Raw genomic sequence first — 72,089 nt, forward strand, 5'->3', positions numbered from 1 at the left:
TCCCGCTACCTCTCACATGCTAAGCGAGCGCTCTACCACTTGAGCTAATTCCCCTCTTATTGGTGTGCTGAGAATGCAGTTTTCTCGTAACCCTAATTTCCCCTTGCACTTTTCCTCAGGTCATTTGCATTGATCTATGCGTTTTTTAAGGCAATAGACTATTATTCCATTTAGGTGGACGCAGGTCAACTCCAGTCCCCGTGGGCACTTATATGTTTAGGAGCCATATCAGTCCTTTCTTAGTCCTTCCAAATTAACGACCATTTCGACCATTTCTGACCAAGCTAATTCCCCTTTAATTGGTGTGCTGAGAATGCAGTTTTCTCGTAACCCTAATTTCCCCTTGCACTTGTCCTCAGGTCATTTGCATTGATCTATGCGTTTTTTAAGGCAATAGACTATTATTCCATTTAGGTGAACGCAGGTGAACTCCAGTCCCCATGGGCACTTATTGTCAAATCAGATGATGTGTTGAGGAGCCGTATCAGTCCTTTCTTTGTCCTTCCAAATTAACGACCATTTCGACCATTTCTGACCAAGCTAATTCCCCTCTTATTGGTGTGCTGAGAATGCAGTTTTCTCGTAACCCTAATTTCCCCTTGCACTTGTCCTCAGGTAATTTGCATTGATCTATGTGTTTTTTAAGGCAATAGACTATTATTCCATTTAGATGAACGTAGGTCAACTCCAGTCCCCGTGGGAACTTATTTGCAAATCAGATGATGTGTTGAGGAGCCGTATCAGTCCTTTCTTTGTCCTTCCAAATTAACGACCATTTCTGACCAAACGATCCATTCCTTGATAGATCAAAAGGAATAGATGTCACAGTTGTAGCTTGCTGATTTTGCTCAGTGTGTTTTTCAGACTAGCTGAATGTATCAAGAGGAGCCTTGCGTCCGATCAGTGAGACACGGGAATTCCGTAGTGTTTCATGGTTTTGCAGATTCTTTTTTTCTTCAGTTTTTAAACAAATTTGTACATGCACATGAGTTGGTCAGCCTTTATAAGACGACCGTTAAGTCCTCTAACCAGAAGAGCACCTAAAAGATTTCTGAGGAATGTAGACATTAATCCCACCAGTTTTCACAGAAAGCAAGCCCTTTCTAATTTGTCCTAATTTGCCTTCCATATCTTGGTAAATACTGAATAGATTGTAAAAGCCCAACCCTAAATTTGACGTATCCAAAGTGCAGTTTAATTTTTTTCACCCTTTTTTGCAAATCAGAGAACCTCAAACATCCCTACAGTGAGATAATAATTACTCCACTTCTGTGAAAGGAGGAGCAGTTCATATCCTCTTCCTGAAAGGTCATTGCATATTATGAAGCTCAAATGTGAGATGCAAAGTATAGAACAACAATACATCAAGTGACAATGGTAGTCTTCACAGATTAAGTTACATCTTCCTGGAGAATGCGGGCATTGATCCCGCTACCTCTCACATGCTAAGCGAGCGCTCTACCACTTGAGCTAATTCCCCTCTTATTGGTGTGCTGAGAATGCAGTTTTCTCGTAACCCTAATTTCCCCTTGCACTTTTCCTCAGGTCATTTGCATTGATCTATGCGTTTTTTAAGGCAATAGACTATTATTCCATTTAGGTGGACGCAGGTCAACTCCAGTCCCCGTGGGCACTTATTTGTTTAGGAGCCATATCAGTCCTTTCTTAGTCCTTCCAAATTAACGACCATTTCGACCATTTCTGACCAAGCTAATTCCCCTTTAATTGGTGTGCTGAGAATGCAGTTTTCTCGTAACCCTAATTTCCCCTTGCACTTGTCCTCAGGTCATTTGCATTGATCTATGCGTTTTTTAAGGCAATAGACTATTATTCCATTTAGGTGAACGCAGGTGAACTCCAGTCCCCATGGGCACTTATTGTCAAATCAGATGATGTGTTGAGGAGCCGTATCAGTCCTTTCTTTGTCCTTCCAAATTAACGACCATTTCGACCATTTCTGACCAAGCTAATTCCCCTCTTATTGGTGTGCTGAGAATGCAGTTTTCTCGTAACCCTAATTTCCCCTTGCACTTGTCCTCAGGTAATTTGCATTGATCTATGTGTTTTTTAAGGCAATAGACTATTATTCCATTTAGATGAACGTAGGTCAACTCCAGTCCCCGTGGGAACTTATTTGCAAATCAGATGATGTGTTGAGGAGCCGTATCAGTCCTTTCTTTGTCCTTCCAAATTAACGACCATTTCTGACCAAACGATCCATTCCTTGATAGATCAAAAGGAATAGATGTCACAGTTGTAGCTTGCTGATTTTGCTCAGTGTGTTTTTCAGACTAGCTGAATGTATCAAGAGGAGCCTTGCGTCCGATCAGTGAGACACGGGAATTCCGTAGTGTTTCATGGTTTTGCAGATTCTTTTTTTCTTCAGTTTTTAAACAAATTTGTACATGCACATGAGTTGGTCAGCCTTTATAAGACGACCGTTAAGTCCTCTAACCAGAAGAGCACCTAAAAGATTTCTGAGGAATGTAGACATTAATCCCACCAGTTTTCACAGAAAGCAAGCCCTTTCTAATTTGTCCTAATTTGCCTTCCATATCTTGGTAAATACTGAATAGATTGTAAAAGCCCAACCCTAAATTTGACGTATCCAAAGTGCAGTTTAATTTTTTTCACCCTTTTTTGCAAATCAGAGAACCTCAAACATCCCTACAGTGAGATAATAATAACTCCACTTCTGTGAAAGGAGGAGCAGTTCATATCCTCTTCCTGAAAGGTCATTGCATATTATGAAGCTCAAATGTGAGATGCAAAGTATAGAACAACAATACATCAAGTGACAATGGTAGTCTTCACAGATTAAGTTACATCTTCCTGGAGAATGCGGGCATTGATCCCGCTACCTCTCACATGCTAAGCGAGCGCTCTACCACTTGAGCTAATTCCCCTCTTATTGGTGTGCTGAGAATGCAGTTTTCTCGTAACCCTAATTTCCCCTTGCACTTTTCCTCAGGTCATTTGCATTGATCTATGCGTTTTTTAAGGCAATAGACTATTATTCCATTTAGGTGGACGCAGGTCAACTTCAGTCCCCGTGGGCACTTATTTGTTTAGGAGCCATATCAGTCCTTTCTTAGTCCTTCCAAATTAACGACCATTTCGACCATTTCTGACCAAGCTAATTCCCCTTTAATTGGTGTGCTGAGAATGCAGTTTTCTCGTAACCCTAATTTCCCCTTGCACTTGTCCTCAGGTCATTTGCATTGATCTATGCGTTTTTTAAGGCAATAGACTATTATTCCATTTAGGTGAACGCAGGTGAACTCCAGTCCCCATGGGCACTTATTGTCAAATCAGATGATGTGTTGAGGAGCCGTATCAGTCCTTTCTTTGTCCTTCCAAATTAACGACCATTTCGACCATTTCTGACCAAGCTAATTCCCCTTTAATTGGTGTGCTGAGAATGCAGTTTTCTCGTAACCCTAATTTCCCCTTGCACTTGTCCTCAGGTCATTTGCATTGATCTATGCGTTTTTTAAGGCAATAGACTATTATTCCATTTAGGTGAACGCAGGTGAACTCCAGTCCCCATGGGCACTTATTGTCAAATCAGATGATGTGTTGAGGAGCCGTATCAGTCCTTTCTTTGTCCTTCCAAATTAACGACCATTTCGACCATTTCTGACCAAGCTAATTCCCCTTTAATTGGTGTGCTGAGAATGCAGTTTTCTCGTAACCCTAATTTCCCCTTGCACTTGTCCTCAGGTCATTTGCATTGATCTATGCGTTTTTTAAGGCAATAGACTATTATTCCATTTAGGTGAACGCAGGTGAACTCCAGTCCCCATGGGCACTTATTGTCAAATCAGATGATGTGTTGAGGAGCCGTATCAGTCCTTTCTTTGTCCTTCCAAATTAACGACCATTTCTGACCAAACGATCCATTCCTTGATACATCAAAAGGAATAGATGTCACAGTTGTAGCTTGCTGATTTTGCTCAGTGTGTTTTTTAGACTAGCTGAATGTATCAAGAGGAGCCTTGCGTCCGATCAGTGAGACACGGGAATTCCGTAGTGTTTCATGGTTTTGCAGATTCTTTTGTTCTTCAGCTTTTAAACAAATTTGTAAATGCACATGCGTTGGTCAGCCTTTATAAGACGACGGTTAAGTCCTCTAACCAGAAGAGCACCTAAAAGATTTCTGAGGAATGTAGACATTAATCCCACCAGTTTCCACAGAAAGCAAGCCCTTTCTAATTTGTCCTAATTTGCCTTCCATATCTTGGTATATACTGAATAGATTGTAAAAGCCCAACCCTAAACTTGACGTATCCAAAGTGCAGTTTAATTTTTTTCACCCTTTTTTTTTTGCAAATCACAGAACCTCAAACATCGCTACAGTGAGATAATAATTACTCCACTTCTGTGAAAGGAGGAATAATTCATATCCTCTACCTGAAGGGTCATTGCATATTATGAAGCTCAAACGTGAGATGAAAAGTACATAACAATAATACACCAAGTGACAATGGTAGTCTTCACAGATTAAGTTACATCTTCCTGGAGAATGCGCGCATTGATCCCGCTACCTCTCACATGCGATGCAAGCGCTCTACCACTTCAGTTAATTCCCCTTCAATTGCTGTGCTGAGAATGCAGTTTTCTCGTAACCCTAATTTCCCCTTGCACTTGTCCTCAGGTCATTTGCATTGATCTATGTGTTTTTTAAGGCAATAGACTATTATTCCATTTAGATGAACGTAGGTCAACTCCAGTCCCCGTGGGAACTTATTTGCAAATCAGATGATGTGTTGAGGAGCCGTATCAGTCCTTTCTTTGTCCTTCCAAATTAACGACCATTTCTGACCAAACGATCCATTCCTTGATAGATCAAAAGGAATAGATGTCACAGTTGTAGCTTGCTGATTTTGCTCAGTGTGTTTTTCAGACTAGCTGAATGTATCAAGAGGAGCCTTGCGTCCGATCAGTGAGACACGGGAATTCCGTAGTGTTTCATGGTTTTGCAGATTCTTTTTTTCTTCAGTTTTTAAACAAATTTGTACATGCACATGAGTTGGTCAGCCTTTATAAGACGACCGTTAAGTCCTCTAACCAGAAGAGCACCTAAAAGATTTCTGAGGAATGTAGACATTAATCCCACCAGTTTTCACAGAAAGCAAGCCCTTTCTAATTTGTCCTAATTTGCCTTCCATATCTTGGTAAATACTGAATAGATTGTAAAAGCCCAACCCTAAATTTGACGTATCCAAAGTGCAGTTTAATTTTTTTCACCCTTTTTTGCAAATCAGAGAACCTCAAACATCCCTACAGTGAGATAATAATTACTCCACTTCTGTGAAAGGAGGAGCAGTTCATATCCTCTTCCTGAAAGGTCATTGCATATTATGAAGCTCAAATGTGAGATGCAAAGTATAGAACAACAATACATCAAGTGACAATGGTAGTCTTCACAGATTAAGTTACATCTTCCTGGAGAATGCGGGCATTGATCCCGCTACCTCTCACATGCTAAGCGAGCGCTCTACCACTTCAGTTAATTCCCCTTCAATTGCTGTGCTGAGAATGCAGTTTTCTCGTAACCCTAATTTCCCCTTGCACTTGTCCTCAGGTAATTTGCATTGATCTATGTGTTTTTTAAGGCAATAGACTATTATTCCATTTAGATGAACGTAGGTCAACTCCAGTCCCCGTGGGAACTTATTTGCAAATCAGATGATGTGTTGAGGAGCCGTATCAGTCCTTTCTTTGTCCTTCCAAATTAACGACCATTTCTGACCAAACGATCCATTCCTTGATAGATCAAAAGGAATAGATGTCACAGTTGTAGCTTGCTGATTTTGCTCAGTGTGTTTTTCAGACTAGCTGAATGTATCAAGAGGAGCCTTGTGTCCGATCAGTGAGACACGGGAATTCCGTAGTGTTTCATGGTTTTGCAGATTCTTTTTTTCTTCAGTTTTTAAACAAATTTGTACATGCACATGAGTTGGTCAGCCTTTATAAGACGACCGTTAAGTCCTCTAACCAGAAGAGCACCTAAAAGATTTCTGAGGAATGTAGACATTAATCCCACCAGTTTTCACAGAAAGCAAGCCCTTTCTAATTTGTCCTAATTTGCCTTCCATATCTTGGTAAATACTGAATAGATTGTAAAAGCCCAACCCTAAATTTGACGTATCCAAAGTGCAGTTTAATTTTTTTCACCCTTTTTTGCAAATCAGAGAACCTCAAACATCCCTACAGTGAGATAATAATTACTCCACTTCTGTGAAAGGAGGAGCAGTTCATATCCTCTTCCTGAAAGGTCATTGCATATTATGAAGCTCAAATGTGAGATGCAAAGTATAGAACAACAATACATCAAGTGACAATGGTAGTCTTCACAGATTAAGTTACATCTTCCTGGAGAATGCGGGCATTGATCCCGCTACCTCTCACATGCTAAGCGAGCGCTCTACCACTTCAGTTAATTCCCCTTCAATTGCTGTGCTGAGAATGCAGTTTTCTCGTAACCCTAATTTCCCCTTGCACTTGTCCTCAGGTAATTTGCATTGATCTATGTGTTTTTTAAGGCAATAGACTATTATTCCATTTAGATGAACGTAGGTCAACTCCAGTCCCCGTGGGAACTTATTTGCAAATCAGATGATGTGTTGAGGAGCCGTATCAGTCCTTTCTTTGTCCTTCCAAATTAACGACCATTTCTGACCAAACGATCCATTCCTTGATAGATCAAAAGGAATAGATGTCACAGTTGTAGCTTGCTGATTTTGCTCAGTGTGTTTTTCAGACTAGCTGAATGTATCAAGAGGAGCCTTGTGTCCGATCAGTGAGACACGGGAATTCCGTAGTGTTTCATGGTTTTGCAGATTCTTTTTTTCTTCAGTTTTTAAACAAATTTGTACATGCACATGAGTTGGTCAGCCTTTATAAGACGACCGTTAAGTCCTCTAACCAGAAGAGCACCTAAAAGATTTCTGAGGAATGTAGACATTAATCCCACCAGTTTTCACAGAAAGCAAGCCCTTTCTAATTTGTCCTAATTTGCCTTCCATATCTTGGTAAATACTGAATAGATTGTAAAAGCCCAACCCTAAATTTGACGTATCCAAAGTGCAGTTTAATTTTTTTCACCCTTTTTTGCAAATCAGAGAACCTCAAACATCCCTACAGTGAGATAATAATTACTCCACTTCTGTGAAAGGAGGAGCAGTTCATATCCTCTTCCTGAAAGGTCATTGCATATTATGAAGCTCAAATGTGAGATGCAAAGTATAGAACAACAATACATCAAGTGACAATGGTAGTCTTCACAGATTAAGTTACATCTTCCTGGAGAATGCGGGCATTGATCCCGCTACCTCTCACATGCTAAGCGAGCGCTCTACCACTTGAGCTAATTCCCCTCTTATTGGTGTGCTGAGAATGCAGTTTTCTCGTAACCCTAATTTCCCCTTGCACTTTTCCTCAGGTCATTTGCATTGATCTATGCGTTTTTTAAGGCAATAGACTATTATTCCATTTAGGTGGACGCAGGTCAACTCCAGTCCCCGTGGGCACTTATTTGTTTAGGAGCCATATCAGTCCTTTCTTAGTCCTTCCAAATTAACGACCATTTCGACCATTTCTGACCAAGCTAATTCCCCTTTAATTGGTGTGCTGAGAATGCAGTTTTCTCGTAACCCTAATTTCCCCTTGCACTTGTCCTCAGGTCATTTGCATTGATCTATGCGTTTTTTAAGGCAATAGACTATTATTCCATTTAGGTGAACGCAGGTGAACTCCAGTCCCCATGGGCACTTATTGTCAAATCAGATGATGTGTTGAGGAGCCGTATCAGTCCTTTCTTTGTCCTTCCAAATTAACGACCATTTCGACCATTTCTGACCAAGCTAATTCCCCTCTTATTGGTGTGCTGAGAATGCAGTTTTCTCGTAACCCTAATTTCCCCTTGCACTTGTCCTCAGGTAATTTGCATTGATCTATGTGTTTTTTAAGGCAATAGACTATTATTCCATTTAGATGAACGTAGGTCAACTCCAGTCCCCGTGGGAACTTATTTGCAAATCAGATGATGTGTTGAGGAGCCGTATCAGTCCTTTCTTTGTCCTTCCAAATTAACGACCATTTCTGACCAAACGATCCATTCCTTGATAGATCAAAAGGAATAGATGTCACAGTTGTAGCTTGCTGATTTTGCTCAGTGTGTTTTTCAGACTAGCTGAATGTATCAAGAGGAGCCTTGCGTCCGATCAGTGAGACACGGGAATTCCGTAGTGTTTCATGGTTTTGCAGATTCTTTTTTTCTTCAGTTTTTAAACAAATTTGTACATGCACATGAGTTGGTCAGCCTTTATAAGACGACCGTTAAGTCCTCTAACCAGAAGAGCACCTAAAAGATTTCTGAGGAATGTAGACATTAATCCCACCAGTTTTCACAGAAAGCAAGCCCTTTCTAATTTGTCCTAATTTGCCTTCCATATCTTGGTAAATACTGAATAGATTGTAAAAGCCCAACCCTACATTTGACGTATCCAAAGTGCAGTTTAATTTTTTTCACCCTTTTTTGCAAATCAGAGAACCTCAAACATCCCTACAGTGAGATAATAATTACTCCACTTCTGTGAAAGGAGGAGCAGTTCATATCCTCTTCCTGAAAGGTCATTGCATATTATGAAGCTCAAATGTGAGATGCAAAGTATAGAACAACAATACATCAAGTGACAATGGTAGTCTTCACAGATTAAGTTACATCTTCCTGGAGAATGCGGGCATTGATCCCGCTACCTCTCACATGCTAAGCGAGCGCTCTACCACTTGAGCTAATTCCCCTCTTATTGGTGTGCTGAGAATGCAGTTTTCTCGTAACCCTAATTTCCCCTTGCACTTTTCCTCAGGTCATTTGCATTGATCTATGCGTTTTTTAAGGCAATAGACTATTATTCCATTTAGGTGGACGCAGGTCAACTCCAGTCCCCGTGGGCACTTATTTGTTTAGGAGCCATATCAGTCCTTTCTTAGTCCTTCCAAATTAACGACCATTTCGACCATTTCTGACCAAGCTAATTCCCCTTTAATTGGTGTGCTGAGAATGCAGTTTTCTCGTAACCCTAATTTCCCCTTGCACTTGTCCTCAGGTCATTTGCATTGATCTATGCGTTTTTTAAGGCAATAGACTATTATTCCATTTAGGTGAACGCAGGTGAACTCCAGTCCCCATGGGCACTTATTGTCAAATCAGATGATGTGTTGAGGAGCCGTATCAGTCCTTTCTTTGTCCTTCCAAATTAACGACCATTTCGACCATTTCTGACCAAGCTAATTCCCCTCTTATTGGTGTGCTGAGAATGCAGTTTTCTCGTAACCCTAATTTCCCCTTGCACTTGTCCTCAGGTAATTTGCATTGATCTATGTGTTTTTTAAGGCAATAGACTATTATTCCATTTAGATGAACGTAGGTCAACTCCAGTCCCCGTGGGAACTTATTTGCAAATCAGATGATGTGTTGAGGAGCCGTATCAGTCCTTTCTTTGTCCTTCCAAATTAACGACCATTTCTGACCAAACGATCCATTCCTTGATAGATCAAAAGGAATAGATGTCACAGTTGTAGCTTGCTGATTTTGCTCAGTGTGTTTTTTAGACTAGCTGAATGTATCAAGAGGAGCCTTGCGTCCGATCAGTGAGACACGGGAATTCCGTAGTGTTTCATGGTTTTGCAGATTCTTTTGTTCTTCAGCTTTTAAACAAATTTGTAAATGCACATGCGTTGGTCAGCCTTTATAAGACGACGGTTAAGTCCTCTAACCAGAAGAGCACCTAAAAGATTTCTGAGGAATGTAGACATTAATCCCACCAGTTTCCACAGAAAGCAAGCCCTTTCTAATTTGTCCTAATTTGCCTTCCATATCTTGGTATATACTGAATAGATTGTAAAAGCCCAACCCTAAACTTGACGTATCCAAAGTGCAGTTTAATTTTTTTCACCCTTTTTTTTTTGCAAATCACAGAACCTCAAACATCGCTACAGTGAGATAATAATTACTCCACTTCTGTGAAAGGAGGAATAATTCATATCCTCTACCTGAAGGGTCATTGCATATTATGAAGCTCAAACGTGAGATGAAAAGTACATAACAATAATACACCAAGTGACAATGGTAGTCTTCACAGATTAAGTTACATCTTCCTGGAGAATGCGCGCATTGATCCCGCTACCTCTCACATGCGATGCAAGCGCTCTACCACTTCAGTTAATTCCCCTTCAATTGCTGTGCTGAGAATGCAGTTTTCTCGTAACCCTAATTTCCCCTTGCACTTGTCCTCAGGTCATTTGCATTGATCTATGTGTTTTTTAAGGCAATAGACTATTATTCCATTTAGATGAACGTAGGTCAACTCCAGTCCCCGTGGGAACTTATTTGCAAATCAGATGATGTGTTGAGGAGCCGTATCAGTCCTTTCTTTGTCCTTCCAAATTAACGACCATTTCTGACCAAACGATCCATTCCTTGATAGATCAAAAGGAATAGATGTCACAGTTGTAGCTTGCTGATTTTGCTCAGTGTGTTTTTCAGACTAGCTGAATGTATCAAGAGGAGCCTTGCGTCCGATCAGTGAGACACGGGAATTCCGTAGTGTTTCATGGTTTTGCAGATTCTTTTTTTCTTCAGTTTTTAAACAAATTTGTACATGCACATGAGTTGGTCAGCCTTTATAAGACGACCGTTAAGTCCTCTAACCAGAAGAGCACCTAAAAGATTTCTGAGGAATGTAGACATTAATCCCACCAGTTTTCACAGAAAGCAAGCCCTTTCTAATTTGTCCTAATTTGCCTTCCATATCTTGGTAAATACTGAATAGATTGTAAAAGCCCAACCCTAAATTTGACGTATCCAAAGTGCAGTTTAATTTTTTTCACCCTTTTTTGCAAATCAGAGAACCTCAAACATCCCTACAGTGAGATAATAATAACTCCACTTCTGTGAAAGGAGGAGCAGTTCATATCCTCTTCCTGAAAGGTCATTGCATATTATGAAGCTCAAATGTGAGATGCAAAGTATAGAACAACAATACATCAAGTGACAATGGTAGTCTTCACAGATTAAGTTACATCTTCCTGGAGAATGCGGGCATTGATCCCGCTACCTCTCACATGCTAAGCGAGCGCTCTACCACTTGAGCTAATTCCCCTCTTATTGGTGTGCTGAGAATGCAGTTTTCTCGTAACCCTAATTTCCCCTTGCACTTTTCCTCAGGTCATTTGCATTGATCTATGCGTTTTTTAAGGCAATAGACTATTATTCCATTTAGGTGGACGCAGGTCAACTTCAGTCCCCGTGGGCACTTATTTGTTTAGGAGCCATATCAGTCCTTTCTTAGTCCTTCCAAATTAACGACCATTTCGACCATTTCTGACCAAGCTAATTCCCCTTTAATTGGTGTGCTGAGAATGCAGTTTTCTCGTAACCCTAATTTCCCCTTGCACTTGTCCTCAGGTCATTTGCATTGATCTATGCGTTTTTTAAGGCAATAGACTATTATTCCATTTAGGTGAACGCAGGTGAACTCCAGTCCCCATGGGCACTTATTGTCAAATCAGATGATGTGTTGAGGAGCCGTATCAGTCCTTTCTTTGTCCTTCCAAATTAACGACCATTTCGACCATTTCTGACCAAGCTAATTCCCCTTTAATTGGTGTGCTGAGAATGCAGTTTTCTCGTAACCCTAATTTCCCCTTGCACTTGTCCTCAGGTCATTTGCATTGATCTATGCGTTTTTTAAGGCAATAGACTATTATTCCATTTAGGTGAACGCAGGTGAACTCCAGTCCCCATGGGCACTTATTGTCAAATCAGATGATGTGTTGAGGAGCCGTATCAGTCCTTTCTTTGTCCTTCCAAATTAACGACCATTTCGACCATTTCTGATCAAGCTAATTCCCCTTTAATTGGTGTGCTGAGAATGCAGTTTTCTCGTAACCCTAATTTCCCCTTGCACTTGTCCTCAGGTCATTTGCATTGATCTATGCGTTTTTTAAGGCAATAGACTATTATTCCATTTAGGTGAACGCAGGTGAACTCCAGTCCCCATGGGCACTTATTGTCAAATCAGATGATGTGTTGAGGAGCCGTATCAGTCCTTTCTTTGTCCTTCCAAATTAACGACCATTTCTGACCAAACGATCCATTCCTTGATACATCAAAAGGAATAGATGTCACAGTTGTAGCTTGCTGATTTTGCTCAGTGTGTTTTTTAGACTAGCTGAATGTATCAAGAGGAGCCTTGCGTCCGATCAGTGAGACACGGGAATTCCGTAGTGTTTCATGGTTTTGCAGATTCTTTTGTTCTTCAGCTTTTAAACAAATTTGTAAATGCACATGCGTTGGTCAGCCTTTATAAGACGACGGTTAAGTCCTCTAACCAGAAGAGCACCTAAAAGATTTCTGAGGAATGTAGACATTAATCCCACCAGTTTCCACAGAAAGCAAGCCCTTTCTAATTTGTCCTAATTTGCCTTCCATATCTTGGTATATACTGAATAGATTGTAAAAGCCCAACCCTAAACTTGACGTATCCAAAGTGCAGTTTAATTTTTTTCACCCTTTTTTTTTTGCAAATCACAGAACCTCAAACATCGCTACAGTGAGATAATAATTACTCCACTTCTGTGAAAGGAGGAATAATTCATATCCTCTACCTGAAGGGTCATTGCATATTATGAAGCTCAAACGTGAGATGAAAAGTACATAACAATAATACACCAAGTGACAATGGTAGTCTTCACAGATTAAGTTACATCTTCCTGGAGAATGCGCGCATTGATCCCGCTACCTCTCACATGCGATGCAAGCGCTCTACCACTTCAGTTAATTCCCCTTCAATTGCTGTGCTGAGAATGCAGTTTTCTCGTAACCCTAATTTCCCCTTGCACTTGTCCTCAGGTCATTTGCATTGATCTATGTGTTTTTTAAGGCAATAGACTATTATTCCATTTAGATGAACGTAGGTCAACTCCAGTCCCCGTGGGAACTTATTTGCAAATCAGATGATGTGTTGAGGAGCCGTATCAGTCCTTTCTTTGTCCTTCCAAATTAACGACCATTTCTGACCAAACGATCCATTCCTTGATAGATCAAAAGGAATAGATGTCACAGTTGTAGCTTGCTGATTTTGCTCAGTGTGTTTTTCAGACTAGCTGAATGTATCAAGAGGAGCCTTGCGTCCGATCAGTGAGACACGGGAATTCCGTAGTGTTTCATGGTTTTGCAGATTCTTTTTTTCTTCAGTTTTTAAACAAATTTGTACATGCACATGAGTTGGTCAGCCTTTATAAGACGACCGTTAAGTCCTCTAACCAGAAGAGCACCTAAAAGATTTCTGAGGAATGTAGACATTAATCCCACCAGTTTTCACAGAAAGCAAGCCCTTTCTAATTTGTCCTAATTTGCCTTCCATATCTTGGTAAATACTGAATAGATTGTAAAAGCCCAACCCTAAATTTGACGTATCCAAAGTGCAGTTTAATTTTTTTCACCCTTTTTTGCAAATCAGAGAACCTCAAACATCCCTACAGTGAGATAATAATTACTCCACTTCTGTGAAAGGAGGAGCAGTTCATATCCTCTTCCTGAAAGGTCATTGCATATTATGAAGCTCAAATGTGAGATGCAAAGTATAGAACAACAATACATCAAGTGACAATGGTAGTCTTCACAGATTAAGTTACATCTTCCTGGAGAATGCGGGCATTGATCCCGCTACCTCTCACATGCTAAGCGAGCGCTCTACCACTTCAGTTAATTCCCCTTCAATTGCTGTGCTGAGAATGCAGTTTTCTCGTAACCCTAATTTCCCCTTGCACTTGTCCTCAGGTAATTTGCATTGATCTATGTGTTTTTTAAGGCAATAGACTATTATTCCATTTAGATGAACGTAGGTCAACTCCAGTCCCCGTGGGAACTTATTTGCAAATCAGATGATGTGTTGAGGAGCCGTATCAGTCCTTTCTTTGTCCTTCCAAATTAACGACCATTTCTGACCAAACGATCCATTCCTTGATAGATCAAAAGGAATAGATGTCACAGTTGTAGCTTGCTGATTTTGCTCAGTGTGTTTTTTAGACTAGCTGAATGTATCAAGAGGAGCCTTGCGTCCGATCAGTGAGACACGGGAATTCCGTAGTGTTTCATGGTTTTGCAGATTCTTTTTTTCTTCAGCTTTTAAACAAATTTGTAAATGCACATGCGTTGGTCAGCCTTTATAAGACGACGGTTAAGTCCTCTAACCAGAAGAGCACCTAAAAGATTTCTGAGGAATGTAGACATTAATCCCACCAGTTTCCACAGAAAGCAAGCCCTTTCTAATTTGTCCTAATTTGCCTTCCATATCTTGGTAAATACTGAATAGATTGTAAAAGCCCAACCCTAAATTTGACGTATGCAAAGTGCAGTTTAATTTTTTTCACCCTTTTTTGCAAATCAGAGAACCTCAAACATCCCTACAGTGAGATAATAATTACTCCACTTCTGTGAAAGGAGGAGCAGTTCATATCCTCTTCCTGAAAGGTCATTGCATATTATGAAGCTCAAATGTGAGATGCAAAGTATAGAACAACAATACATCAAGTGACAATGGTAGTCTTCACAGTTTAAGTTAAATTTTCCTGGAGAATGCGGGCATTGATCCCGCTACCTCTCACTTGCGCTTGCTGAGTTCCGTCAATTTCGCCAAAGTAAGCCCAAAGTAAGCCCAAAGTAAGCCCACATTAGCCAATCACGTCTCCCTGTGGCTTACTTTTGACCAATCACGTCTCCTCCTGTGGGCTTACTTTGGGCTTACATTTGACCAATCACGGTTCTTCCCTCTGCTGGCTTACTTTTGACCAATCAGCGTTCCTCCCTCTCCTCCGTCATATTTTGAAGCATTGCGGTCAGGCAGTTCTCGTCTCTCCATCTATCGCTAAGGTAAGTCGTCCTGTTTCATTCCGTTATCGAATGTAAACTTGTATGCTTTTCTACCGTAAATAAATAGCAAAGGGTGTTGCTAAACTTAGCATAAAATGAAAAATATAAAAAGTTAAAAGTATGCGATGATTATGTGTGAATTATGAGCGAAGCGCTGTTTTATGAAAGCCGAAAAAACGGATGAATGAATGAATGAATGGATGGATTGATGGATGGATGGGTAGTTGGATAGTTGGATAGATGGATAGATGGAGTAGTGCCAGGAGAGATGTCCAAATATTGACAGTTGTGTTTAGAAAAATTTAGCTAGTTACAGGTAACATGTGGCTAGGAGTAAAACGTTGCTGTCATGCTACCATATGACACGAATAAGTGCCGGTTACAGTTACAGAGTACAGTTAATAAATGTCACAGCAATTATCTTAGGCCTTAATGATGTTATGCTGCGTGCCTTAAAGCCCATATGGACAGATATACTGTATGTACTGAAAGTTAGCCTAATGGCATTTTCCATGGTCCTGTGGGGAGGTTGCGTGATGTTAATGTGGCGTTAATCCACGGATCTGATTCGCTGATTTTACTTCTGATTGAAAGAAAGATAAATAACCACCAGGTCCTCAGGCTAAGTGTGGAAAAGAAGCTCTGGCTGCACCCCCTGCTGTTTTTCACACCTCTGTGTTACAGCAGGTGCGAGGGTTTTGGGTGGGGGCGTGGCATGGATGGGAAGAAAAACACTTTTCCTCAGCTCTGTCACTGTGCCTCTTGCAAGTACCCATGGGATGTAACAGCCTCTGTTACAGTTTAATTTACACACTTTTCCTTATTTTCATTCACAGAATGTATGCATATCCAGTTTTTCGCCGCCAGTCAGCCAGTTCAACCAGACTTCTCATGGCGCCGTCGGAGGAGGCAAAGAGGTTTGGCAGTGTCAGGCCTGTAAGGGCGAAACCCAAAGAGGAGGTGCTGGCAGAGGCCAGGACTTTTGTCACTGGCCATGGTGGAGACCAAACTGATGACTTTTTAGTACTGGCTCACTGCCAGCTTCAGTTTGGTATGTACCAAGGCCAGAGATTTAGATGGCTCCTGGAGCACAATCTTAGCTATGCACTATATTTAGTGGATAGTATCTCGAAAGAAAGAGCACAGGAAAACCCGCTAGCACAAAATAAACAGCTTTTCCTGCAGTACACTTCCCAAATCAGAGAGATGACAGAGGAACTGGAGAAGTTTAGGAAGAAGCAGGACATGCAGGCTAAAGCACAGGAAACTGGAGACCCGGGCTTTTTGATGGTGGAGTTTGGAGAATTTAAGGGCCGCTCCATGAAGGAGGTTTATGAGGACCACAGCAAGGAGGCCCAGGCCCTCATTAATTACCTGGTCAGAGCAGATGCCCGGCCCAACACCAACATGGCCTTGTTCAAGGCATATGTCTTGAAGAGACGGACATCTGCCTCCACTTCCTCTGCACCTCCATCTGCAGCCTCCACTTCCTCTGCACCTCCATCTGCAGCCTCCACTTCCTCTGCACCAGGACTCCAAACTGGTCCATGGAAAACTGCCACTGTGAAAGCGCTGTTGGCGCGGGGCAAACATTTGTCTCCCTCACAGCTGGCAAAAAAGCTGACATCACCAGTTAAACCCTGTGAGTAGGAGTTTGAACTTTGAATTTCCCCGACAGCAGTTCTACATGTGTGGCTTTACCATTTTACTTGACTACACAGACTTGTCCATTTTTTTCAGCTCCAGCACCACAGTGTCCCTTACCACCACCTTCCAAACCCCCGACCAAACAGCTTTTCTCTGCTGGTAAGTGCGCAGCATCTTGTGAACATTTGTCTCTGTGTGTTGTTAACAGTAGGCCTGATAGTTTTAATATTTGTTCATCAGGCACTTCTGAGGATGATGATGAGGAGCTGGTATCTGCTGCAGCGCAATGTGAAGCACAGCTAAATACAGGTGTGGCATATGACACAAATATTGTGTGAATGTTTAGTGACAACACTAAAAAGCATTATTTTGTGGAAAATTTCTACGTTTTAAATATATTTTTCTTCACAATACAGAAATATATCACATCAACCGGGATGCATTCTTTGAGTGCACTTCTTCCAAACCTTAAGGATGTACAAAGGTGTCTGTGTATTGTTATTTTGCTTATCCCTGCTCACTTCAACTTAACTCTGCACATCCGTGTGCTCTAAAACAATCACCTGAATTTTTCACAGTTACACCGCATGCTCCTCCCATTCACGCTTTAGCTCCCTCTAACTCCCTCTGCCTCCCTCTCCCTCTGAGCCCACAGGACGGTGAACATTCGTTGTTCTAACGATTAGAATAGTAGTCATTACAGTGTCTGTGTGCATGTTTCATATCTGTGGGCATCATTAATTCGACTGAATTAATTTTGCATAATTTTCCTTACTCTATTTCATTTAATTGTAACTTTTTAACATCATTTCATTTAAAATTCAGCTGTATTTACTTCATATTTCTTGCATCTAAAAGTTCCACTGGCTTTTTTGCATTTTAACACCATTTTTTTCAGTTTCTTTCTGTAGTATTTCTGCACGGCGCCTGTTTGTTAGCTGCATTTATGGCATCTTAATATGAAACGCAACAGTCAACCTAATATTGTTTTGCTGCCTGTTTGCCTCACTTCTCCTTCATTAGCTCTTGCAGCCACTGTGCACCTTGAGGCCTGTGCCGATCCTCCACCAGCAGCGATACCAGGTCTTGTCATTCATCAGCCACCAGCTGAGCTCCCAAGTCACTGGAAGGGTCAGCTTCCATCTTTCCAGCAGGAGTGGATTCGGCGCACGTTATTCAAGGCCAACCCACGAACCGGCAAGCCAGAGCTAGTGACCCCGCTGAAGCTTTGGTGGCATCCTCCTCAGGCCCCTCTCATACACACCCAGCCTCCCGCCTCACCTGACCAGTTCTTCTGTCGGCCAGTCTTCTTATGGATGCCCCAGAAGATGTGGCTGTTTCCTCTCGTCTGTGTCCGTCCAGCCTGTGGCAAGCACAGACTAACAGCAGCAGGGCTGTACCAAACAGTGCGCAAGGTTTTGGACATTGATGGGTGGTATGATCTTGCCACTGAGTATCTGGAGTGCAAACGCTGCTCTAAAAAGTATCCCGCTTGGTCTGAGGACATCTTAGGCCAGCTGGATATGGGCCACCGCAGCCAATTTCCAGCTTTGCTTACATACAGGTAATTCATAATGAATGTCAACCATTATGAGGTGCTTACATTTGTGTTGTTCTTTAGTCATTACACTCTTTATTTTCCTTAGATACTCATGTGACATCCGGGTGCTGAGGATGATGAGGGAGAGGACAATGGGCAACAGTGTGACTCAACTGTACAGAAAACTGCAGGAACAACACAGCGAAGCGTGGATGCAGCGTGTCCTGCAGTACCTGACAGCTTGTGAACCATTCACAAGGTCCTCTGTTGTGCACCACCCTGCATTCACTGAGCCTCCCCTCTTACCAGCCCTTCCCAAGCCCAAGTGGCTGTTGGCTGTGTATGCCAGGGATGTTCTTGGGCGACTGCATGAGGTGAAGGCCAAAATAACCAGCATCTTTGGCTCTGTCCTCAAGATGGACTCCACAAAAAAGGTATCACAGCCCTGTTTATATGCAGAATTTTGAGTGTATACATAATGAATACTGATTTTAACTTTTTTTTTTTTCTAATCTTTTCTAATTTTATCTTTTCTGAATAGGTTACCAAGAAACTTGCTGGTGCTGCTGCAGGTACAGCTGCCTGGTGCACTAATGTGGGCAACGAGCACGGTCAAGTTCTTGTCTCGGTCATGACAGCCGGTGAGGGACAGGCACTTGACGCGATGGCAGCTGGCCTAATGAAGCGGTACAGGGCGGCAGGAGAGGAGCCACCAAAAATAATGTACGTGGACAGAGACTGCTGCAGTCAGCATGGCCTTTGTCGGGTGAAGGCCATGTTTGCAGAGTGGGATGAGCTTCAGGTGCGCCTTGATATCTGGCATTTCATGCGGCGGTTTGCTGCAGGCGTCACAACTGAGGCTCACCTCCTCTACAGCATTTTCATGGCACGCCTGTCCACGTGCATTTTCGAGTGGGATCCGGAAGATGTTGCTGCTCTTCGCCGTGCCAAGGAGAGTGAGCTGGCAGCGAAGAGGATTGGCCACATCTCGGAGGAGACGCTGACCACTCGCATTACCCGGAGGGAGTTGGCGCTGCACTGCAGGAGGAGGACCAGAGGGGTAGAGGAGACCACCAGACTGATTGGGTCACTGATCAGTCTGTTTGACAGTACAAGCGGGAAGGACACTCTGGGTGTTCCTCTGCTGGACCACGAACGGATCCAGCAGATATGGCAGGAGCAGAGGAAACACGTCGGCTGTATCCAAGACCCAGAGGACTTCCCGCTTTACATAAAGACGGGCACCCTGAAGAAAGGCGGTGTGGAGCTGTGCTGCTACAGGTGTGCCCGTGCGCCAGCAAAAAGACCCAAAAAAATAAAGAATAAAGAAATATCATTGACATTATTCCCTACAGCTATATTCAGGCGATATCTCTGAGCATTATGGAACATTGTTAGTTGTATGTTAATTGAGTCACCTGGCGTGAGGTAGATGCGAACCGGAGATCTGCCGGACAGAGCTATGACGCTCCCCAGCGATCAGCGATCAGAAATCCGATTGCGATTTCTGATCATTGTATTAATTAATACTTATTCTGTGTGTATTACTAAGAATATGGCTTTAGCTTTAGGATTCTATGCCCCCAATGACAAGTAATTCTTATCTGTTTATTGTTATTATAATAATAATAGCCATAATAATAATAATAAGACTGATGCCATAACAGTGTCACGTTATTGTATTTATTCATACTTATTATTTTGTGTTTATTATGAAGAAGATTGCTGACTTTAAGATCACATGCCCCTCATTGGCTTGTAATGTTTATTTCTGTTTCTGTGTAATGATAATAACAATAAAGTGTGTCTTCAAAGGCTGTGGGACAATATGGAGCTTTTTTGATGATGTCTTAAATGTTGGTACAATCAGATTTAATGTATATGGACATATAAGTAAAATAAACAAATATTTAAGAATCAAGAGTCTTTATTGTCTGTATATGAGGCAATGACATTTTAATAAAACACTGAAGTGAAACTACAGAAAAGTAAAAAAAACTGTACACTAAGTAAAAAAAATAAATAAGTAAAAGCATAAAAACTATATACATTCTATACATGGATATACAATATTTACAAGCAAAACAGTTGTAATTTATTTTGCTGGTGGTCTTTTCTCTTTTAACCACTCTTCAAGTGTTTTTTCATTCGAGGCACGCGAGCAGAATGTTTCATTCCCGTGACGGCTGTGCCCGAACTCCTTTGTTTTCGGGTGGCCACACTGGCTACAGGTGTTGTAGCCGACTCCTCTGACATATTTCCTTTTTTGGACTCCACTCTCCTCCTCAAGAGCCCGCCGGCGCCTGTTCCTCTCTGTGTACCGGGACACAGGAGCAGCAGGGGACTGAATTAGTGGAGCTGGGCCCGCACTAGAAGTTGAGGCACCAGACGCTGTCAGTACCAGTGACACAGTATTGACTGGATTAATGATGAAAGTGCCAAACTGTGGTGACATGGGCTGCGCAGGGTCTGGTGCCTTGGGGGAGGGTAAAATAGGGTGTGCCCTGGTGGCAGCAGCGGGCCGTCGGCCTGGCCGCAGAACAGGAGCCTGTCCTTCCAGATTTGGAGGGAGGACAAACTCATGTCTTGGGCCAGATGTGGAGGGAAGGAGCCCCAGCTTCTCCTTTGGTGGTGGAAGCTGGTCGGGTGCCAGAGGAATCGGGTTGGTTGGAGCCATTCCCTGAGAAAGGACACTCTTCTCCTGGCTCTTCTGTCGCCGTTGAAACCTGAGAGAAGACCATTTTTTGTTAGATATGTATTCATTAGAGAACTATTCAGTCAATTTGAGGTGAATAATGTGCCTGACCTACCACTGAATGAGTGTCCTCTGATTTAGCTCAAAGAGCTGGATCATCGTCTCAGCCAGGACCCCAGGACTGCTAAGCACCAAGTCCCGGATGTGGTGGTAGTCGCTCAGGATCTTGGACCATCTGGGGGTGGAAACTCCAGCCTTCTTGGTGGTAGTCTTGTGCAAAGTGCACAGCCTTATGCACATTGCCTCCACCAAGCGGCTGGTGCTGGGCCACTGTGCTGGCCCCCCAGGATGTCCTATCAAGCAGCGCTTCACACTCTCCACACCCGGCGTGACTCCAGACCGCTTAGGAGCCTTAAAACGACCACTTGTCAGTCGCGGCTGATGACGAGGCTGGTAGTTGACCCGCTCTTTGTCGCCTTCAGGGAGAGCTGTCCACAGCTGGATGACCTGGGTCACCTGCAGCTCAGTGAGGTAAGAGGCCTCACGGAGACCCACCAGATAAGCAGCGAGATCCTGGACCTTGTCCCACCCAGCGAGCCCATCTGGTCCGATGACCACTCCCTAATAAATAAACCGATTAATAGTAATATATCTGAAATAAAATGTAATTGGATTTAAATAGCCCTTAATGTGTCTTACCTGAGCCTCGTTGGACGGATTGCCTTCACTCTTCAGAGCAGCCTGAGAAGTGTCAGGAAGCTCTGAAGGGGCGGCGGCAGGATGTTGTCCTCCATCACGTGACGTGGACGGCAGATTAGCAGGTGATGCAGGGGCCTGGGGTGGAGAGGCCTGAGGACTCGTCATCAACGATGAGGGCCTGTTCACCAGATCACGACAGGGGTCATCCTCATGGAGCACAGGAACTGTGATGTCGTTCAAGGTCTCCTCTTCAAACCCCTCATCCTGTACATCCTCATCATTGACTTCCTGCACCAGCCTGTCCTCCTCCTCTGGGTTCTGGAGCACAGGAGTCAGTGTATTGCCGGTCTGGCTGTACAGATACTCCATTCCCAGCAATTCACCTACAAAAACAAAACAGAAAAAAGAAAGTAATTCATATTTAATCTAATCTACTATCTATCTAATAATTTTGTCCTCATCTCGGCTGACATCTCCTGGACAGACAACATCACAGCGGTCATCATGAAGGCTCAGCAGCAGCTACACTTTCCCTTCCCACTGCATCAAGATACCTTGTGCACCTTCACATTCACTGATTAAGGAGTTGCTTTTAATCTCATTGTACATATATATTGAGATAGTCTATTCTATTCTAATACATTAAAGGTTTAACTGATTAATAAATAGTGACATTAAATATCAAATTAATCATGGTGTTCTTTTTCATGTTGAAAGGGGCACAATGTCTTGCCTGTGTATGCTCCAGGCGTGCGGTAGCGCTCATCCCAGCGTCTCTGCAGCACCCTTTGGCTGAGCTGGTCCACTGCCTCTCTCAGAGCACTGCCATAGGAGCGGAAAGCAGGCGCTCCTTTCATGGCGTCCTCCATCCGGTCATCATTCCAGCGCATCAGCCCTTCCAGAAGATACGCTTGGAAATGCGCATCACTGGCACTGGTTCCTGAAGGGTAAATGCACAGAGAAGCATTTGTCACATTAGATATTCAGAACATATGACATGCATATGCTATGAAGTATCTGTAATGTGTAATAGAATTACAACCAGATAATGAGAAAAAAATAAAAATAGGTAGTAACCCGTATGTATGCAATACCTGGAATGAATCTGTTTAAGTGGAGGTGGAAGGACTCCAGGGAGGTAGAGCCACGGGCACACCTGTAGCAGCACAGCTCCACACCGCCTTTCTTCAGGGTGCCCGTCTTTATGTAAAGCGGGAAGTCCTCTGGGTCTTGGATACAGCCGACGTGTTTCCTCTGCTCCTGCCATATCTGCTGGATCCGTTCGTGGTCCAGCAGAGGAACACCCAGAGTGTCCTTCCCGCTTGTACTGTCAAACAGACTGATCAGTGACCCAATCAGTCTGGTGGTCTCCTCTACCCCTCTGGTCCTCCTCCTGCAGTGCAGCGCCAACTCCCTCCGGGTAATGCGAGTGGTCAGCGTCTCCTCCGAGATGTGGCCAATCCTCTTCGCTGCCAGCTCACTCTCCTTGGCACGGCGAAGAGCAGCAACATCTTCCGGATCCCACTCGAAAATGCACGTGGACAGGCGTGCCATGAAAATGCTGTAGAGGAGGTGAGCCTCAGTTGTGACGCCTGCAGCAAACCGCCGCATGAAATGCCAGATATCAAGGCGCACCTGAAGCTCATCCCACTCTGCAAACATGGCCTTCACCCGACAAAGGCCATGCTGACTGCAGCAGTCTCTGTCCACGTACATTATTTTTGGTGGCTCCTCTCCTGCCGCCCTGTACCGCTTCATTAGGCCAGCTGCCATCGCGTCAAGTGCCTGTCCCTCACCGGCTGTCATGACCGAGACAAGAACTTGACCGTGCTCGTTGCCCACATTAGTGCACCAGGCAGCTGTACCTGCAGCAGCACCAGCAAGTTTCTTGGTAACCTATTCAGAAAAGATAAAATTAGAAAAGATTAGAAAAAAAAAGTTAAAATCAGTATTCATTATGTATTCAATCAGTACTCAAAATTCTGCATATAAACAGGGCTGTGATACCTTTTTTGTGGAGTCCATCTTGAGGACAGAGCCAAAGACACTTGTTATTTTGGCCTTCACCTCATGCAGTCGCCCAAGAACATCTCTGGCATACACAGCCAACAGCCACTTGGGCTTGGGAAGGGCTGGTAAGAGGGGAGGCTCAACGAATGCAGGGGTGTGCACAACAGAGGACCTTGTGAATGGTTCACAAGCTGTCAGGTACTGCAGGACACGCTGCATCCACGCTTCGTTGTGTTGTTCCTGCAGTTTTCTGTACAGTTGAGTCACACTGTTGCCCATTGTCCTCTCCCTCATCATCCTCAGCACCCGGATGTCACATGAGTATCTAAGGAAAATAAAGAGTGTAATGACTAAAGAACAACACAAATGTAAGCACCTCATAATGGTTGACATTCATTATGAATTACCTGTATGTAAGCAAAGCTGGAAATTGGCTGCGGTGGCCCATATCCAGCTGGCCTAAGATGTCCTCAGACCAAGCGGGATACTTTTTAGAGCAGCGTTTGCACTCCAGATACTCAGTGGCAAGATCATACCACCCATCAATGTCCAAAACCTTGCGCACTGTTTGGTACAGCCCTGCTGCTGTTAGTCTGTGCTTGCCACAGGCTGGACGGACACAGACGAGAGGAAACAGCCACATCTTCTGGGGCATCCATAAGAAGACTGGCCGACGGAAGAACTGGTCAGGTGAGGCGGGAGGCTGGGTGTGTATGAGAGGGGCCTGAGGAGGATGCCACCAAAGCTTCAGCGGGGTCACTAGCTCTGGCTTGCCGGTTCGTGGGTTGGCCTTGAATAACGTGCGCCGAATCCACTCCTGCTGGAAAGATGGAAGCTGACCCTTCCAGTGACTTGGGAGCTCAGCTGGTGGCTGATGAATGACAAGACCTGGTATCGCTGCTGGTGGAGGATCGGCACAGGCCTCAAGGTGCACAGTGGCTGCAAGAGCTAATGAAGGAGAAGTGAGGCAAACAGGCAGCAAAACAATATTAGGTTGACTGTTGCGTTTCATATTAAGATGCCATAAATGCAGCTCACAAACAGGCGTAGTGCAGAAATACTACAGAAAGAAACTGAAAAAAATGGTGTTAAAATGCAAAAAAGCCAGTAGAACTTTTAGATGCAAGAAATATGAAGTAAATACAGCTGAATTTTAAATGAAATGATGTTAAAAAGTTACAATTAAATGAAATAGAGTAAGGAAAATTATGCAAAATGAATTCAGTCGAATTAATGATGCCCACAGATATGAAACATGCACACAGACACTGTAATGACTACTATTCTAATCGTTAGAACAACGAATGTTCACCGTCCTGTGGGCTCAGAGGGAGAGGGAGACAGAGGGAGTTAGAGGGAGCTAAAGCGTGAATGGGAGGAGCATGCGGTGTAACTGTGAAAAATTCAGGTGATTGTTTTAGAGCACACGGATGTGCAGAGTTAAGTTGAAGTGAGCAGGGATAAGCAAAATAACAATACACAGACACCTTTGTACATCCTTAAGGTTTGGAAGAAGTGCACTCAAAGAATGCATCCCGGTTGATGTGATATATTTCTGTATTGTGAAGAAAAATATATTTAAAACGTAGAAATTTTCCACAAAATAATGCTTTTTAGTGTTGTCACTAAACATTCACACAATATTTGTGTCATATGCCACACCTGTATTTAGCTGTGCTTCACATTGCGCTGCAGCCGATACCAGCTCCTCATCATCATCCTCAGAAGTGCCTGATGAACAAATATTAAAACTATCAGGCCTACTGTTAACAACACACAGAGACAAATGTTCACAAGATGCTGCGCACTTACCAGCAGAGAAAAGCTGTTTGGTTGGGGGTTTGGAAGGTGGTGGTAAGGGACACTGTGGTGCTGGAGCTGAAAAAAATGGACAAGTCTGTGTAGTCAAGTAAAATGGTAAAGCCACACATGTAGAACTGCTGTCGGGGAAATTCAAAGTTCAAACTCCTACTCACAGGGTTTAACTGGTGATGTCAGCTTTTTTGCCAGCTGTGAGGGAGACAAATGTTTGCCCCGCGCCAACAGCGCTTTCACAGTGGCAGTTTTCCATGGACCAGTTTGGAGTCCTGGTGCAGAGGAAGTGGAGGCTGCAGATGGAGGTGCAGAGGAAGTGGAGGCTGCAGATGGAGGTGCAGAGGAAGTGGAGGCTGCAGATGGAGGTGCAGAGGAAGTGGAGGCTGCAGGTGCAGAGGAAGTGGAGGCAGATGTCCGTCTCTTCAAGACATATGCCTTGAACAAGGCCATGTTGGTGTTGGGCCGGGCATCTGCTCTGACCAGGTAATTAATGAGGGCCTGGGCCTCCTTGCTGTGGTCCTCATAAACCTCCTTCATGGAGCGGCCCTTAAATTCTCCAAACTCCACCATCAAAAAGCCCGGGTCTCCAGTTTCCTGTGCTTTAGCCTGCATGTCCTGCTTCTTCCTAAACTTCTCCAGTTCCTCTGTCATCTCTCTGATTTGGGAAGTGTACTGCAGGAAAAGCTGTTTATTTTGTGCTAGCGGGTTTTCCTGTGCTCTTTCTTTCGAGATACTATCCACTAAATATAGTGCATAGCTAAGATTGTGCTCCAGGAGCCATCTAAATCTCTGGCCTTGGTACATACCAAACTGAAGCTGGCAGTGAGCCAGTACTAAAAAGTCATCAGTTTGGTCTCCACCATGGCCAGTGACAAAAGTCCTGGCCTCTGCCAGCACCTCCTCTTTGGGTTTCGCCCTTACAGGCCTGACACTGACAAACCTCTTTGCCTCCTCCGACGGCGCCATGAGAAGTCTGGTTGAACTGACTGACTGGCGGCGAAAAACTGGATATGCATACATTCTGTGAATGAAAATAAGGAAAAGTGTGTAAATTAAACTGTAACAGAGGCTGTTACATCCCATGGGTACTTGCAAGAGGCACAGTGACAGAGCTGAGGGAAAGTGTTTTTCTTCCCATCCATGCCACGCCCCCACCCAACACCCTCGCACCTGCTGTAACACAGAGGTGTGAAAAACATTAAGGGGTGCAGCCAGAGCTTCTTTTCCACACTTAGGCTGAGGACCTGGTGGTTATTTATCTTTCTTTCAATCAGAAGTAAAATCAGCGAATCAGATCCGTGGATTAACGCCACATTAACATCACGCAACCCCCCCACAGGACCATGGAAAATGCCATTAGGCTAACTTTCAGTACATACAATATATCTGTCCATATGGGCTTTAAGGCACGCAGCATAACATCATTAAGGCCTAAGATAATTGCTGTGACATTTATTAACTGTACTCTGTAACTGTAACCGGCACTTATTCGTGTCATATGGTAGCATGACAGCAACGTTTTACTCCTACCCACATGTTACCTGTAACTAGCTACATTTTTCTAAACACAACTGTCAATATTTGGACATCTCTCCTGGCACTACTCCATCTATCCATCTATCCAACTACCCATCCATCCATCAATCCATCCATTCATTCATTCATTCATCCGTTTTTTCGGCTTTCATAAAACAGCGCTTCGCTCATAATTCACACATAATCATCGCATACTTTTAACTTTTTATATTTTGCATTTTATGCTAAGTTTAGCAACACCCTTTGCTATTTATTAACGGTAGAAAAGCATACAAGTTTACAGTCGATAACGGAATGAAACAGGACGACTTACCTTAGCGATAGATGGAGAGACGAGAACTGCCTGACCGCAATGCTTCAAAATATGACGGAGGAGAGGGAGGAACGCTGATTGGTCAAAAGTAAGCCAGCAGAGGGAAGAACCGTGATTGGTCAAATGTAAGCCCAAAGTAAGCCCACAGGAGGAGACGTGATTGGTCAAAAGTAAGCCACAGGGAGACGTGATTGGCTAATGTGGGCTTACTTTGGGCTTACTTTGGCGAAATTGACGGAACTCAGCAAGCGCAAGTGAGAGGTAGCGGGATCAATGCCCGCATTCTCCAGGAAGATTTAACTTAAACTGTGAAGACTACCATTGTCACTTGATGTATTGTTGTTCTATACTTTGCATCTCACATTTGAGCTTCATAATATGCAATGACCTTTCAGGAAGAGGATATGAACTGCTCCTCCTTTCACAGAAGTGGAGTAATTATTATCTCACTGTAGGGATGTTTGAGGTTCTCTGATTTGCAAAAAAGGGTGAAAAAAATTAAACTGCACTTTGGATACGTCAAATTTAGGGTTGGGCTTTTACAATCTATTCAGTATTTACCAAGATATGGAAGGCAAATTAGGACAAATTAGAAAGGGCTTGCTTTCTGTGAAAACTGGTGGGATTAATGTCTACATTCCTCAGAAATCTTTTAGGTACTCTTCTGGTTAGAGGACTTAACGGTCATCTTATAAAGGCTGACCAACGCATGTGCATTTACAAATTTGTTTAAAAACTGAAGAAAAAAAGAATCTGCAAAACCATGAAACACTACGGAATTCCCGTGTCTCACTGATCGGACGCAAGGCTCCTCTTGATACATTCAGCTAGTCTAAAAAACACACTGAGCAAAATCAGCAAGCTACAACTGTGACATCTATTCCTTTTGATCTATCAAGGAATGGATCGTTTGGTCAGAAATGGTCGTTAATTTGGAAGGACAAAGAAAGGACTGATACGGCTCCTCAACACATCATCTGATTTGCAAATAAATGCCTACGGGGACTGGAGTTGACCTGCGTTCACCTAAATGGAATAATAGTCTATTGCCTTAAAAAACGCATAGATCTATGCAAATGACGTGAGGACAAGTGCAAGGGGAAATTAGGGTTACGAGAAAACTGCATTCTCAGCACACCAATTAAAGGGGAATTAGCTTGGTGAGAAATGGTCGTTAATTCGGAAGGACTAAGAAAGGACTGATATGGCTCCTCAACACATCATCTGATTTGCAAATAAGTGCCCACGGGGACTGGAGTTGACCTGCGTTCACCTAAATGGAATAATAGTCTATTGCCTTAAATAGAGCATAGATCTATGCAAATGACCTGAGGACAAGTGCAAGGGGAAATTAGGGTTACAAGAAAACTGCATTCTCAGCACACCAATTAAAGGGGAATTGGCTTGGTCAGAAATGGTCGAAATGGTCGTTAATTTGGAAGGACTAAGAAAGGACTGATATGGCTCCTAAACAAATAAGTGCCCACGGGGACTGGAGTTGACCTGCGTCCACCTAAATGGAATAATAGTCTATTGCCTTAAAAAACGCATAGATCAATGCAAATGACCTGAGGAAAAGTGCAAGGGGAAATTAGGGTTACGAGAAAACTGCATTCTCAGCACAGCAATTGAAGGGGAATTAACTGACGTGGTAGAGCGCTTGCATCGCATGTGAGAGGTAGCAGGATCAATGCCCGCATTCTCCAGGAAGATGTAACTTGAACTGTGAAGACTACCATTGTCACTTGATGTATTGTTGTTCTATACTTTGCATCTCACATTTGAGCTTCATAATATGCAATGACCTTTCAGGAAGAGGATATGAACTGCTCCTCCTTTCACAGAAGTGGAGTAATTATTATCTCACTGTAGGGATGTTTGAGGTTCTCTGATTTGCAAAAAAGGGTGAAAAAAATTAAACTGCACTTTGCATACGTCAAATTTAGGGTTGGGCTTTTACAATCTATTCAGTATTTACCAAGATATGGAAGGCAAATTAGGATAAATTAGAAAGGGCTTGCTTTCTGTGGAAACTGGTGGGATTAATGTCTACATTCCTCAGAAATCTTTTAGGTGCTCCTCTGGTTAGAGGACTTAACAATCGTCTTATAAAGGCTGACCAACTCATGTGCATGTACAAATTTGTTTAAAAACTGAAGAAAAAAAGAATCTGCAAAACCATGAAACACTACGGAATTCCCATGTCTCACTGATCGGACGCAAGGCTCCTCTTGATGCATTCAGCTAGTCTGAAAAACACACTGAGCAAAATCAGCAAGCTGCAACTGTGACATCTATTCCTTTTGATCTATCAAGGAATGGATCGTTTGGTCAGAAATGGTCGTTAATTTGGAAGGACAAAGAAAGGACTGATACGGCTCCTAAACACATCATCTGATTTGACAATAAGTGCCCATGGGGACTGGAGTTGACCTACGTTCACCTAAATGGAATAATAGTCTATTGCCTTAAAAAACGCATAGATCAATGCAAATGACCTGAGGACAAGTGCAAGGGGAAATTAGGGTTACGAGAAAGCTGCATTCTCAGCACACCAATTAAAGGGAAATTAGCTTGGTCAGAAATGGTCGAAATGGTCGTTAATTTGGAAGGACTAAGAAAGAACTGATATGGCTCCTAAACAAATAAGTGCCCACGGGGACTGGAGTTGACCTGCATCCACCTAAATGGAATAATAGTCTATTGCCTTAAAAAACGCATAGATCAATGCAAATGACCTGAGGACAAGTGCAAGGGGAAATTAGGGTTACGAGAAATCTGCATTCTCAGCACACCAATTAAAGGGGAATTAGCTTGGTCAGAAATGGTCGAAATTGTCGTTAATTTGGAAGGACAAAGAAAGGACTGATACGGCTCCTCAACACATCATCTGATTTGACAATAAGTGCCCATGGGGACTGGAGTTCACCTGCGTTCACCTAAATGGAATAATAGTCTATTGCCTTAAAAAACGCATAGATCTATGCAAATGACCTGAGGACAAGTGCAAGGGGAAATTAGGGTTACGAGAAAGCTGCATTCTCAGCACACCAATTAAAGGGAAATTAGCTTGGTCAGAAATGGTCGAAATGGTCGTTAATTTGGAAGGACTAAGAAAGAACTGATATGGCTCCTAAACAAATAAGTGCCCACGGGGACTGGAGTTGACCTGCATCCACCTAAATGGAATAATAGTCTATTGCCTTAAAAAACGCATAGATCAATGCAAATGACCTGAGGACAAGTGCAAGGGGAAATTAGGGTTACGAGAAATCTGCATTCTCAGCACACCAATTAAAGGGGAATTAGCTTGGTCAGAAATGGTCGAAATGGTCGTTAATTTGGAAGGACAAAGAAAGGACTGATACGGCTCCTCAACACATCATCTGATTTGACAATAAGTGCCCATGGGGACTGGAGTTCACCTGCGTTCACCTAAATGGAATAATAGTCTATTGCCTTAAAAAACGCATAGATCTATGCAAATGACCTGAGGACAAGTGCAAGGGGAAATTAGGGTTACGAGAAAACTGCATTCTCAGCACACCAATTAAAGGGGAATTAGCTTGGTCAGAAATGGTCGAAATGGTCGTTAATTTGGAAGGACTAAGAAAGGACTGATATGGCTCCTAAACAAATAAGTGCCCACGGGGACTGGAGTTGACCTGCGTCCACCTAAATGGAATAATAGTCTATTGCCTTAAAAAACGCATAGATCAATGCAAATGACCTGAGGAAAAGTGCAAGGGGAAATTAGGGTTACGAGAAAACTGCATTCTCAGCACACCAATAAGAGGGGAGTTAGCTCAAGTGGTAGAGCGCTCGCTGCGCATAGGCAGGGAGCCGATCTTTCCGCTCGTCTCGCCAGCAAAAAGACCCAAAAAAATAAAGAATAAAGAAATATCATTGACATTATTCCCTACAGCTATATTCAGGCGATATCTCTGAGCATTATGGAACATTGTTAGTTGTATGTTAATTGAGTCACCTGGCGTGAGGTAGATGCGAACCGGAGATCTGCCGGACAGAGCTATGACGCTTCCCAGCGATCAGAAATCCGATTGCGATTTCTGATCATTGTATTAATTAATACTTATTCTGTGTGAATTACTAAGAACATGGCTTTAGCTTTAGGATTCTATGCCCCCAATGACAAGTAATTCTTATCTTTTTATTGTTATTATAATAATAATAGCCATAATAATAATAAGACTGATGCCATAACAGTGTGACGTTATTGTATTTATTCATACTTATTATTTTGTGTTTATTATGAAGAACATTGCTGACTTTAAGATCACATGCCCCTCATTGGCTTGTAATGTTTATTTCTGTTTCTGTGTAATGATAATAACAATAAAGTGTGTCTTCAAAGGCTGTGGGACAATATGGAGCTTTTTTGATGATGTCTTAAATGTTGGTACAATCAGATTTAATGTATATGGACATATAAGTAAAATAAACAAATATTTAAGAATCAAGAGTCTTTATTGTCTGTATATGAGGCAATGACATTTTAATAAAACACTGAAGTGAAACTACAGAAAAGTAAAAAACTGTACACTAAGTAAAAAAAATAAATAAGTAAAAGCATAAAAACTATATACATTCTATACATGGATATACAATATTTACAAGCAAAACAGTTGTAATTTATTTTGCTGGTGGTCTTTTCTCTTTTAACCACTCTTCGTGTTTTTCCGTTCGAGGCACGCGAGCAGAATGGAAGAAGTTCCAGGTTAATGCCATAGAATTTTGTTTACGATTTCTTGGACATGCCCCGGAAAGGTCCCCAAATTCTTAAGTTCCACGAAAAAAGCACTGCATCGGTAATCGGAACAAGATGCCTTTACTCTGATGGAAGAAGAAACATTACAAGGACGGTGTGTTGACGATGTGTTGATGGAAGTCAGCCGTGTCCCCTCAAGTATTTGACTGTTTTCTGTTCACAATTTCACAAAAGTATGAAAGACTTCAACGTTTGGACACGACAATTTTTTTTCCAACTTATTATATCTGAAAAGTGGAGTTCGAAAGACAGTCATGAGCACACCTACATAGCAGAGGATGGTTTCGGTCCATCGACCTCTGGGTTATGGGCCCAGCACGCTTCCACTATGCCACTCTGCTACACACCCCAGATGGGACTCGAACCCACAATCCCTGGCTTAGGAGGCCAGTGCCTTACCCTGGGTCTTTTTTGGCTGTAGAGCAATCGTTAATATGCAAAATGACACTGCACTAGTTATGTTTTGGACATTGTTTGCTTTATCATTTGCATCGGTACAAGATGCCTTTACTCTGATGGAAGAGGAAACATTACAAGGTAGATGTGTTGATGGAAGTCAGCCGTGTCCCCTCAAGTACTTGACTGTTTTCTGTTTGAATGTGGAAGCCCTTTCCCACCATACTACAATACAGAAATTTGACCTCTTTGATCTGCAAACTAATACTTATGTGATAACCACCATGGAAAAAATCACCACAAAAGACTCCGGTTAATGCCATAGAATTTTTTTTACGATTTCTTGGACATGCCCCGGAAAGGTCCCCAAATTCTTAAGTTCCACGAAAAAAGCACTGCATCGGTAATCGGAACAAGATGCCTTTTCTCTGATGGAAGAAGAAACATTACAAGGACGGTGTGTTGCTGGAAGTCAGCCGTGTCCCCTCAAGTACTTGACTGTTTTCTGTTCACAATTTCACAAAAGTATAAAAGACTTCAACGGTTGGACACGACAATTTTTTTTCCAACTTATTATATCTGAAAAGTGGAGTTCGAAAGACAGTCATCAGCACACCTAAATAGTTTGAATTGAGAGTATGCATTAAGGCTTTGAGAGTTGGTGAAGTGAAAATTTTGAACATGCTGTGAATGTTACATTATCTTTTTAAATGTTCTTTAATGAGTGAGATTGAGTTTGTTTTGAAAAGTCATACATAGCAGAGGATGGTTTCGGTCCATCGACCTCTGGGTTATGGGCCGAGCACGCTTCCGCTGCGCCACTCTGCTACACACCCCACATGGGACTCCAACCCACAATCCCTGGCTTAGGGGGCCAGTGCCGTACCCTGGCTCTTTTTTGGCTGTAGAGCAGTCGTTAATATGCAAAATGACACTGCACTAGTTATGTTTTGGACATTGTTTGATTTATCATTTGCATCGGTACAAGATGCCTTTACTCTGATGGAAGAGGAAACATTACAAGGTAGATGTGTTGATGGAAGTCAGCCGTGTCCCCTCAAATACTTGACTGTTTTCTGTTTGAATGTGAAAGCCCTTTCCCACCATACTACAATACAGAAATTTGACCTCTTTGATCTGCAAACTAATACTTATGTGATAACCACCATGGAAAAAATCACCACAAAAGACTCCGGTTAATGCCATAGAATTTTTTTACGATTTCTTGGACATGCCCCGGAAAGGTCCCCAAATTCTTAAGTTCCACGAAAAAAGCACTGCATCGGTAATCGGAACAAGATGCCTTTTCTCTGATGGAAGAAGAAACATTACAAGGACGGTGTGTTGACGATGTGTTGATGGAAGTCAGCCGTGTCCCCTCAAATACTTGACTGTTTTCTGTTTGAATGTGGAAGTCCTTTCCCACCATACTACAATACAGAAATTTGACCTCTTTGATCTGCAAACTAATACTTATGTGATAACCAGCACGGAAAAAATCACCACAAAAGACTCCGGTTAATGCCATAGAATTTATTTTACGATTTCTTGGACATGCCCCGGACAGGTCGCCAAATTCTTAAGTTCCACGAAAAAGCACAGGGGAATATTGACGACATTTTTTTTTCCAACTTATTATATCTGAAAAGTGGACTTCGAAAGACAGTCATGAGCACACCTAAATAGTTTGAATTGAGAGTATGCAGAAAGGCTTTAAGAATTTGTGAAGTGAGTATTTTGAACACGCTGTGAATGTTACATTATCTTCTCAAATGTTCCTTAATGAGTGAGATTGAGTTTGTTTTGAAATGTCATACATAGCAGAGGATGGTTTCGATCCATCGACCTCTTGGTTATGGGCCCAGCACGCTTCCGCTGCGCCACTCTGCTACACACCCCAGATGGGACTCGAACCCACAATCCCTGGCTTAGGAGGCCAGTGCCGTACCCTGGGTCTTTTTTGGCTGTAGAGCAGTCGTTAATATGCAAAATGACACTGCACTAGTTATGTTTTGGACATTGTTTGCTTTATCATTTGCATCGGTACAAGATGCCTTTACTCTGATGGAAGAGGAAACATTACAAGGTAGATGTGTTGATGGAAGTCAGCCGTGTCCCCTCAAATACTTGACTGTTTTCTGTTTGAATGTGAAAGCCCTTTCCCACCATACTACAATACAGAAATTTGACCTCTTTGATCTGCAAACTAATACTTATGTGATAACCACCATGGAAAAAATCACCACAAAAGACTCCGGTTAATGCCATAGAATTTTTTTTACGATTTCTTGGACATGCCCCGGAAAGGTCCCCAAATTCTTAAGTTCCACGAAAAAAGCACTGCATCGGTAATCGGAACAAGATGCCTTTTCTCTGATGGAAGAAGAAACATTACAAGGACGGTGTGTTGACGATGTGTTGATGGAAGTCAGCCGTGTCCCCTCAAATACTTGACTGTTTTCTGTTTGAATGTGGAAGTCCTTTCCCACCATACTACAATACAGAAATTTGACCTCTTTGATCTGCAAACTAATACTTATGTGATAACCAGCACGGAAAAAATCACCACAAAAGACTCCGGTTAATGCCATAGAATTTATTTTACGATTTCTTGGACATGCCCCGGACAGGTCGCCAAATTCTTAAGTTCCACGAAAAAACACAGGGGAATATTGACGACATTTTTTTTTCCAACTTATTATATCTGAAAAGTGGACTTCGAAAGACAGTCATGAGCACACCTAAATAGTTTGAATTGAGAGTATGCAGAAAGGCTTTAAGAATTTGTGAAGTGAGGATTTTGAACACGCTGTGAATGTTACATTATTTTCTCAAATGTTCCTTAATGAGTGAGATTGAGTTTGTTTTGAAATGTCATACATAGCAGAGGATGGTTTCGATCCATCGACCTCTTGGTTATGGGCCCAGCACGCTTCCGCTGCGCCACTCTGCTACACACCCCAGATGGGACTCCAACCCACAATCCCTGGCTTAGGAGGCCAGTGCCGTACCCTGGGTCTTTTTTGGCTGTAGAGCAGTCGTTAATATGCAAAATGACACTGCACTAGTTATGTTTTGGACATTGTTTGCTTTATCATTTGCATCGGTACAAGATGCCTTTACTCTGATGGAAGAGGAAACATTACAAGGTAGATGTGTTGATGGAAGTCAGCCGTGTCCCCTCAAATACTTGACTGTTTTCTGTTTGAATGTGAAAGCCCTTTCCCACCATACTACAATACAGAAATTTGACCTCTTTGATCTGCAAACTAATACTTATGTGATAACCACCATGGAAAAAATCACCACAAAAGACTCCGGTTAATGCCATAGAATTTTTTTTACGATTTCTTGGACATGCCCCGGAAAGGTCCCCAAATTCTTAAGTTCCACGAAAAAAGCACTGCATCGGTAATCGGAACAAGATGCCTTTTCTCTGATGGAAGAAGAAACATTACAAGGACGGTGTGTTGACGATGTGTTGATGGAAGTCAGCCGTGTCCCCTCAAATACTTGACTGTTTTCTGTTTGAATGTGGAAGTCCTTTCCCACCATACTACAATACAGAAATTTGACCTCTTTGATCTGCAAACTAATACTTATGTGATAACCAGCACGGAAAAAATCACCACAAAAGTCTCCGGTTAATGCCATAGAATTTATTTTACGATTTCTTGGACATGCCCCGGACAGGTCGCCAAATTCTTAAGTTCCACGAAAAAGCACAGGGGAATATTGACGACATTTTTTTTTCCAACTTATTATATCTGAAAAGTGGACTTCGAAAGACAGTCATGAGCACACCTAAATAGTTTGAATTGAGAGTATGCAGAAAGGCTTTAAGAATTTGTGAAGTGAGTATTTTGAACACGCTGTGAATGTTACATTATCTTCTCAAATGTTCCTTAATGAGTGAGATTGAGTTTGTTTTGAAATGTCATACATAGCAGAGGATGGTTTCGATCCATCGACCTCTTGGTTATGGGCCCAGCACGCTTCCGCTGCGCCACTCTGCTACACACCCCAGATGGGACTCCAACCCACAATCCCTGGCTTAGGAGGCCAGTGCCGTACCCTGGGTCTTTTTTGGCTGTAGAGCAGTCGTTAATATGCAAAATGACACTGCACTAGTTATGTTTTGGACATTGTTTGCTTTATCATTTGCATCGGTACAAGATGCCTTTACTCTGATGGAAGAGGAAACATTACAAGGTAGATGTGTTGATGGAAGTCAGCCGTGTCCCCTCAAATACTTGACTGTTTTCTGTTTGAATGTGAAAGCCCTTTCCCACCATACTACAATACAGAAATTTGACCTCTTTGATCTGCAAACTAATACTTATGTGATAACCACCATGGAAAAAATCACCACAAAAGACTCCGGTTAATGCCATAGAATTTTTTTTACGATTTCTTGGACATGCCCCGGAAAGGTCCCCAAATTCTTAAGTTCCACGAAAAAAGCACTGCATCGGTAATCGGAACAAGATGCCTTTTCTCTGATGGAAGAAGAAACATTACAAGGACGGTGTGTTGACGATGTGTTGATGGAAGTCAGCCGTGTCCCCTCAAATACTTGACTGTTTTCTGTTTGAATGTGGAAGTCCTTTCCCACCATACTACAATACAGAAATTTGACCTCTTTGATCTGCAAACTAATACTTATGTGATAACCAGCACGGAAAAAATCACCACAAAAGTCTCCGGTTAATGCCATAGAATTTATTTTACGATTTCTTGGACATGCCCCGGACAGGTCGCCAAATTCTTAAGTTCCACGAAAAAGCACAGGGGAATATTGACGACATTTTTTTTTCCAACTTATTATATCTGAAAAGTGGACTTCGAAAGACAGTCATGAGCACACCTAAATAGTTTGAATTGAGAGTATGCAGAAAGGCTTTAAGAATTTGTGAAGTGAGTATTTTGAACACGCTGTGAATGTTACATTATCTTCTCAAATGTTCCTTAATGAGTGAGATTGAGTTTGTTTTGAGAAGTCATACATAGCAGAGGATGGTTTCGGTCCATCGACCTCTGGGTTATGGGCCCAGCACGCTTCCGCTGCGCCACTCTGCTACACACCCCAGATGGGACTCGAACCCACAATCCCTGGCTTAGGAGGCCAGTGCCGTACCCTGGGTCTTTTTTGGCTGTAGAGCAGTCGTTAATATGCAAAATGACACTGCACTAGTTATGTTTTGGACATTGTTTGCTTTATCATTTGCATCGGTACAAGATGCCTTTACTCTGATGGAAGAGGAAACATTACAAGGTAGATGTGTTGATGGAAGTCAGCTGTGTCCCCTCAAGTACTTGACTGTTTTCTGTTCACAATTTCAATTTCACAAAAGTATGAAAGACTTCAACGTTTGGACACGACAATTTTTTTCCCAACTTATTATATCTGAAAAGTGGAGTTCGAAAGACATTCATGAGCACAACTATATAGTTTGAATTGATAGTATGCAGAAAGGCTTTGAGAGTTGGTGAAGTGAGTATTTTGAACATGCTGTGAATGTTACATTTTCTTTTTAAATGTTCTTTAATGAGTGAGATTGAGTTTGTTTTGAAAAGTCATACATAGCAGAGGATGGCTTCGGTCCATCGACCTCTGGGTTATGGGCCCAGCACGCTTCCGCTGCGCCACTCTGCTACACACCCCAGATGGGACTCGAACCCACAATCCCTGGCTTAGGAGGCCAGTGCCGTACCCTGGGTCTTTTTTGGCTGTAGAGCAGTCGTTAATATATAAAATGACACTGCACTTGTTATGTTTTGGACATTGTTTGCTTTATCATTTGCATCGGTACAAGATGCCTTTACTCTGATGGAAGAGGAAACATTACAAGGTAGATGTGTTGATGGAAGTCAGCCGTGTCCCCTCAAGTACTTGACTGTTTTCTGTTTGAATGTGCAAGCCCTTTCCCACCATACTACAATACAGAAATTTGACCTCTTTGATCTGCAAACTAATACTTATGTGATAACCACCATGGAAAAAATCACCACAAAAGACTGCGGTTAATGCCATAGAATTTTTTTTACGATTTCTTGGACATGCCCCGGAAAGGTCCCCAAATTCTTAAGTTCCACGAAAAAAGCACTGCATCGGTAATCGGAACAAGATGCCTTTACTCTGATGGAAGAAGAAACATTACAAGGACGGTGTGTTGACGATGTGTTGATGGAAGTCAGCCGTGTCCCCTCAAATACTTGACTGTGTTCTGTTTGAATGTGGAAGTCCTTTCCCACCATACTACAATACAGAAATTTGACCTATTTGATCTGCAAAGTAATACTTATGTGATAACCACCATGGAAAAAATCACCACAAAAGACTCCGGTTAATGCCATAGAATTTTTTTTACGATTTCTTGGACATGCCCCGGAAAGGTCCCCAAATTCTTAAGTTCCACGAAAAAAGCACTGCATCGGTAATCGGAACAAGATGCCTTTACTCTGATGGAAGAAGAAACATTACAAGGACGGTGTGTTGACGATGTGTTGATGGAAGTCAGCCGTGTCCCCTCAAATACTTGACTGTGTTCTGTTTGAATGTGGAAGTCCTTTCCCACCATACTACAATACAGAAATTTGACCTCTTTGATCTGCAAACTAATACTTATGTGATAACCACCATGGAAAAAATCACCACAAAAGACTCCGGTTAATGCCATAGAATTTTTTTTACGATTTCTTGGACATGCCCCGGAAAGGTCCCCAAATTCTTAAGTTCCACGAAAAAAGCACTGCATCGGTAATCGGAACAAGATGCCTTTTTTCTGATGGAAGAAGAAACATTACAAGGACGGTGTGTTGCTGGAAGTCAGCCGTGTCCTCTCAAGTACTTGACTGTTTTCTGTTCACAATTTCACAAAAGTATGAAAGACTTCAACGTTTGGACACGACAATTTTTTTTCCAACTTATTATATCTGAAAAGTGGAGTTCGAAAGACAGTCATGAGCACACCTAAATAGTTTGAATTGAGAGTATGCAGAAAGGCTTTGAGCGTTGGTGAAGTGAGTATTTTGAACATGCTGTGAATGTTACATTATCTTTTTAAATGTTCTTTAATGAGTGAGATTGAGTTTGTTTTGAGAAGTCAAATAGCAGAGGATGGTTTCGGTCCATCGACCTCTGGGTTATGGGCCCAGCACGCTTCCGCTGCGCCACTCTGCTACACACCCCAGATGGGACTCGAACCCACAATCCCTGGCTTAGGAGGCCAGTGCCGTACCCTGGGTCTTTTTTGGCTGTAGAGCAGTCGTTAATATAGAAAATGACACTGCACTAGTTATGTTTTGGACATTGTTTGCTTTATCATTTGCATCGGTACAAGATGCCTTTACTCTGATGGAAGAGGAAACATTACAAGGTAGATGTGTTGATGGAAGTCAGCCGTGTCCCCTCAAATACTTGACTGTTTTCTGTTTGAATGTGAAAGCCCTTTCCCACCATACTACAATACAGAAATTTGACCTCTTTGATCTGCAAACTAATACTTATGTGATAACCACCATGGAAAAAATCACCACAAAAGACTCCGGTTAATGCCATAGAATTTTTTTTACGATTTCTTGGACATGCCCCGGAAAGGTCCCCAAATTCTTAAGTTCCACGAAAAAAGCACTGCATCGGTAATCGGAACAAGATGCCTTTTCTCTGATGGAAGAAGAAACATTACAAGGACGGTGTGTTGACGATGTGTTGATGGAAGTCAGCCGTGTCCCCTCAAATACTTGACTGTTTTCTGTTTGAATGTGGAAGTCCTTTCCCACCATACTACAATACAGAAATTTGACCTCTTTGATCTGCAAACTAATACTTATGTGATAACCAGCACGGAAAAAATCACCACAAAAGTCTCCGGTTAATGCCATAGAATTTATTTTACGATTTCTTGGACATGCCCCGGACAGGTCGCCAAATTCTTAAGTTCCACGAAAAAGCACAGGGGAATATTGACGACATTTTTTTTTCCAACTTATTATATCTGAAAAGTGGACTTCGAAAGACAGTCATGAGCACACCTAAATAGTTTGAATTGAGAGTATGCAGAAAGGCTTTAAGAATTTGTGAAGTGAGTATTTTGAACACGCTGTGAATGTTACATTATCTTCTCAAATGTTCTTTAATGAGTGAGATTGAGTTTGTTTTGAAAAGTCATACATAGCAGAGGATGGTTTCGGTCCATCGACCTCTGGGTTATGGGCCCAGCACGCTTCCGCTGCGCCACTCTGCTACACACCCCAGATGGGACTCGAACCCACAATCCCTGGCTTAGGAGGCCAGTGCCGTACCCTGGGTCTTTTTTGGCTGTAGAGCAGTCGTTAATATGCAAAATGACACTGCACTAGTTATGTTTTGGACATTGTTTGCTTTATCATTTGCATCGGTACAAGATGCCTTTACTCTGATGGAAGAGGAAACATTACAAGGTAGATGTGTTGATGGAAGTCAGCCGTGTCCCCTCAAGTAATTGACTGTTTTCTGTTCACAATTTCAATTTCACAAAAGTATGAAAGACTTCAACGTTTGGACACGACAATTTTTTTTCCAACTTATTATATCTGAAAAGTGGAGTTCGAAAGACAGTCATGAGCACAACTATATAGTTTGAATTGAGAGTATGCAGAAAGGCTTTGAGAGTTGGTGAAGTGAGTATTTTGAACATGCTGTGAATGTTACATTTTCTTTTTAAATGTTCTTTAATGAGTGAGATTGAGTTTGTTTTGAAAAGTCATACATAGCAGAGGATGGTTTCGGTCCATCGACCTCTGGGTTATGGGCCCAGCACGCTTCCGCTGCGCCACTCTGCTACACACCACAGATGGGACTCGAACCCACAATCCCTGGCTTAGGAGGCCAGTGCCTTACCCTGGGTCTTTTTTGGCTGTAGAGCAGTCGTTAATATGCAAAATGACACTGCACTTGTTATGTTTTCGACATTGTTTGCTTTATCATTTGCATCTGTACAAGATGCCTTTACTCTGATGGAAGAGGAAACATTACAAGGTAGATGTGTTGATGGAAGTCAGCCGTGTCCCCTCAAATACTTGACTGTTTTCTGTTTGAATGTGCAAGCCCTTTCCCACCATACTACAATACAGAAATTTGACCTCTTTGATCTGCAAACTAATACTTATGTGATAACCACCATGGAAAAAATCACCACAAAAGACTCCGGTTAATGCCATAGAATTTTTTTTACGATTTCTTGGACATGCCCCGGAAAGGTCCCCAAATTCTTAAGTTCCACGAAAAAAGCACTGCATCGGTAATCGGAACAAGATGCCTTTTCTCTGATGGAAGAAGAAACATTACAAGGACGGTGTGTTGACGATGTGTTGATGGAAGTCAGCCGTGTCCCCTCAAGTACTTGACTGTTTTCTGTTTGAATGTGGAAGCCCTTTTCCACCATACTACAATACAGAAATTTGACCTATTTGATCTGCAAACTAATACATATGTGATAACCACCATGGAAAAAATCACCACAAAAGACTCCAGTTAATGCCATAGAATTTTTTTTACGATTTCTTGGAAAGGTCCCCAAATTCTTAAGTTCCACGAAAAAAGCACTGCATCGGTAATCGGAACAAGATGCCTTTTTTCTGATGGAAGAAGAAACATTACAAGGACGTTGTGTTGACGATGTGTTGATGGAAGTCAGCCGTGTCCCCTCAAATACTTGACTGTTTTCTGTTTGAATGTGGAAGTCCTTTCCCACCATACTACAATACAGAAATTTGACCTCTTTGATCTGCAAACTAATACTTATGTGATAACCACCATGGAAAAAATCACCACAAAAGACTCCGGTTAATGCCATAGAATTTTTTTTACGATTTCTTGGACATGCCCCGGAAAGGTCCCCAAATTCTTAAGTTCCACGAAAAAAGCACTGCATCGGTAATCGGAACAAGATGCCTTTTCTCTGATGGAAGAAGAAACATTACAAGGACGGTGTGTTGACGATGTGTTGATGGAAGTCAGCCGTGTCCCCTCAAATACTTGACTGTTTTCTGTTTGAATGTGGAAGTCCTTTCCCACCATACTACAATACAGAAATTTGACCTCTTTGATCTGCAAACTAATACTTATGTGATAACCACCATGGAAAAAATCACCACAAAAGACTCCGGTTAATGCCATAGAATTTTTTTTACGATTTCTTGGACATGCCCCGGAAAGGTCCCCAAATTCTTAAGTTCCACGAAAAAAGCACTGCATCGGTAATCGGAACAAGATGCCTTTTCTCTGATGGAAGAAGAAACATTACAAGGACGGTGTGTTGACGATGTGTTGATGGAAGTCAGCCGTGTCCCCTCAAATACTTGACTGTTTTCTGTTTGAATGTGGAAGCCCTTTCCCACCATACTACAATACAGAAATTTGACCTCTTTGATCTGCAAACTAATACATATGTGATAACCACCATGGAAAAAATCACCACAAAAGACTCCAGTTAATGCCATAGAATTTTTTTTACGATTTCTTGGACATGCCCCGGAAAGGTCCCCAAATTCTTAAGTTCCACGAAAAAAGCACTGCATCGGTAATCGGAACAAGATGCCTTTTCTCTGATGGAATAAGAAACATTACAAGGACGGTGTGTTGACGAAGTGTTGATGGAAGTCAGCCGTGTCCCCTCAAGTACTTGACTGTTTTCTGTTTGAATGTGGAAGCCCTTTCCCACCATACTACAATACAGAAATTTGACCTATTTGATCTGCAAACTAATACATATGTGATAACCACCATGGAAAAAATCACCACAAAAGACTCCAGTTAATGCCATAGAATTTTTTTTACGATTTCTTGGAAAGGTCCCCAAATTCTTAAGTTCCACGAAAAAAGCACTGCATCGGTAATCGGAACAAGATGCCTTTTTTCTGATGGAAGAAGAAACATTACAAGGACGTTGTGTTGACGATGTGTTGATGGAAGTCAGCCGTGTCCCCTCAAATACTTGACTGTTTTCTGTTTGAATGTGGAAGTCCTTTCCCACCATACTACAATACAGAAATTTGACCTCTTTGATCTGCAAACTAATACTTATGTGATAACCACCATGGAAAAAATCACCACAAAAGACTCCGGTTAATGCCATAGAATTTTTTTTACGATTTCTTGGACATGCTCCGGAAAGGTCCCCAAATTCTTAAGTTCCACGACAAAAGCACTGCATCGGTAATCGGAACAAGATGCCTTTTCTCTGATGGAAGAAGAAACATTACAAGGACGGTGTGTTGACGATGTGTTGATGGAAGTCAGCCGTGTCCCCTCAAATACTTGACTGTTTTCTGTTTGAATGTGGAAGTCCTTTCCCACCATACTACAATACAGAAATTTGACCTCTTTGATCTGCAAACTAATACTTATGTGATAACCAGCACGGAAAAAATCACCACAAAAGACTCCGGTTAATGCCATAGAATTTCTTTTACGACTTCTTGGACATGCCCCGGAAAGGTCCCCAAATTCTTAAGTTCCACGAAAAAAGCAATGCATCGGTAATCTGAACAAGATGCCTTTACTCTGATGGAAGAAGAAACATTACAAGGTCGATGTGTTGCTGGAAGTCAGCCGTGTCCCCTCAAGTACTTGACTGTTTTCTGTTCACAATTTCACAAAAGTATGAAAGACTTCAACGTTTGGACACGACAATTTTTTTTCCAACTTATTATATCTGAAAAGTGGAGTTCGAAAGACAGTCATGAGCACACCTAAATAGTTTGAATTGAGAGTATGCAGAAAGGCTTTGAGAGTTGGTGAAGTGAGTATTTTGAACATGCTGTGAATGTTACATTATCTTTTTAAATGTTCTTTAATGAGTGAGATTGAGTTTGTTTTGAAAAGTCATACATAGCAGAGGATGGTTTCGGTCCATCGACCTCTGGGTTATGGGCCCAGCACGCTTCCGCTGCGCCACTCTGCTACACACCCCAGATGGGACTCCAACCCACAATCCCTGGCTTAGGGGCCAGTGCCGTGCCCTGGCTCTTTTTTGGCTGTAGAGCAGTCGTTAATATGCAAAATGACACTCCACTAATTATGTTTTGGACATTGTTTGCTTTATCATTTGCATCGGTACAAGATGCCTTTACTCTGATGGAAGAGGAAACATTACAAGGTAGATGTGTTGATGGAAGTCAGCCGTGTCCCCTCAAATACTTGACTGTTTTCTGTTTGAATGTGGAAGCCCTTTCCCACCATACTACAATACAGAAATTTGACCTCTTTGATCTGCAAACTAATACATATGTGATAACCACCATGGAAAAAATCACCACAAAAGACTCCAGTTAATGCCATAGAATTTTTTTTACGATTTCTTGGACATGCCCCGGAAAGGTCCCCAAATTCTGAAGTTCCACGAAAAAAGCACTGCATCGGTAATCGGAACAAGATGCCTTTTCTCTGATGGAAGAAGAAACATTACAAGGACGGTGTGTTGACGATGTGTTGATGGAAGTCAGCCGTGTCCCCTCAAGTACTTGACTGTTTTCTGTTTGAATGTGGAAGCCCTTTCCCACCATACTACAATACAGAAATTTGACCTCTTTGATCTACAAACTAATACATATGTGATAACCACCATGGAAAAAATCACCACAAAAGACTCCAGTTAATGCCATAGAATTTTTTTACGATTTCTTGGAAAGGTCCCCAAATTCTTAAGTTCCACGAAAAAAGCACTGCATCGGTAATCGGAACAAGATGCCTTTTTTCTGATGGAAGAAGAAACATTACAAGGACGTTGTGTTGACGAATTGTTGATGGAAGTCAGCCGTGTCCCCTCAAATACTTGACTGTTTTCTGTTTGAATGTGGAAGTCCTTTCCCACCATACTACAATACAGAAATTTGACCTCTTTGATCTGCAAACTAATACTTATGTGATAACCAGCACGGAAAAAATCACCACAAAAGACTCCGGTTAATGCCATAGAATATCTTTTACGACTTCTTGGACATGCCCCGGAAAGGTCCCCAAATTCTTAAGTTCCACGAAAAAAGCAATGCATCGGTAATCGGAACAAGATGCCTTTACTCTGATGGAAGAAGAAACATTACAAGGTCGATGTGTTGCTGGAAGTCAGCCGTGTCCCCTCAAGTACTTGACTGTTTTCTGTTCACAATTTCACAAAAGTATGAAAGACTTCAACGTTTGGACACGACAATTTTTTTTCCAACTTATTATATCTGAAAAGTGGAGTTCGAAAGACAGTCATGAGCACACCTAAATAGTTTGAATTGAGAGTATGCAGAAAGGCTTTGAGAGTTGGTGAAGTGAGTATTTTGAACATGCTGTGAATGTTACATTATCTTTTTAAATGTTCTTTAATGAGTGAGATTGAGTTTGTTTTGAAAAGTCATACATAGCAGAGCATGGTTTCGGTCCATCGACCTCTGGGTTATGGGCCCAGCACGCTTCCGCTGCGCCACTCTGCTACACACCCCAGATGGGACTCCAACCCACAATCCCTGGCTTAGGGGGCCAGTGCCGTGCCCTGGCTCTTTTTTGGCTGTAGAGCAGTCGTTAATATGCAAAATGACACTCCACTAGTTATGTTTTGGACATTGTTTGCTTTATCATTTGCATCGGTACAAGATGCCTTTACTCTGATGGAAGAGGAAACATTACAAGGTAGATGTGTTGATGGAAGTCAGCCGTGTCCCCTCAAATACTTGACTGTTTTCTGTTTGAATGTGGAAGTCCTTTCCCACCATACTACAATACAGAAATTTGACCTCTTTGATCTGCAAACTAATACTTATGTGATAACCACCATGGAAAAAATCACCACAAAAGACTCCGGTTAATGCCATAGAATTTTTTTTACGATTTCTTGGACATGCCCCGGAAAGGTCCCCAAATTCTTAAGTTCCACGAAAAAAGCACTGCATCGGTAATCGGAACAAGATGCCTTTTCTCTGATGGAAGAAGAAACATTACAAGGACGGTGTGTTGACGATGTGTTGATGGAAGTCAGCCGTGTCCCCTCAAATACTTGACTGTTTTCTGTTTGAATGTGGAAGTCCTTTCCCACCATACTACAATACAGAAATTTGACCTCTTTGATCTGCAAACTAATACTTATGTGATAACCAGCACGGAAAAAATCACCACAAAAGACTCCGGTTAATGCCATAGAATTTCTTTTACGACTTCTTGGACATGCCCCGGAAAGGTCCCCAAATTCTTAAGTTCCACGAAAAAAGCAATGCATCGGTAATCTGAACAAGATGCCTTTACTCTGATGGAAGAAGAAACAATACAAGGTCGATGTGTTGCTGGAAGTCAGCCGTGTCCCCTCAAGTACTTGACTGTTTTCTGTTCACAATTTCACAAAAGTATGAAAGACTTCAACGTTTGGACACGACAATTTTTTTTCCAACTTATTATATCTGAAAAGTGGAGTTCGAAAGACAGTCATGAGCACACCTAAATAGTTTGAATTGAGAGTATGCAGAAAGGCTTTGAGAGTTGGTGAAGTGAGTATTTTGAACATGCTGTGAATGTTACATTATCTTTTTAAATGTTCTTTAATGAGTGAGATTGAGTTTGTTTTGAAAAGTCATACATAGCAGAGGATGGTTTCGGTCCATCGACCTCTGGGTTATGGGCCCAGCACGCTTCCGCTGCGCCACTCTGCTACACACCCCAGATGGGACTCCAACCCACAATCCCTGGCTTAGGGGCCAGTGCCGTGCCCTGGCTCTTTTTTGGCTGTAGAGCAGTCGTTAATATGCAAAATGACACTCCACTAATTATGTTTTGGACATTGTTTGCTTTATCATTTGCATCGGTACAAGATGCCTTTACTCTGATGGAAGAGGAAACATTACAAGGTAGATGTGTTGATGGAAGTCAGCCGTGTCCCCTCAAATACTTGACTGTTTTCTGTTTGAATGTGGAAGCCCTTTCCCACCATACTACAATACAGAAATTTGACCTCTTTGATCTGCAAACTAATACATATGTGATAACCACCATGGAAAAAATCACCACAAAAGACTCCAGTTAATGCCATAGAATTTTTTTTACGATTTCTTGGACATGCCCCGGAAAGGTCCCCAAATTCTGAAGTTCCACGAAAAAAGCACTGCATCGGTAATCGGAACAAGATGCCTTTTCTCTGATGGAAGAAGAAACATTACAAGGACGGTGTGTTGACGATGTGTTGATGGAAGTCAGCCGTGTCCCCTCAAGTACTTGACTGTTTTCTGTTTGAATGTGGAAGCCCTTTCCCACCATACTACAATACAGAAATTTGACCTCTTTGATCTACAAACTAATACATATGTGATAACCACCATGGAAAAAATCACCACAAAAGACTCCAGTTAATGCCATAGAATTTTTTTACGATTTCTTGGAAAGGTCCCCAAATTCTTAAGTTCCACGAAAAAAGCACTGCATCGGTAATCGGAACAAGATGCCTTTTTTCTGATGGAAGAAGAAACATTACAAGGACGTTGTGTTGACGAATTGTTGATGGAAGTCAGCCGTGTCCCCTCAAATACTTGACTGTTTTCTGTTTGAATGTGGAAGTCCTTTCCCACCATACTACAATACAGAAATTTGACCTCTTTGATCTGCAAACTAATACTTATGTGATAACCAGCACGGAAAAAATCACCACAAAAGACTCCGGTTAATGCCATAGAATATCTTTTACGACTTCTTGGACATGCCCCGGAAAGGTCCCCAAATTCTTAAGTTCCACGAAAAAAGCAATGCATCGGTAATCGGAACAAGATGCCTTTACTCTGATGGAAGAAGAAACATTACAAGGTCGATGTGTTGCTGGAAGTCAGCCGTGTCCCCTCAAGTACTTGACTGTTTTCTGTTCACAATTTCACAAAAGTATGAAAGACTTCAACGTTTGGACACGACAATTTTTTTTCCAACTTATTATATCTGAAAAGTGGAGTTCGAAAGACAGTCATGAGCACACCTAAATAGTTTGAATTGAGAGTATGCAGAAAGGCTTTGAGAGTTGGTGAAGTGAGTATTTTGAACATGCTGTGAATGTTACATTATCTTTTTAAATGTTCTTTAATGAGTGAGATTGAGTTTGTTTTGAAAAGTCATACATAGCAGAGCATGGTTTCGGTCCATCGACCTCTGGGTTATGGGCCCAGCACGCTTCCGCTGCGCCACTCTGCTACACACCCCAGATGGGACTCCAACCCACAATCCCTGGCTTAGGGGGCCAGTGCCGTGCCCTGGCTCTTTTTTGGCTGTAGAGCAGTCGTTAATATGCAAAATGACACTCCACTAGTTATGTTTTGGACATTGTTTGCTTTATCATTTGCATCGGTACAAGATGCCTTTACTCTGATGGAAGAGGAAACATTACAAGGTAGATGTGTTGATGGAAGTCAGCCGTGTCCCCTCAAATACTTGACTGTTTTCTGTTTGAATGTGGAAGTCCTTTCCCACCATACTAAAATACAGAAATTTGACCTCTTTGATCTGCAAACTAATACATATGTGATAACCAGCATGGAAAAAATCACCACAAAAGACTCCAGTTAATGCCATAGAATTTTTTTTACGATTTCTTGGACATGCCCCGGAAAGGTCCCCAAATTCTTAAGTTCCACGAAAAAAGCACTGCATCGGTAATCGGAACAAGATGCCTTTTCTCTGATGGAAGAAGAAACATTACAAGGACGGTGTGTTGACGATGTGTTGATGGAAGTCAGCCGTGTCCCCTCAAGTACTTGACTGTTTTCTGTTTGAATGTGGAAGCCCTTTTCCACCATACTACAATACAGAAATTTGACCTCTTTGATCTGCAAACTAATACTTATGTGATAACCAGCACGGAAAAAATCACCACAAAAGACTCCGGTTAATGCCATAGAATTTCTTTTATGACTTCTTGGACATGCCCCGGAAAGGTCCTCAAATTCTTAAGTTCCACGAAAAAAGCACTGCATCGGTAATCGGAACAAGATGCCTTTACTCTGATGGAAGAAGAAACATTACAAGGTCGATGTGTTGCTGGAAGTCAGCCGTGTCCCCTCAAGTACTTGACTGTTTTCTGTTTGAATGTGGAAGCCCTTTCCCACCATACTACAATACAGAAATTTGACCTCTTTGATCTGCAAACTAATACATATGTGATAACCACCATGGAAAAAATCACCACAAAAGACTCCAGTTAATGCCATAGAATTTTTTTTACGATTTCTTGGACATGCCCCGGAAAGGTCCCCAAATTCTTAAGTTCCACGAAAAAAGCACTGCATCGGTAATCGGAACAAGATGCCTTTTCTCTGATGGAAGAAGAAACATTACAAGGACGGTGTGTTGACGAAGTGTTGATGGAAGTCTGCCGTGTCCCCTCAAGTACTTGACTGTTTTCTGTTTGAATGTGGAAGCCCTTTCCCACCATACTACAATACAGAAATTTGACCTCTTTGATCTGCAAACTAATACGTATGTGATAACCACCATGGAAAAAATCACCACAAAAGACTCCAGTTAATGCCATAGAATTTTTTTTACGATTTCTTGGAAAGGTCCCCAAATTCTTAAGTTCCACGAAAAAAGCACTGCATCGGTAATCGGAACAAGATGCCTTTTTTCTGATGGAAGAAGAAACATTACAAGGACGTTGTGTTGACGATGTGTTGATGGAAGTCAGCCGTGTCCCCTCAAATACTTGACTGTTTTCTGTTTGAATGTGGAAGTCCTTTCCCACCATACTACAATACAGAAATTTGACCTCTTTGATCTGCAAACTAATACTTATGTGATAACCACCATGGAAAAAATCACCACAAAAGACTCCGGTTAATGCCATAGAATTTTTTTTACGATTTCTTGGACATGCCCCGGAAAGGTCCCCAAATTCTTAAGTTCCACGAAAAAAGCACTGCATCGGTAATCGGAACAAGATGCCTTTTCTCTGATGGAAGAAGAAACATTACAAGGACGGTGTGTTGACGATGTGTTGATGGAAGTCAGCCGTGTCCCCTCAAATACTTGACTGTTTTCTGTTTGAATGTGGAAGTCCTTTCCCACCATACTACAATACAGAAATTTGACCTCTTTGATCTGCAAACTAATACATATGTGATAACCAGCACGGAAAAAATCACCACAAAAGACTCCGGTTAATGCCATAGAATTTTTTTTACGATTTCTTGGAAAGGTCCCCAAATTCTTAAGTTCCACGAAAAAAGCACTGCATCGGTAATCGGAACAAGATGCCTTTTTTCTGATGGAAGAAGAAACATTACAAGGACGTTGTGTTGACGATGTGTTGATGGAAGTCAGCCGTGTCCCCTCAAATACTTGACTGTTTTCTGTTTGAATGTGGAAGTCCTTTCCCACCATACTACAATACAGAAATTTGACCTCTTTGATCTGCAAACTAATACTTATGTGATAACCACCATGGAAAAAATCACCACAAAAGACTCCGGTTAATGCCATAGAATTTTTTTTACGATTTCTTGGACATGCCCCGGAAAGGTCCCCAAATTCTTAAGTTCCACGAAAAAAGCACTGCATCGGTAATCGGAACAAGATGCCTTTTCTCTGATGGAAGAAGAAACATTACAAGGACGGTGTGTTGACGATGTGTTGATGGAAGTCAGCCGTGTCCCCTCAAATACTTGACTGTTTTCTGTTTGAATGTGGAAGCCCTTTCCCACCATACTACAATACAGAAATTTGACCTCTTTGATCTGCAAACTAATACATATGTGATAACCACCATGGAAAAAATCACCACAAAAGACTCCAGTTAATGCCATAGAATTTTTTTTACGATTTCTTGGACATGCCCCGGAAAGGTCCCCAAATTCTTAAGTTCCACGAAAAAAGCACTGCATCGGTAATCGGAACAAGATGCCTTTTCTCTGATGGAAGAAGAAACATTACAAGGACGGTGTGTTGACGAAGTGTTGATGGAAGTCAGCCGTGTCCCCTCAAGTACTTGACTGTTTTCTGTTTGAATGTGGAAGCCCTTTCCCACCATACTACAATACAGAAATTTGACCTCTTTGATCTGCAAACTAATACATATGTGATAACCACCATGGAAAAAATCACCACAAAAGACTCCAGTTAATGCCATAGAATTTTTTTTACGATTTCTTGGAAAGGTCCCCAAATTCTTAAGTTCCACGAAAAAAGCACTGCATCGGTAATCGGAACAAGATGCCTTTTTTCTGATGGAAGAAGAAACATTACAAGGACGTTGTGTTGACGATGTGTTGATGGAAGTCAGCCGTGTCCCCTCAAATACTTGACTGTTTTCTGTTTGAATGTGGAAGTCCTTTCCCACCATACTACAATACAGAAATTTGACCTCTTTGATCTGCAAACTAATACTTATGTGATAACCACCATGGAAAAAATCACCACAAAAGACTCCGGTTAATGCCATAGAATTTTTTTTACGATTTCTTGGACATGCCCCGGAAAGGTCCCCAAATTCTTAAGTTCCACGAAAAAAGCACTGCATCGGTAATCGGAACAAGATGCCTTTTCTCTGATGGAAGAAGAAACATTACAAGGACGGTGTGTTGACGATGTGTTGATGGAAGTCAGCCGTGTCCCCTCAAATACTTGACTGTTTTCTGTTTGAATGTGGAAGTCCTTTCCCACCATACTACAATACAGAAATTTGACCTCTTTGATCTGCAAACTAATACTTATGTGATAACCAGCACGGAAAAAATCACCACAAAAGACTCCGGTTAATGCCATAGAATTTCTTTTACGACTTCTTGGACATGCCCCGGAAAGGTCCCCAAATTCTTAAGTTCCACGAAAAAAGCAATGCATCGGTAATCGGAACAAGATGCCTTTACTCTGATGGAAGAAGAAACATTACAAGGTCGATGTGTTGCTGGAAGTCAGCCGTGTCCCCTCAAGTACTTGACTGTTTTCTGTTCACAATTTCACAAAAGTATGAAAGACTTCAACGTTTGGACACGACAATTTTTTTTCCAACTTATTATATCTGAAAAGTGGAGTTCGAAAGACAGTCATGAGCACACCTAAATAGTTTGAATTGAGAGTATGCAGAAAGGCTTTGAGAGTTGGTGAAGTGAGTATTTTGAACATGCTGTGAATGTTACATTATCTTTTTAAATGTTCTTTAATGAGTGAGATTGAGTTTGTTTTGAAAAGTCATACATAGCAGAGGATGGTTTCGGTCCATCGACCTCTGGGTTATGGGCCCAGCACGCTTCCGCTGCGCCACTCTGCTACACACCACAGATGGGACTCCAACCCACAATCCCTGGCTTAGGGGGCCAGTGCCGTGCCCTGGCTCTTTTTTGGCTGTAGAGCAGTCGTTAATATGCAAAATGACACTCCACTAATTATGTTTTGGACATTGTTTGCTTTATCATTTGCATCGGTACAAGATGCCTTTACTCTGATGGAAGAGGAAACATTACAAGGTAGATGTGTTGATGGAAGTCAGCCGTGTCCCCTCAAATACTTGACTGTTTTCTGTTTGAATGTGGAAGCCCTTTCCCACCATACTACAATACAGAAATTTGACCTCTTTGATCTGCAAACTAATACATATGTGATAACCACCATGGAAAAAATCACCACAAAAGACTCCAGTTAATGCCATAGAATTTTTTTTACGATTTCTTGGACATGCCCCGGAAAGGTCCCCAAATTCTGAAGTTCCACGAAAAAAGCACTGCATCGGTAATCGGAACAAGATGCCTTTTCTCTGATGGAAGAAGAAACATTACAAGGACGGTGTGTTGACGATGTGTTGATGGAAGTCAGCCGTGTCCCCTCAAGTACTTGACTGTTTTCTGTTTGAATGTGGAAGCCCTTTCCCACCATACTACAATACAGAAATTTGACCTCTTTGATCTACAAACTAATACATATGTGATAACCACCATGGAAAAAATCACCACAAAAGACTCCAGTTAATGCCATAGAATTTTTTTTACGATTTCTTGGAAAGGTCCCCAAATTCTTAAGTTCCACGAAAAAAGCACTGCATCGGTAATCGGAACAAGATGCCTTTTTTCTGATGGAAGAAGAAACATTACAAGGACGTTGTGTTGACGATGTGTTGATGGAAGTCAGCCGTGTCCCCTCAAATACTTGACTGTTTTCTGTTTGAATGTGGAAGTCCTTTCCCACCATACTACAATACAGAAATTTGACCTCTTTGATCTGCAAACTAATACTTATGTGATAACCACCATGGAAAAAATCACCACAAAAGACTCCGGTTAATGCCATAGAATTTTTTTTACGATTTCTTGGACATGCCCCGGAAAGATCCCCAAATTCTTAAGTTCCACGAAAAAAGCACTGCATCGGTAATCGGAACAAGATGCCTTTTCTCTGATGGAAGAAGAAACATTACAAGGACGGTGTGTTGACGATGTGTTGATGGAAGTCAGCCGTGTCCCCTCAAATACTTGACTGTTTTCTGTTTGAATGTGGAAGTCCTTTCCCACCATACTACAATACAGAAATTTGACCTCTTTGATCTGCAAACTAATACTTATGTGATAACCAGCACGGAAAAAATCACCACAAAAGACTCCGGTTAATGCCATAGAATTTCTTTTACGACTTCTTGGACATGCCCCGGAAAGGTCCCCAAATTCTTAAGTTCCACGAAAAAAGCAATGCATCGGTAATCGGAACAAGATGCCTTTACTCTGATGGAAGAAGAAACATTACAAGGTCGATGTGTTGCTGGAAGTCAGCCGTGTCCCCTCAAGTACTTGACTGTTTTCTGTTCACAATTTCACAAAAGTATGAAAGACTTCAACGTTTGGACACGACAATTTTTTTTCCAACTTATTATATCTGAAAAGTGGAGTTCGAAAGACAGTCATGAGCACACCTAAATAGTTTGAATTGAGAGTATGCAGAAAGGCTTTGAGAGTTGGTGAAGTGAGTATTTTGAACATGCTGTGAATGTTACATTATCTTTTTAAATGTTCTTTAATTAGTGAGATTGAGTTTGTTTTGAAAAGTCATACATAGCAGAGCATGGTTTCGGTCCATCGACCTCTGGGTTATGGGCCCAGCACGCTTCCGCTGCGCCACTCTGCTACACACCCCAGATGGGACTCCAACCCACAATCCCTGGCTTAGGGGGCCAGTGCCGTGCCCTGGCTCTTTTTTGGCTGTAGAGCAGTCGTTAATATGCAAAATGACACTCCACTAGTTATGTTTTGGACATTGTTTGCTTTATCATTTGCATCGGTACAAGATGCCTTTACTCTGATGGAAGAGGAAACATTACAAGGTAGATGTGTTGATGGAAGTCAGCCGTGTCCCCTCAAATACTTGACTGTTTTCTGTTTGAATGTGGAAGCCCTTCCCCACCATACTACAATACAGAAATTTGACCTCTTTGATCTGCAAACTAATACATATGTGATAACCACCATGGAAAAAATCACCACAAAAGACTCCAGTTAATGCCATAGAATTTTTTTTACGATTTCTTGGACATGCCCCGGAAAGGTCCCCAAATTCTTAAGTTCCACGAAAAAAGCACTGCATCGGTAATCGGAACAAGATGCCTTTTCTCTGATGGAAGAAGAAACATTACAAGGACGGTGTGTTGACGATGTGTTGATGGAAGTCAGCCGTGTCCCCTCAAGTACTTGACTGTTTTCTGTTTGAATGTGGAAGCCCTTTTCCACCATACTACAATACAGAAATTTGACCTCTTTGATCTGCAAACTAATACTTATGTGATAACCAGCACGGAAAAAATCACCACAAAAGACTCCGGTTAATGCCATAGAATTTCTTTTACGACTTCTTGGACATGCCCCGGAAAGGTCCCCAAATTCTTAAGTTCCACGAAAAAAGCACTGCATCGGTAATCGGAACAAGATGCCTTTTCTCTGATGGAAGAAGAAACATTACAAGGTCGATGTGTTGCTGGAAGTCAGCCGTGTCCCCTCAAGTACTTGACTGTTTTCTGTTCACAATTTCACAAAAGTATGAAAGACTTCAACGTTTGGACACGACAATTTTTTTTCCAACTTATTATATCTGAAAAGTGGAGTTCGAAAGACAGTCATGAGCACACCTAAATAGTTTGAATTGAGAGTATGCAGAAAGGCTTTGAGAGTTGGTGAAGTGAGTATTTTGAACATGCTGTGAATGTTACATTATCTTTTTAAATGTTCTTTAATGAGTGAGATTGAGTTTGTTTTGAAAAGTCATACATAGCAGAGGATGGTTTCGGTCCATCGACCTCTGGGTTATGGGCCCAGCACGCTTCCGCTGCGCCACTCTGCTACACACCCCAGATGGGACTCCAACCCACAATCCCTGGCTTAGGGGGCCAGTGCCGTGCCCTGGCTCTTTTTTGGCTGTAGAGCAGTCGTTAATATGCAAAATGACACTCCACTAATTATGTTTTGGACATTGTTTGCTTTATCATTTGCATCGGTACAAGATGCCTTTACTCTGATGGAAGAGGAAACATTACAAGGTAGATGTGTTGATGGAAGTCAGCCGTGTCCCCTCAAATACTTGACTGTTTTCTGTTTGAATGTGGAAGCCCTTTCCCACCATACTACAATACAGAAATTTGACCTCTTTGATCTGCAAACTAATACATATGTGATAACCACCATGGAAAAAATCACCACAAAAGACTCCAGTTAATGCCATAGAATTTTTTTTACGATTTCTTGGAAAGGTCCCCAAATTCTTAAGTTCCACGAAAAAAGCACTGCATCGGTAATCGGAACAAGATGCCTTTTTTCTGATGGAAGAAGAAACATTACAAGGACGTTGTGTTGACGATGTGTTGATGGAAGTCAGCCGTGTCCCCTCAAATACTTGACTGTTTTCTGTTTGAATGTGGAAGTCCTTTCCCACCATACTACAATACAGAAATTTGACCTCTTTGATCTGCAAACTAATACTTATGTGATAACCACCATGGAAAAAATCACCACAAAAGACTCCGGTTAATGCCATAGAATTTTTTTTACGATTTCTTGGACATGCCCCGGAAAGGTCCCCAAATTCTTAAGTTCCACGAAAAAAGCACTGCATCGGTAATCGGAACAAGATGCCTTTTCTCTGATGGAAGAAGAAACATTACAAGGACGGTGTGTTGACGATGTGTTGATGGAAGTCAGCCGTGTCCCCTCAAATACTTGACTGTTTTCTGTTTGAATGTGGAAGTCCTTTCCCACCATACTACAATACAGAAATTTGACCTCTTTGATCTGCAAACTAATACTTATGTGATAACCAGCACGGAAAAAATCACCACAAAAGACTCCGGTTAATGCCATAGAATTTCTTTTACGACTTCTTGGACATGCCCCGGAAAGGTCCCCAAATTCTTAAGTTCCACGAAAAAAGCAATGCATCGGTAATCGGAACAAGATGCCTTTACTCTGATGGAAGAAGAAACATTACAAGGTCGATGTGTTGCTGGAAGTCAGCCGTGTCCCCTCAAGTACTTGACTGTTTTCTGTTCACAATTTCACAAAAGTATGAAAGACTTCAACGTTTGGACACGACAATTTTTTTTCCAACTTATTATATCTGAAAAGTGGAGTTCGAAAGACAGTCATGAGCACACCTAAATAGTTTGAATTGAGAGTATGCAGAAAGGCTTTGAGAGTTGGTGAAGTGAGTATTTTGAACATGCTGTGAATGTTACATTATCTTTTTAAATGTTCTTTAATGAGTGAGATTGAGTTTGTTTTGAAAAGTCATACATAGCAGAGGATGGTTTCGGTCCATCGACCTCTGGGTTATGGGCCCAGCACGCTTCCGCTGCGCCACTCTGCTACACACCCCAGATGGGACTCCAACCCACAATCCCTGGCTTAGGGGGCCAGTGCCGTGCCCTGGCTCTTTTTTGGCTGTAGAGCAGTCGTTAATATGCAAAATGACACTCCACTAGTTATGTTTTGGACATTGTTTGCTTTATCATTTGCATCGGTACAAGATGCCTTTACTCTGATGGAAGAGGAAACATTACAAGGTAGATGTGTTGATGGAAGTCAGCCGTGTCCCCTCAAATACTTGACTGTTTTCTGTTTGAATGTGGAAGCCCTTTCCCACCATACTACAATACAGAAATTTGACCTCTTTGATCTGCAAACTAATACATATGTGATAACCACCATGGAAAAAATCACCACAAAAGACTCCAGTTAATGCCATAGAATTTTTTTTACGATTTCTTGGACATGCCCCGGAAAGGTCCCCAAATTTTTAAGTTCCACGAAAAAAGCACTGCATCGGTAATCGGAACAAGATGCCTTTTCTCTGATGGAAGAAGAAACATTACAAGGACGGTGTGTTGACGATGTGTTGATGGAAGTCAGCCGTGTCCCCTCAAGTACTTGACTGTTTTCTGTTTGAATGTGGAAGCCCTTTCCCACCATACTACAATACAGAAATTTGACCTCTTTGATCTGCAAACTAATACATATGTGATAACCACCATGGAAAAAATCACCACAAAAGACTCCAGTTAATGCCATAGAATTTTTTTTACGATTTCTTGGAAAGGTCCCCAAATTCTTAAGTTCCACGAAAAAAGCACTGCATCGGTAATCGGAACAAGATGCCTTTTTTCTGATGGAAGAAGAAACATTACAAGGACGTTGTGTTGACGATGTGTTGATGGAAGTCAGCCGTGTCCCCTCAAATACTTGACTGTTTTCTGTTTGAATGTGGAAGTCCTTTCCCACCATACTACAATACAGAAATTTGACCTCTTTGATCTGCAAACTAATACTTATGTGATAACCAGCACGGAAAAAATCACCACAAAAGACTCCGGTTAATGCCATAGAATTTCTTTTACGACTTCTTGGACATGCCCCGGAAAGGTCCCCAAATTCTTAAGTTCCACGAAAAAAGCAATGCATCGGTAATCGGAACAAGATGCCTTTACTCTGATGGAAGAAGAAACATTACAAGGTCGATGTGTTGCTGGAAGTCAGCCGTGTCCCCTCAAGTACTTGACTGTTTTCTGTTCACAATTTCACAAAAGTATGAAAGACTTCAACGTTTGGACACGACAATTTTTTTTCCAACTTATTATATCTGAAAAGTGGAGTTCGAAAGACAGTCATGAGCACACCTAAATAGTTTGAATTGAGAGTATGCAGAAAGGCTTTGAGAGTTGGTGAAGTGAGTATTTTGAACATGCTGTGAATGTTACATTATCTTTTTAAATGTTCTTTAATGAGTGAGATTGAGTTTGTTTTGAAAAGTCATACATAGCAGAGCATGGTTTCGGTCCATCGACCTCTGGGTTATGGGCCCAGCACGCTTCCGCTGCGCCACTCTGCTACACACCCCAGATGGGACTCCAACCCACAATCCCTGGCTTAGGGGGCCAGTGCCGTGCCCTGGCTCTTTTTTGGCTGTAGAGCAGTCGTTAATATGCAAAATGACACTCCACTAGTTATGTTTTGGACATTGTTTGCTTTATCATTTGCATCGGTACAAGATGCCTTTACTCTGATGGAAGAGGAAACATTACAAGGTAGATGTGTTGATGGAAGTCAGCCGTGTCCCCTCAAATACTTGACTGTTTTCTGTTTGAATGTGGAAGCCCTTCCCCACCATACTACAATACAGAAATTTGACCTCTTTGATCTGCAAACTAATACATATGTGATAACCAGCATGGAAAAAATCACCACAAAAGACTCCAGTTAATGCCATAGAATTTTTTTTACGATTTCTTGGACATGCCCCGGAAAGGTCCCCAAATTCTTAAGTTCCACGAAAAAAGCACTGCATCGGTAATCGGAACAAGATGCCTTTTCTCTGATGGAAGAAGAAACATTACAAGGACGGTGTGTTGACGATGTGTTGATGGAAGTCAGCCGTGTCCCCTCAAGTACTTGACTGTTTTCTGTTTGAATGTGGAAGCCCTTTTCCACCATACTACAATACAGAAATTTGACCTCTTTGATCTGCAAACTAATACTTATGTGATAACCAGCACGGAAAAAATCACCACAAAAGACTCCGGTTAATGCCATAGAATTTCTTTTATGACTTCTTGGACATGCCCCGGAAAGGTCCCCAAATTCTTAAGTTCCACGAAAAAAGCACTGCATCGGTAATCGGAACAAGATGCCTTTACTCTGATGGAAGAAGAAACATTACAAGGTCGATGTGTTGCTGGAAGTCAGCCGTGTCCCCTCAAGTACTTGACTGTTTTCTGTTCACAATTTCACAAAAGTATGAAAGACTTCAACGTTTGGACACGACAATTTTTTTTCCAACTTATTATATCTGAAAAGTGGAGTTCGAAAGACAGTCATGAGCACACCTAAATAGTTTGAATTGAGAGTATGCAGAATGGCTTTGAGAGTTGGTGAAGTGAGTATTTTGAACATGCTGTGAATGTTACATTATCTTTTTAAATGTTCTTTAATGAGTGAGATTGAGTTTGTTTTGAAAAGTCATACATAGCAGAGGATGGTTTCGGTCCATCGACCTCTGGGTTATGGGCCCAGCACGCTTCCGCTGCGCCACTCTGCTACACACCCCAGATGGGACTCCAACCCACAATCCCTGGCTTAGGGGGCCAGTGCCGTGCCCTGGCTCTTTTTTGGCTGTAGAGCAGTCGTTAATATGCAAAATGACACTCCACTAGTTATGTTTTGGACATTGTTTGCTTTATCATTTGCATCGGTACAAGATGCCTTTACTCTGATGGAAGAGGAAACATTACAAGGTAGATGTGTTGATGGAAGTCAGCCGTGTCCCCTCAAATACTTGACTGTTTTCTGTTTGAATGTGGAAGCCCTTTCCCACCATACTACAATACAGAAATTTGACCTCTTTGATCTGCAAACTAATACATATGTGATAACCACCATGGAAAAAATCACCACAAAAGACTCCAGTTAATGCCATAGAATTTTTTTTACGATTTCTTGGACATGCCCCGGAAAGGTCCCCAAATTTTTAAGTTCCACGAAAAAAGCACTGCATCGGTAATCGGAACAAGATGCCTTTTCTCTGATGGAAGAAGAAACATTACAAGGACGGTGTGTTGACGATGTGTTGATGGAAGTCAGCCGTGTCCCCTCAAGTACTTGACTGTTTTCTGTTTGAATGTGGAAGCCCTTTCCCACCATACTACAATACAGAAATTTGACCTCTTTGATCTGCAAACTAATACATATGTGATAACCACCATGGAAAAAATCACCACAAAAGACTCCAGTTAATGCCATAGAATTTTTTTTACGATTTCTTGGAAAGGTCCCCAAATTCTTAAGTTCCACGAAAAAAGCACTGCATCGGTAATCGGAACAAGATGCCTTTTTTCTGATGGAAGAAGAAACATTACAAGGACGTTGTGTTGACGATGTGTTGATGGAAGTCAGCCGTGTCCCCTCAAATACTTGACTGTTTTCTGTTTGAATGTGGAAGTCCTTTCCCACCATACTACAATACAGAAATTTGACCTCTTTGATCTGCAAACTAATACTTATGTGATAACCACCATGGAAAAAATCACCACAAAAGACTTCGGTTAATGCCATAGAATTTTTTTTACGATTTCTTGGACATGCCCCGGAAAGGTCCCCAAATTCTTAAGTTCCACGAAAAAAGCACTGCATCGGTAATCGGAACAAGATGCCTTTTCTCTGATGGAAGAAGAAACATTACAAGGACGGTGTGTTGACGATGTGTTGATGGAAGTCAGCCGTGTCCCCTCAAATACTTGACTGTTTTCTGTTTGAATGTGGAAGTCCTTTCCCACCATACTACAAAACAGAAATTTGACCTCTTTGATCTGCAAACTAATACTTATGTGATAACCAGCACGGAAAAAATCACCACAAAAGACTCCGGTTAATGCCATAGAATTTCTTTTACGACTTCTTGGACATGCCCCGGAAAGGTCCCCAAATTCTTAAGTTCCACGAAAAAAGCAATGCATCGGTAATCGGAACAAGATGCCTTTACTCTGATGGAAGAAGAAACATTACAAGGTCGATGTGTTGCTGGAAGTCAGCCGTGTCCCCTCAAGTACTTGACTGTTTTCTGTTCACAATTTCACAAAAGTATGAAAGACTTCAACGTTTGGACACGACAATTTTTTTTCCAACTTATTATATCTGAAAAGTGGAGTTCGAAAGACAGTCATGAGCACACCTAAATAGTTTGAATTGAGAGTATGCAGAAAGGCTTTGAGAGTTGGTGAAGTGAGTATTTTGAACATGCTGTGGATGTTACATTATCTTTTTAAATGTTCTTTAATGAGTGAGATTGAGTTTGTTTTGAAAAGTCATACATAGCAGAGGATGGTTTCGGTCCATCGACCTCTGGGTTATGGGCCCAGCACGCTTCCGCTGCGCCACTTTGCTACACACCCCAGATGGGACTCCAACCCACAATCCCTGGCTTAGGAGGCCAGTGCCTTATCCATTAGGCCACTGGGGCTCAGTCTGGCTGTGGAGCAGTCGTTAGTATGCAAAATGACACTCCACTAGTTATGTTTTGGACATTGTTTGCTTTATCATTTGCATCGGTACAAGATGCCTTTACTCTGATGGAAGAGGAAACATTACAAGGTAGATGTGTTGATGGAAGTCAGCCGTGTCCCCTCAAATACTTGACTGTGTTCTGTTTGAATGTGGAAGTCCTTTCCCACCATACTACAATACAGAAATTTGACCTCTTTGATCTGCAAAGTAATACTTATGTGATAACCACCATGGAAAAAATCACCACAAAAGACTCCGGTTAATGCCATAGAATTTTTTTTACGATTTCTTGGACATGCCCCGGAAAGGTCCCCAAATTCTTAAGTTCCACGAAAAAAGCACTGCATCGGTAATCGGAACAAGATGCCTTTACTCTGATGGAAGAAGAAACATTACAAGGACGGTGTGTTGCTGGAAGTCAGCCGTGTCCCCTCAAGTACTTGACTGTTTTCTGTTCACAATTTCACAAAAGTATGAAAGACTTCAACGTTTGGACACGACAATTTTTTTTCCAACTTATTATATCTGAAAAGTGGAGTTCGAAAGACAGTCATGAGCACACCTAAATAGTTCGAATTGAGAGTATGCAGAAAGGCTTTGAGAGTTGGTGAAGTGAGTATTTTGAACATGCTGTGGATGTTACATTATCTTTTTAAATGTTCTTTAATGAGTGAGATTGAGTTTGTTTTGAAAAGTCATACATAGCAGAGGATGGTTTCGGTCCATCGACCCATGGGCCCAGCACGCTTCCGCTGCGCCACTCTGCTACACACCCCAGATGGGACTCCAACCCACAATCCCTGGCTTAGGGTGCCAGTGCCGTGCCCTGGCTCTTTTTTGGCTGTAGAGCAGTCGTTAATATGCAAAATGACACTCCACTAGTTATGTTTTGGACATTGTTTGCTTTATCATTTGCATCGGTACAAGATGCCTTTACTCTGATGGAAGAGGAAACATTACAAGGTAGATGTGTTGATGGAAGTCAGCCGTGTCCCCTCAAATACTTGACTGTTTTCTGTTTGAATGTGGAAGCCCTTCCCCACCATACTACAATACAGAAATTTGACCTCTTTGATCTGCAAACTAATACATATGTGATAACCACCATGGAAAAAATCACCAAAAAAGACTCCAGTTAATGCCATAGAATTTTTTTTACGATTTCTTGGACATGCCCCGGAAAGGTCCCCAAATTCTTAAGTTCCACGAAAAAAGCACTGCATCGGTAATCGGAACAAGATACCTTTTCTCTGATGGAAGAAGAAACATTACAAGGACGGTGTGTTGACGATGTGTTGATGGAAGTCAGCCGTGTCCCCTCAAGTACTTGACTGTTTTCTGTTTGAATGTGGAAGCCCTTTTCCACCATACTACAATACAGAAATTTGACCTCTTTGATCTGCAAACTAATACTTATGTGATAACCAGCACGGAAAAAATCACCACAAAAGACTCCGGTTAATGCCATAGAATTTCTTTTATGACTTCTTGGACATGCCCCGGAAAGGTCCCCAAATTCTTAAGTTCCACGAAAAAAGCACTGCATCGGTAATCGGAACAAGATGCCTTTACTCTGATGGAAGAAGAAACATTACAAGGTCGATGTGTTGCTGGAAGTCAGCCGTGTCCCCTCAAGTACTTGACTGTTTTCTGTTCACAATTTCACAAAAGTATGAAAGACTTCAACGTTTGGACACGACAATTTTTTTTCCAACTTATTATATCTGAAAAGTGGAGTTCGAAAGACAGTCATGAGCACACCTAAATAGTTTGAATTGAGAGTATGCAGAAAGGCTTTGAGAGTTGGTGAAGTGAGTATTTTGAACATGCTGTGAATGTTACATTATCTTTTTAAATGTTCTTTAATGAGTGAGATTGAGTTTGTTTTGAAAAGTCATACATAGCAGAGGATGGTTTCGGTCCATCGACCTCTGGGTTATGGGCCCAGCACGCTTCCGCTGCGCCACTCTGCTACACACCCCAGATGGGACTCCAACCCACAATCCCTGGCTTAGGGTGCCAGTGCCGTGCCCTGGCTCTTTTTTGGCTGTAGAGCAGTCGTTAATATGCAAAATGACACTCCACTAGTTATGTTTTGGACATTGTTTGCTTTATCATTTGCATCGGTACAAGATGCCTTTACTCTGATGGAAGAGGAAACATTACAAGGTAGATGTGTTGATGGAAGTCAGCCGTGTCCCCTCAAATACTTGACTGTTTTCTTTTTGAATGTGGAAGCCCTTTCCCACCATACTACAATACAGAAATTTGACCTCTTTGATCTGCAAACTAATACATATGTGATAACCACCATGGAAAAAATCACCACAAAAGACTCCAGTTAATGCCATAGAATTTTTTTTACGATTTCTTGGACATGCCCCGGAAAGGTCCCCAAATTCTTAAGTTCCACGAAAAAAGCACTGCATCGGTAATCGGAACAAGATGCCTTTTCTCTGATGGAAGAAGAAACATTACAAGGACGGTGTGTTGACGATGTGTTGATGGAAGTCAGCCGTGTCCCCTCAAGTACTTGACTGTTTTCTGTTTGAATGTGGAAGCCCTTTCCCACCATACTACAATACAGAAATTTGACCTCTTTGATCTACAAACTAATACATATGTGATAACCACCATGGAAAAAATCACCACAAAAGACTCCAGTTAATGCCATAGAATTTTTTTTACGATTTCTTGGAAAGGTCCCCAAATTCTTAAGTTCCACGAAAAAAGCACTGCATCGGTAATCGGAACAAGATGCCTTTTCTCTGATGGAAGAAGAAACATTACAAGGACGTTGTGTTGACGATGTGTTGATGGAAGTCAGCCGTGTCCCCTCAAATACTTGACTGTTTTCTGTTTGAATGTGGAAGTCCTTTCCCACCATACTACAATACAGAAATTTGACCTCTTTGATCTGCAAACTAATACTTATGTGATAACCACCATGGAAAAAATCACCACAAAAGACTCCGGTTAATGCCATAGAATTTTTTTTACGATTTCTTGGACATGCCCCGGAAAGGTCCCCAAATTCTTAAGTTCCACGAAAAAAGCACTGCATCGGTAATCGGAACAAGATGCCTTTTCTCTGATGGAAGAAGAAACATTACAAGGACGGTGTGTTGACGATGTGTTGATGGAAGTCAGCCGTGTCCCCTCAAATACTTGACTGTTTTCTGTTTGAATGTGGAACTCCTTTCCCACCATACTACAATACAGAAATTTGACCTCTTTGATCTGCAAACTAATACTTATGTGATAACCAGCACGGAAAAAATCACCACAAAAGACTCCGGTTAATGCCATAGAATTTCTTTTACGACTTCTTGGACATGCCCCGGAAAGGTCCCCAAATTCTTAAGTTCCACGAAAAAAGCAATGCATCGGTAATCGGAACAAGATGCCTTTACTCTGATGGAAGAAGAAACATTACAAGGTCGATGTGTTGATGGAAGTCAGCCGTGTCCCCTCAAATACTTGACTGTTTTCTGTTTGAATGTGGAAGCCCTTTCCCACCATACTACAATACAGAAATTTGACCTCTTTGATCTGCAAACTAATACATATGTGATAACCACCATGGAAAAAATCACCACAAAAGACTCCAGTTAATGCCATAGAATTTTTTTTACGATTTCTTGGACATGCCCCGGAAAGGTCCCCAAATTCTTAAGTTCCACGAAAAAAGCACTGCATCGGTAATCGGAACAAGATGCCTTTTCTCTGATGGAAGAAGAAACATTACAAGGACGGTGTGTTGACGATGTGTTGATGGAAGTCAGCCGTGTCCCCTCAAGTACTTGACTGTTTTCTGTTTGAATGTGGAAGCCCTTTCCCACCATACTACAATACAGAAATTTGACCTCTTTGATCTGCAAACTAATACATATGTGATAACCACCATGGAAAAAATCACCACAAAAGACTCCAGTTAATGCCATAGAATTTTTTTTACGATTTCTTGGAAAGGTCCCCAAATTCTTAAGTTCCACGAAAAAAGCACTGCATCGGTAATCGGAACAAGATGCCTTTTTTCTGATGGAAGAAGAAACATTACAAGGACGTTGTGTTGACGATGTGTTGATGGAAGTCAGCCGTGTCCCCTCAAATACTTGACTGTTTTCTGTTTGAATGTGGAAGTCCTTTCCCACCATACTACAATACAGAAATTTGACCTCTTTGATCTGCAAACTAATACTTATGTGATAACCACCATGGAAAAAATCACCACAAAAGACTCCGGGTTAATGCCATAGAATTTTTTTTACGATTTCTTGGACATGCCCCGGAAAGGTCCCCAAATTCTTAAGTTCCACGAAAAAAGCACTGCATCGGTAATTGGAACAAGATGCCTTTTCTCTGATGGAAGAAGAAACATTACAAGGACGGTGTGTTGACGATGTGTTGATGGAAGTCAGCCGTGTCCCCTCAAATACTTGACTGTTTTCTGTTTGAATGTGGAAGTCCTTTCCCACCATACTACAATACAGAAATTTGACCTCTTTGATCTGCAAACTAATACTTATGTGATAACCAGCACGGAAAAAATCACCACAAAAGACTCCGGTTAATGCCATAGAATTTCTTTTACGACTTCTTGGACATGCCCCGGAAAGGTCCCCAAATTCTTAAGTTCCACGAAAAAAGCAATGCATCGGTAATCGGAACAAGATGCCTTTACTCTGATGGAAGAAGAAACATTACAAGGTCGATGTGTTGCTGGAAGTCAGCCGTGTCCCCTCAAGTACTTGACTGTTTTCTGTTCACAATTTCACAAAAGTATGAAAGACTTCAACGTTTGGACACGACAATTTTTTTTCCAACTTATTATATCTGAAAAGTGGAGTTCGAAAGACAGTCATGAGCACACCTAAATAGTTTGAATTGAGAGTATGCAGAAAGGCTTTGAGAGTTGGTGAAGTGAGTATTTTGAACATGCTGTGAATGTTACATTATCTTTTTAAATGTTCTTTAATGAGTGAGATTGAGTTTGTTTTGAAAAGTCATACATAGCAGAGGATGGTTTCGGTCCATCGACCTCTGGGTTATGGGCCCAGCACGCTTCCGCTGCGCCACTCTGCTACACACCCCAGATGGGACTCCAACCCACAATGCCTGGCTTAGGGGGCCAGTGCCGTGCCCTGGCTCTTTTTTGGCTGTAGAGCAGTCGTTAATATGCAAAATGACACTCCACTAGTTATGTTTTGGACATTGTTTGCTTTATCATTTGCATCGGTACAAGATGCCTTTACTCTGATGGAAGAGGAAACATTACAAGGTAGATGTGTTGATGGAAGTCAGCCGTGTCCCCTCAAATACTTGACTGTTTTCTGTTTGAATGTGGAAGCCCTTCCCCACCATACTACAATACAGAAATTTGACCTCTTTGATCTGCAAACTAATACATATGTGATAACCACCATGGAAAAAATCACCACAAAAGACTCCAGTTAATGCCATAGAATTTTTTTTACGATTTCTTGGACATGCCCCGGAAAGGTCCCCAAATTCTTAAGTTCCACGAAAAAAGCACTGCATCGGTAATCGGAACAAGATGCCTTTTCTCTGATGGAAGAAGAAACATTACAAGGACGGTGTGTTGACGATGTGTTGATGGAAGTCAGCCGTGTCCCCTCAAGTAGTTGACTGTTTTCTGTTTGAATGTGGAAGCCCTTTTCCACCATACTACAATACAGAAATTTGACCTCTTTGATCTGCAAACTAATACTTATGTGATAACCAGCACGGAAAAAATCACCACAAAAGACTCCGGTTAATGCCATAGAATTTCTTTTACGACTTCTTGGACATGCCCCGGAAAGGTCCCCAAATTCTTAAGTTCCACGAAAAAAGCACTGCATCGGTAATCGGAACAAGATGCCTTTACTCTGATGGAAGAAGAAACATTACAAGGTCGATGTGTTGCTGGAAGTCAGCCGTGTCCCCTCAAGTACTTGACTGTTTTCTGTTCACAATTTCACAAAAGTATGAAAGACTTCAACGTTTGGACACGACAATTTTTTTTCCAATTTATTATATCTGAAAAGTGGAGTTCGAAAGACAGTCATGAGCACACCTAAATAGTTTGAATTGAGAGTATGCAGAAAGGCTTTGAGAGTTGGTGAAGTGAGTATTTTGAACATGCTGTGAATGTTACATTATCTTTTTAAATGTTCTTTAATGAGTGAGATTGAGTTTGTTTTGAAAAGTCATACATAGCAGAGGATGGTTTCGGTCCATCGACCTCTGGGTTATGGGCCCAGCACGCTTCCGCTGCGCCACTCTGCTACACACCCCAGATGGGACTCCAACCCACAATCCCTGGCTTAGGGGGCCAGTGCCGTGCCCTGGCTCTTTTTTGGCTGTAGAGCAGTCGTTAATATGCAAAATGACACTCCACTAGTTATGTTTTGGACATTGTTTGCTTTATCATTTGCATCGGTACAAGATGCCTTTACTCTGATGGAAGAGGAAACATTACAAGGTAGATGTGTTGATGGAAGTCAGCCGTGTCCCCTCAAATACTTGACTGATTTCTGTTTGAATGTGGAAGCCCTTTCCCACCATACTACAATACAGAAATTTGACCTCTTTGATCTGCAAACTAATACATATGTGATAACCACCATGGAAAAAATCACCACAAAAGACTCCGGTTAATGCCATATAATTTTTTTTTACGATTTCTTGGACATGCCCCGGAAAGGTCCCCAAATTCTTAAGTTCCACGAAAAAAGCACTGCATCGGTAATCGGAACAAGATGCCTTTACTCTGATGGAAGAAGAAACATTACAAGGTCGATGTGTTGCTGGAAGTCAGCCGTGTCCCCTCAAATACTTGACTGTTTTCTGTTTGAATGTGGAAGCCCTTTCCCACCATACTACAATACAGAAATTTGACCTCTTTGATCTGCAAACTAATACATATGTGATAACCACCATGGAAAAAATCACCACAAAAGACTCCAGTTAATGCCATAGAATTTTTTTACGATTTCTTGGACATGCCCCGGAAAGGTCCCCAAATTCTTAAGTTCCACGAAAAAAGCACTGCATCGGTAATCGGAACAAGATGCCTTTTTTCTGATGGAAGAAGAAACATTACAAGGACGTTGTGTTGACGATGTGTTGATGGAAGTCAGCCGTGTCCCCTCAAATACTTGACTGTTTTCTGTTTGAATGTGGAAGTCCTTTCCCACCATACTACAATACAGAAATTTGACCTCTTTGATCTGCAAACTAATACTTATGTGATAACCACCATGGAAAAAATCACCACAAAAGACTCCGGTTAATGCCATAGAATTTTTTTTACGATTTCTTGGAAAGGTCCCCAAATTCTTAAGTTCCACGAAAAAAGCACTGCATCGGTAATCGGAACAAGATGCCTTTTTTCTGATGGAAGAAGAAACATTACAAGGACGTTGTGTTGACGATGTGTTGATGGAAGTCAGCCGTGTCCCCTCAAATACTTGACTGTTTTCTGTTTGAATGTGGAAGTCCTTTCCCACCATACTACAATACAGAAATTTGACCTCTTTGATCTGCAAACTAATACTTATGTGATAACCACCATGGAAAAAATCACCACAAAAGACTCCGGTTAATGCCATAGAATTTTTTTTACGATTTCTTGGACATGCCCCGGAAAGGTCCCCAAATTCTTAAGTTCCACGAAAAAAGCACTGCATCGGTAATCGGAACAAGATGCCTTTTCTCTGATGGAAGAAGAAACATTACAAGGACGGTGTGTTGACGATGTGTTGATGGAAGTCAGCCGTGTCCCCTCAAATACTTGACTGTTTTCTGTTTGAATGTGGAAGTCCTTACCCACCATACTACAATACAGAAATTTGACCTCTTTGATCTGCAAACTAATACTTATGTGATAACCACCTTGGAAAAAATCACCACAAAAGACTCCGGTTAATGCCATAGAATTTTTTTTACGATTTCTTGGACATGCCCCGGAAAGGTCCCCAAATTCTTAAGTTCCACGAAAAAAGCACTGCATCGGTAATCGGAACAAGATGCCTTTTCTCTGATGGAAGAAGAAACATTACATGGTCGGTGTGTTGACGATGTGTTGATGGAAGTCAGCCGTGTCCCCTCAAGTACTTGACTGTTTTCTGTTTGAATGTGGAAGCCCTTTCCCACCATACTACAATACAGAAATTTGACCTCTTTGATCTGCAAACTAATACTTATGTGATAACCACCATGGAAAAAATCACCACAAAAGACGCCAGTTAATGCCATAGAATTTTTTTTACGATTTCTTGGAAAGGTCCCCAAATTCTTAAGTTCCACGAAAAAAGCACTGCATCGGTAATCGGAACAAGATGCCTTTTTTCTGATGGAAGAAGAAACATTACAAGGACGTTGTGTTGACGATGTGTTGATGGAAGTCAGCCGTGTCCCCTCAAATACTTGACTGTTTTCTGTTTGAATGTGGAAGTCCTTTCCCACCATACTACAATACAGAAATTTGACCTCTTTGATCTGCAAACTAATACTTATGTGATAACCACCATGGAAAAAATCACCACAAAAGACTCCGGTTAATGCCATAGAATTTTTTTTACGATTTCTTGGACATGCCCCGGAAAGGTCCCCAAATTCTTAAGTTCCACGAAAAAAGCACTGCATCGGTAATCGGAACAAGATGCCTTTTCTCTGATGGAAGAAGAAACATTACAAGGACGGTGTGTTGACGATGTGTTGATGGAAGTCAGCCGTGTCCCCTCAAATACTTGACTGTTTTCTGTTTGAATGTGGAAGTCCTTTCCCACCATACTACAATACAGAAATTTGACCTCTTTGATCTGCAAACTAATACTTATGTGATAACCAGCACGGAAAAAATCACCACAAAAGACTCCGGTTAATGCCATAGAATTTCTTTTACGACTTCTTGGACATGCCCCGGAAAGGTCCCCAAATTCTTAAGTTCCACGAAAAAAGCAATGCATCGGTAATCGGAACAAGATGCCTTTACTCTGATGGAAGAAGAAACATTACAAGGTCGATGTGTTGCTGGAAGTCAGCCGTGTCCCCTCAAGTACTTGACTGTTTTCTGTTCACAATTTCACAAAAGTATGAAAGACTTCAACGTTTGGACACGACAATTTTTTTTCCAACTTATTATATCTGAAAAGTGGAGTTCGAAAGACAGTCATGAGCACACCTAAATAGTTTGAATTGAGAGTATGCAGAAAGGCTTTGAGAGTTGGTGAAGTGAGTATTTTGAACATGCTGTGAATGTTACATTATCTTTTTAAATGTTCTTTAATGAGTGAGATTGAGTTTGTTTTGAAAAGTCATACATAGCAGAGGATGGTTTCGGTCCATCGACCTCTGGGTTATGGGCCCAGCACGCTTCCGCTGCGCCACTCTGCTACACACCCCAGATGGGACTCCAACCCACAATGCCTGGCTTAGGGGGCCAGTGCCGTGCCCTGGCTCTTTTTTGGCTGTAGAGCAGTCGTTAATATGCAAAATGACACTCCACTAGTTATGTTTTGGACATTGTTTGCTTTATCATTTGCATCGGTACAAGATGCCTTTACTCTGATGGAAGAGGAAACATTACAAGGTAGATGTGTTGATGGAAGTCAGCCGTGTCCCCTCAAATACTTGACTGTTTTCTGTTTGAATGTGGAAGCCCTTCCCCACCATACTACAATACAGAAATTTGACCTCTTTGATCTGCAAACTAATACATATGTGATAACCACCATGGAAAAAATCACCACAAAAGACTCCAGTTAATGCCATAGAATTTTTTTTACGATTTCTTGGACATGCCCCGGAAAGGTCCCCAAATTCTTAAGTTCCACGAAAAAAGCACTGCATCGGTAATCGGAACAAGATGCCTTTTCTCTGATGGAAGAAGAAACATTACAAGGACGGTGTGTTGACGATGTGTTGATGGAAGTCAGCCGTGTCCCCTCAAGTACTTGACTGTTTTCTGTTTGAATGTGGAAGCCCTTTTCCACCATACTACAATACAGAAATTTGACCTCTTTGATCTGCAAACTAATACTTATGTGATAACCAGCACGGAAAAAATCACCACAAAAGACTCCGGTTAATGCCATAGAATTTCTTTTACGACTTCTTGGACATGCCCCGGAAAGGTCCCCAAATTCTTAAGTTCCACGAAAAAAGCACTGCATCGGTAATCGGAACAAGATGCCTTTA

The 72,089-nt window shown here is 41.8% G+C and overlaps 1 protein-coding gene and 1 non-coding gene across 2 annotated transcripts; one reads left to right on the top strand and one right to left on the bottom strand.

Moving 5' to 3' along the window:
- The first annotated feature begins 16,085 nt into the window (after window positions 1–16,085).
- On the top strand, window positions 16,086–18,350 carry LOC140282933 (uncharacterized). The gene is made up of 6 exons (XM_072377530.1): window positions 16,086–16,583; window positions 16,682–16,747; window positions 16,829–16,897; window positions 17,005–17,072; window positions 17,612–18,152; window positions 18,235–18,350. Exons 1-4 carry the CDS (start codon window positions 16,148–16,150, stop codon window positions 17,058–17,060), a joined length of 627 nt encoding a protein of 208 aa, XP_072233631.1. The 5' UTR covers window positions 16,086–16,147; the 3' UTR covers window positions 17,061–17,072; window positions 17,612–18,152; window positions 18,235–18,350.
- A 43,416-nt stretch (window positions 18,351–61,766) lies between these two features.
- Window positions 61,767–61,839, bottom strand: trnar-ccu (transfer RNA arginine (anticodon CCU)). The gene has a single exon. It is a non-coding gene; the product is annotated as a tRNA-Arg (tRNA).
- Window positions 61,840–72,089: the final 10,250 nt, after the last annotated feature.

This window comes from Leuresthes tenuis, unplaced genomic scaffold, assembly GCF_036924035.1.
Source record: "Leuresthes tenuis unplaced genomic scaffold, fLeuTen1.0.hap1 SCAF_23, whole genome shotgun sequence".
In the NCBI taxonomy this organism is placed as follows: Eukaryota; Metazoa; Chordata; class Actinopteri; order Atheriniformes; family Atherinopsidae; genus Leuresthes; species Leuresthes tenuis.

Bases quoted from the DNA above. Each gene is read 5' to 3' on its own strand.
- LOC140282933 (XM_072377530.1), top strand. From the start codon at position 16,148: ATGACAGAGGAACTGGAGAAGTTTAGGAAGAAGCAGGACATGCAGGCT. The intron at 16,748-16,828 runs GTAAGTGCGCAG...TTTGTTCATCAG, and splicing joins CAAACAGCTTTTCTCTGCTG to GCACTTCTGAGGATGATGAT. The intron at 16,898-17,004 runs GTGTGGCATATG...TTCACAATACAG, and splicing joins TGAAGCACAGCTAAATACAG to AAATATATCACATCAACCGG.